The sequence below is a fragment of the Homarus americanus genome, unplaced genomic scaffold (genome assembly GCF_018991925.1).
Source record: "Homarus americanus isolate GMGI-L3 unplaced genomic scaffold, GMGI_Hamer_2.0 scaffold19518, whole genome shotgun sequence".
Classification (NCBI taxonomy): Eukaryota; Metazoa; Arthropoda; class Malacostraca; order Decapoda; family Nephropidae; genus Homarus; species Homarus americanus.
Window position 1 is genome coordinate 139,183 of NW_024723340.1, and position 72,089 is coordinate 211,271.

Genomic DNA, 72,089 nt, shown 5'->3' on the forward strand with positions numbered 1-72,089 from the left:
AGGAAAAGGGAAACAATGCGAGCACCTTAGCTTGCGTCTTTATTCAAGGCATCTTCAGAGGCAACTGAATTTACAGTGTTTGAGTCTTATTAAATACAAAGGGTTACCTTACATAACATCAGGTCAGGTCAATTACATGGGATCCACTAATCCACTCACCACCTTCACCGCACACGAAAGAGCTTATTAAAAAAAATGGGCGACGTAACAAGTCGGACCAAAAACATGACACCCACTAATCATCTACCCTACATCCACCTCAAATGCTTTTAAATAAGTTTTAAGATTAGACTGGGTGATCGATCATCATGGCTTTGGGATAATCTTATTTCTCTGTGACCTCAATAGATATTTTCTGACTGTTGACAAGGTGCCCCTTGCCTCAGTCTCTTTTCGTAGTTAGTTAACACAGCTAATCAGTTTTCCGTAGATTTTATTTTCTATGCAAGTGCAATTTCTCAGTATTCCCTATATATGAATAACCAAACCATAAATTTCCACAAGGAAATATCGTAAATCATTACTAATATCTCGAGTTCTTCATCTCCTTTCCAGTATTTTTAATTTTAAGGAACTGCAATGTGTTAACGCTCCAACTGGTTTAAAGTGTGATCACCTCCCAGGATATTAATGGCAGCCACTGTAAGAGGCACAACAGTGGTGTGTTAATGGGCGATGAGGCAGTGTAAGAATTCAAGGAATAGCGAGCAGCAGCAGCAAGGCAACAGTGGCAATTGTGTAGTACGAGCAGCTCTTAATGCACCAGCAAAACTACTCGTACAAGAGACAATCGTTGTTGCTACAGTCGTCGTGATCACAATGCGAAAATAAATCCGTACACAAGGATGTTTGTTTTTAGAGTAAATAATCTAAAACAATTTAAAGATTAAAATGAAAGGAACAAGACAAATTCATACCACAAATAGGAATGATTAATGTTCCTAATATAGTGTTGGACTCCCCGGGACTGCTGGCACATCGCCAACGTCCGTCACCTCCACCTCCACCCGCTCCAGAGTAAACGCGAGTAAGGTATCTTACAGTCGACATTAACAATATGTAGTGATCCTACACATTGTCTTCTCCCGCAGCTTATGATGAAAGCCAAACTTCGAAAACATTATGTAGTACAAACGGGAGAATAAATATTTCGGCATAGTATGAGGATTTTTCATTCGACTACAACAATTTTAATATTTTAATTGATTTCTCCAAGTTTTATTTATAAGGGTGTTCCTGACGCAATATATATATATATATATATATATATATATATATATATATATATATATATATATATATATATATATATATATATATATATATATATATATATATATATATATATATATATATATATATAAATATAATATATATAATATATATATATATATATATATATAAATATATATATATATATATATAAATATATATATATATATAAATATATATATATATATATATATATATATATATATATATATATATATATATATATATATATATATATTTATATATATATATATATATATATATATATATAAGGCCGATTCTCAAATGCGTGCAGTAAATTACTGAGGTGTATTCCTGGGACAATTCTAAAGCAAAACAAAATGTCAGGATCCCCAGTTTTCTAGCTACAGTACAGTACTGTATTGTACCTGTACTCTAAAGAGCTTGAGGTACTGTAATGATATTGGGGTTGGTGTGAAGCAGACGAAAAATTTTCTGTAATTTCATGGACATAACTACACAATATGACAATTGTTTTTTTTTATAGCAAATTATCAAAATTCCCTCCCTCTGTCTCTGTATCACATTGTGTAGTTATGTGAATAACTTATATAAAAAAAGCTGCTTGTGTTCAGCTAGTAGGTGCATAAATAGTTACAATAAAAATGATTGATATAACTATAAAACACTCGGTCATAAATGCAAATTGGAAGATCAGATTAACAGAACCATTTTCCACAAGTTAAATAGTCGTAATAAGCTTACTATGATGTATAGTATTTAACAAGTTTTATCTTATTGCCTAATGGCCACCCAAACTAAAGGAGGCCAGTGGCCTATGTAGGATCCCTCCTCTGTTCTTGATAAGCTTATCTAGGGCTATTTTGAAGCCCAGTCCAATACATAGCTTGGGCTGGCAGACTGTTCTATTAGTCTACCACCTTCTGTGTGAAGAAGTATTTCCTATGCTTGTCCATCATGCATTATGAAAGCTTGGTGAACTTCAAGTTATATACGGTACCCTCGTGTTGGTAGCTCGTGGCATCATGAAGAAATGGCCAGGGTTCACACTTTACAGTACTGTACAACACTACCTGCAATTTGCAAGTTGCTGCTGGGTTGTGGTGGTTACAAGTGTTCCCCGAGGTATGCAGTGATGGGTAGGGAAACACTGGGTAACACTGAAGTCCGTTTATTATGGATGAGAAATACAAGTGGTGACTCGCGTGTGCCATGCACGGCTCACACAGTCAGACTGAGGCTGCCTTGCCATATGGCAGCCTCGGGGCAATGTTGCCACATAACGTGCAGTGTTGCCACGTGATGATATATATAAATGCTACTCGGCACAGTAGCTTATATACAGGGTTGCTACTCGGCACAGTAGCTTATATACAAGGTTGCTACTCGGCACAGTAGCTTATATACATAACCTACATCTCCCTCCCCCCTCACGCTCATAGTCTTTGTCTTGAGCGGACTTCTTAGTCCCAAGTCACTCTGAGCGTCGAGGTTCACTGTGGGGCGGATCCTCGTGAGATGTAGGGGACTCGTCCTCGGTCAGGGGGCCAGCAGCAGGGGGTGGGACTGGCCGGAGGAAGCGGCGGTTCCTCCACCAGACACGGCCGCTCGGCATCCTGACCTTGTAGTCCCGCGACTGGCCGACGCCCATCACTATGCCCACCTTGTCCCAACGTGTCGTCGTTGGGTCCTGGACGCAGACAAGGGCACCAATCTCCAGTGGCTGAAGAGGGCGGGCACGGTCGTCATACCGAGCCTTGGCGTCCTGGGCACGTGAAGCAGCGCGGCGGTCGCAGCTCTCGGCTCTGGTCTGCCAGTCCTTCGCAAAGGCCTTGGCATGTGCAGGAACGCAAGAGCGGAGAGGGTGACCATACAGGATCTGAGCAGGGGAGCGTCCTGTGTGGGTGGGAGTGGACGCGGGTTCTGGGCAGCTCTGTGTGGCAGCACCAGGCGCGTCGCTCGTTGATTCACGCACTCTGCTGGCGGTGTACCGAGCAGCTGGGATCTGCTCGGGAAAGTCTCTGGGCACCACGCCTAACTCCTTGCAGTGCTCCCACGACAACAAGGGTGTAGCGAGAGTAGGCTGCACGTCGATCCATCCGTGACACGACCTGTCACCGTAGGTGATCTCTGCTTGAAAGGAGCCCACAGCGTCCGGCATCTGGGAACCGTCCGCATTGTAGTACTGCAGCTGCGGCGGTGGTCCCAGGCCGCGTTTGGTGAGGCCCAGTTTCTGGAGGTGCTTCAACCCAATCACCGTAGTATCAGCGCCAGTGTCTGGTATCACCTCGATGTGACCCGACACATCACCGTGTGTGACGGCGACGTGGATGGTGGGGGAAGGGGTAGCCCTGGGGCGTGTGGTCGATTCCACCCTCCTGATGTGACTCCGCTGCTGCTTGGGGCTGCGTGGGCCATCTGGAAGGGGCTGCGTGCGAACCTCCCCGAGGGAAGTGCGCTGCTTTCCTCCTCGTCTCGGGCTTTTGGGCTTCGGTTGGCGGTAGCACTTGTCGAAGTGTCCATAGCGACCACAGGCCTGACACTTGCGGCCTCGTGCAGGGCACCTGTCTGTGTTAGACCAGTGGCCCCTACGGTCACATCCACGACACAGTGCGTCGGCGGCCGGGCATGTCTTGGGGCTGTGCTGCTTTCCACAGCTGCCGCAGGAAGCACTAGGCGGAGGCGTGGAAGAACGTGTGGCAGCCTTCGCGTTGTTGGCCGCCTTCTTACCCTTCTTGTACTGAGAGATTGCTCTCACAGCAGGAGGGGCCCGTAAGGCAGAGGTGGCGGACTTGGTGGCCACGTACGACCGACATTCAGTCACTACCACCTGGAGCGTGGAGGAAGCGTCCAGGGGGATGAGTCGGTGCACCAACTCTTCCTGCCTGACACCTGTCAAGATCCCGTGCTTGATCCAGGCTTCCTCACATTCCCGGCTGTGCGCCTTGCAGACGTCGATCTCCTCTGACAAACTCTTCAAGCGTACAAAAAAGTCGTCAAAGGATTCGTTCTCCGCCTGCTTGCAGCTGGTGAAGGCGCGGCGACGCAAAGCCTCGTTATTCCGACCCTTAACGTGCTCCTGTAAAAGGTCGAGCACATCCGTCACTGAAGAGGTAGAATCGGGAGGCACTTGCAACGTGTGCTCCAAAACTCTCTGGGTCTCCAGCGACAAACACATCCGCAGTTGGATGAGCTGTTTGTTTGGAGGCATGCTGTCAAGGTCCACCATCGTGGAGTAATCTGTCCAACGCCGCCTCCACTCACGAAAAAGCTGAAACGTGACGTCTGGTGAGAGGGCGGGTGGGGGTTGAACAGATGCCTTGGGAGCTGTTTGTTTGGAGGCAAGAGTACCTGGAGGACGCTGGTGTGGTGGAGGAGGGAGGTATTGGCGCCTTGAAGCGCGCTACCTGCGAGTGAGGGAGGGTGGGTTAGCGCCAGGGTCGCCAATAGTGCCTCAAAACGCAACTTTTCCTCCTCTCTTCGTGTCTCCTCCCTCTGAAGTTCCATCTCTCTGCGTCTCTCGTCCCGGTCGTCCATCCACTTCAGAATTGTGGCGATGTCCGTCACTGGAGGTGGAGGATGAGAGTCTGCGCCCGGTGGAGGAGAAGGTGGTGGGGAGTCGTGTCTCCCATCTTGACGTTGTCCCTTCTTACCTCCCATCTTTGTGTGTGCGTGGACTGCACTGTTTAGTATATAAAGTGGCGCCTCAACAGCTCGAACCACATATATATGACATAAACAGCGCAGAAATAACGCATATAGTCCACTGTTCTGTCCGTGAGTGAGTGAGTGCGTGCGTGTGTGTGTGTCTGAGAGAGCACTTCGTGGTGGCCTTAATGCCGGTGGCTGGGGACGCGGCGGGAGTGAGACGTCAGTGTCTCCCGGGATGTCACACGAGAAGGGTGTACGCCTGCGTGCTCCGTGGGTACCACAAAAAAAAAGGCCAATGCTCAACTCTCAGCTCTAGACACACACTAATACACTGACACTAACACTGCCACCATCACTAAAACGCACTGTGACGGCCCAACACTGCACATCGCGGCGAAACACAGCGCAACACAACACAACACACTATGAGTCGGCGCGCATCACCGGCAGACGCAACTGTCTCGGCACCGTTTACACACTTGTAAGTCCACAGATCCCAATCACTGCGCCATGGTGGTTACAAGTGTTCCCTGAGGAATGCAGTGATGGGTAGGGAAACACTGGGTAACACTGAAGTCCGTTTATTATGGATGAGAGAAATACAAGTGGTGACTCGCGTGTGCCATGCACGGCTTACACAGTCAGACTGAGGCTGCCTTGCCATATGGCAGCCTCGGGGCAATGTTGCCACATAACGTGCAGTGTTGCCACGTGATGATATATATAAATGCTACTCGGCACAGTTGCTTATATACAGGGTTGCTACTCGGCACAGTAGCTTATATACAGGGTTGCTACTCGGCACAGTAGCTTATATACAGGGTTGCTACTCGGCACAGTAGCTTATATACAGGGTTGCTACTCGGCACAGTAGCTTATATACATAACCTACAGGTTGTTGCTTTGTTTAGTATACTGTACATTTTACAGACCCAAAAGTTGTTTGAATTTAACTACAGTACAGTCTGGATTACTGAGAAACAAATAATAATAACAGGAAGGAATTATCAAAAAGTATTTTTTGAGATATGCTAGAGACTGTCAATTGATTGAAAATGTCCAAAGGAGGGCCAACAGACTGGTGCCTCTTTACGGAACCTCAGCTACCCAGATTGATTAGAACGCCTGCAACTGCTTATCTTATACTACAGACGGGCAGGGGGTGACCTAATCAAAGTGTATAAACATATCAAGAAGGCACTACTCATTTGAATGTACAGTAGCTAAAACAACTATCTGTGCATACTTTGTGGGAGACCATGGACAATAAATTTTGGTATATGAGTGTAGTCACTAGCCACATGTAAAATTTCGGAGCATATCGACCCCCACCTGCACAGATAGTTGTTTTAGCTACTGTACATACCTGGAGCTGGTGGATGCCCACCCCACAAGGGGTAACAGCTTAAGGTTGAAGAAGCCACAAGTCCAGAAAACAATGAGGGCAAACTTTTTTGGAGTGAGAATTGTGAACTCTTGGAACAATCTGCCAGTGTGTGTTGTGATGACACTGTGAGCTCATTCAAGACCAGACTTGACCAACACTGGAGCAGGTTCTGATATATTCAGGAGCCAGTTCATGCCCAGTACAGTACTTGCCAACAGTGCATAACAGACTTGACCGACTGCCCAAGTGGCTAACGAGCCAATCAGTGGCAAAGAGGATTAAATAAAAAGTAGAGTAAAAGTTGATAATTCTTGGAGTGAGTGTACCCATAATTTCTGGATCAATTGCTCAAGAATTCCATTGGATACAGTAATCCAAACCGTTCTAAATAGTTCCTTTCAGAGAGACCACCATCAAATATTATTACTAGTACTACAGTATTAATATACAGTATACATACTGTAAACTTCATGAAGCTAAAAAATAGTCAGAACAATTGAGAGGTATAATTTTCTCCTTTGTTGTACTGTACTGTACTGTGATGCTGAAGACAAGACTTACAGAGGAAATTATTGTACACCGTAATACCCTGTAAAAATCCTGGGCATATAGCACTGGAGAAAGTCTAGAACTCCAGAACTTTTGGGGTAAATGTTATTACAAGGGTTATTGTGCTCAAGTTGCTCTGCTCACATGTTAACAAGTCTAAAAAATATGCAATAAAATAAGGGTTCAAAATTTTTGCTTGGCCAAGAAAATTCTTAATGAACCCAAAAGGGAGTTAGTATCTAACTTAAACATACGGTATTCTGATTCAATTATATCAAGCAGAGGGGATAAAGTAACCAATAATAAATTGTGACTACAGTAGTTATAGTCCATCGACTACTACAAAAATTGTGGCGAACTCTTTTGGGTAGTTCCTTTTTTTGTTAGCTTGTGCATTAATCGGGACCTGTGTAATAATGTATATGCCATAAAAGGACTGTACTAAAACTGCAGGTTTGAATGTGTAGAGTAGGTGAGGCTAGATTCAGGATTAGTGTTTGGACCCAGGGATTACCAGTATCCAATTAATCAACAGAAAATACAAGTGCACCTTTCTCCTGAAATTTCATGCAAGGTATGAAACTCTCATTATCTTCACTTTTTCTGCTGGAAACCCGAATGTGTGTGTTATAAGCACTGTACCTGCTAAATAGTTTGGAAAGTTGGGAAGCTGGACAAAAGCAATCACATTTATCTATCCACAAGGAATTTCTTGTTATTTTTTTTTTATTATATAAAATATGACTGTGTAAGAGGAAATAGGTATAATTTGTCATTTGGTAGATAAATATATACTGTACTTGTATAATAAATGGTGATGAAAGGGAGTAAGATATCAAAAGAGGATATTTCCTGTATAAAGTAGGCTATTTATGCTGCTCATATGCAGCTATAGACTGGAGAACACCTGTCAAAAAAAAAGTACACAAGTCTAAAACACATGAAAGTGGGTTAGTTTGTAACCTGAAGTACTATTTCTCATCATAGGTGTGAAATTACTTCAATAAAGAAAATAATAAATGCTACTACCTAAAATCTGAAACTGCCAATTTTGGAGAAAATCAATGAAGGATTTGTTAAGCCACCATTTTAATGATGAACAATTAATGCTTTTGGCTACTGTATTGGAACTAATGAATCCAAAGTAAAAGTAGACAGAGGCAGTCATCAGATTGTTGAGAGTTTGAGCTACTCTTTATGTGCTCATCAATTGTAGCAGTTTCTTTAAGATAAATGTGATGTTAAAAAATTAAAAATAACTGTCCTCTTTCACTGAAACACCAAGACAAATGATACTCTCAGACATGGAAACTTTACTTCCAGAAAGATTCAACATTTCGAGAAAAGGTGTAACAGAGCAACTAAGATGTTTCCTGAACTACAGTACAGTAAATATATCATTTCGGCTATCCAAGTAGACTGACGGCCTTACAACTAGCTCCTCTTCAGACAAGAGTATACGGCAGATCTCACAGAGATTCAAACTATTGAAGGAGATGGAAATCATAAGCCCAGACCATTTTTTCTGTTGTCATGTGCCACCAACACAAGGGGATACAACTTCAAGCTCGCACAACTATTAGGAAATACTTCACACAAAGGATGGTAGACTTATGGAACAGTCTACCAGCTCAAGCTGTGTAATCAAGATTCAAGAACAGAGCTGGTTTTAAAAATTGTCCTTGACAAGATTATAAAGGTCAATGGAGGGACTCTAAACAGGCCACTAGCCTTCTTCCCTTAACAATGTCCACTTTTAGTTTGGGTGACCATTAGGTAAATAGACAGGTAACTCCTTTAATAATGGTACATACAAAATGCATCTTAACTGCCCAGTCAGTGTATTCATTCCAGTCCTGTAATAGGTCTTAACTGGCCACAAATTGAGTCATGGTATCCATTATATTTAGGCTTAGGGACCACAGACAGGGTTCATTGTACAGTAATTTCAATAGTGAGCCACATTGAAAAGTCGCTTCTGGCTCACAAGCCAGGATTAGAATAATCCTGCTCTAGTGTCTATACCAAGCTTAAGTTTGAAAATTGAATATGTATGTTTACATCTCATATGAGAAATGTAAATTATAGGTACAGTTGTGGAAACGTGTTCCTACACCACGTAGAAACCACAGGGGCAAATCCAGGGGGGTGGTGGTGGTCCTGGAGGACCAGACCCCTTCCTTTTCATCAGAAAATTCCAATACTTTTCATTAATGCAGTACAGTATTGTACTAAGGCATTTTTGTAAAGTAAAAAGTAATTACTATTGACCTCAGAATATCTAATATCAAGTGCATATGACCTCAAAATGCCCATGATATAGGTCATATAAAAGAAAAAAGAAAATAAAATCAGGTGGGAGGTGGGGCTTACAGCACCCTCACCCCCCAAAAAATCATCAGTTGGGTGGGCTTGCTGTGCTCGTGATGTTCCCTCGCCCATAATTTCTTGGACCCCCCTTGATATTCCAGGATCCACCCCTGAATCTGTCTCCAAACAACCAACCTATATGACCTATAGCAAACTAATCCATCTATCACCTCCCTCATTACAGTACTGTAGTTATATCACTACTGAGATGTTGCCATTTGGAGACAGGTTACCACAGGGGGTGTAGGAACACATTTCTGCAGCTATACAATACAGTACATCTTTGTGCATAATCTTGAGTTAAGTCAACCTATCTAAAATTTATGATCAGTACTAACTTTGCCGAGATACAGAATAACAGTAACACTGGGTAAAGCACTGAATCTCCCCGAACAACCTTCAGTAGGGTGTTCTATGAAATGCTACATTCAAAATATATATTAACTTTTAGTGTTACCATTATGAGGGGACAAACTGAGAAATTGACTTCTCCCTTTTGAGTCCCCCAAAAATTATATACAGTACAAATTTGTTTTAAATATTTTATGAGTGAATTTAAGAGTAAGGTGTTCATGAATAAAACGAGGTACAGTATTACATGCTTCTTCATTTTACATTACTTATCACAGGTTAAGGAAATAACGTTATTTTAATACAATAATCAAAATAACCAGTTTGTCGTTCAGCTCAAAAATATAAAATCTATAAAAAGTACAGCACCAACATGGGCTACTTTATCTAAATTTAATTTCTACCTGAGCCAATGTTTATTCACTCATTTTGGTTCTATGCCTAAGATAATTGGATTTCAAGGTTTATTTAAGAGCTAACAGAGAAATACGTAACACACATTCTACCTACAACAGGACATAGGTAATCATCAAGGGTCGATTATCACGAATAAACTTTTGATTACTCCAGACATACAGCTCAATATCAAAACAAGTATGATGAATAGGAATGGTCCATGGGATACTGTATTTCACAAGCAAACTGGTAGACTTCTTTATGGGAAATAAAGAAGACATTATAAAGTTAATACTTATGTACAATCAGTGACAAAATTATCTTCCCAAATTTGGATGAATGAATCATGGAATACACGAGCCTTCTGACACACACTTGGAAACTTTTGAACAGTTGGCAGGCCTGAAGAGGACTGATCCTAAGTTTCTAGGGTACCCCTGTTGTCCATTTATCATGACTATAAAAAATAGAATTTTCACATTAATCACTTTGGGATCCTTTGAACCATCATAAGCTTCATGTTACGCATAGAAAGAACTTCTGTCTCAGATGAATCATGCTACCCAGTCAGGCATACCAACCGTTCATAATTATGGAGTCTAAGTAAATCTTTCATCATGTTTTACCAGCTTAAAAAACTTATTGGACAAAACTGGGTAGATAATTTTGTCGCTCACTGTACATTCAGGGTCAAAATTTTGCTCCCGCCAAAAATGAAACAGCATCGACCCCAGATGAGATGAAACAGTCAGGGTAAGTCAGTTCAGAGACTCATTCCCGTGACTCAGTTTCACCACGAGGGGCGAACTTTTGTCCCCGACTGTACATCCTGCAGCAATATCATTAAATAAAACTCATGGACTAATAAGTGAACAATGGTTGAGCCATTGTTAAGTGAATCAATCACAGCACAAAATAACGATGGAACTCAATAATTTTTTATTATTATCACTGCCAGCAAGAACATTATGTTTACCCTAAGGAGACATCTGGAAGGCCAAGGGTTACAATGTCATAAATTTTCTGAATTAAAAAATAAAATTCTTTAATATCCAAATGGCCAAGACAACACAATAATAAGTTCATGACTCTAGTTTTGTCTCAGTAATCAACATGACTATAAATTAAAATTTTCACTAAATTTGTGCAAAAAAAAAATTGACCAAAAGAAAAATGCAATGGATGTGACTTGCACAATTAATCACAGCAGAAATGGTCAAATTGAAGCAGGCTTCAAATCTTGTGCTGTATCAGGACTGAAGAAATAAAATAACCAAGTACTGTACAGTAGTCACAGGTCCCCCATACTGTAAGCACTTTAGAACAAAAGGGTTTCTTTCTACATTCAACTGTTCAGTTCTTTATCATTCAAACTATTGTGCCACATGGTTGTTTAGAACCCTATTTTGCAAGTCCACATTCTCCCATCCAAGAATTTTCTTTCATTAACCTTTCTCCCTTCATGTAATTTTTTTGTTTTTGTTTAGCCTAAAATTGCCCCTGGGGAGCATGTTGAGATAAACTTCATATAACCATTTCTGAACTTTCTTACTCTCTAGTTGAAAATCCAACAAGTTAAATATTATACGTATATGCTTCACAACCCTTAAATGTCACCCAACATTAACAGATGTAAGCTGCAAGGATGGTGGCCAACAACAATAGATGTTTCATGTTCCTTGTATTCTAGTTTTTTCACATATGGAAGTACCATTTAAGGGTTAATCCTTAAACACTGGAATGGGTATATGACAATTATTATCCAACTTTTTTCGGAGGACACCTTTGACACCCGGGTCTCAAGTGTGGTAAAAGCATATATGATTTTGATGTTTTGTGCCATTAAAGCAAGATGTTTAATGTCTTACAATCCTTTTTTCCACTCTACCACAACATGGTTTACAATAAGGAGCAACATAATCTTCTATTACCTGTATTTGTTATTATTCATTCTCTAACTGATGTAACAGGTGCTCATCTCTAATGTGCCCTTCCAGAAGAAGGTCTAAACATAACCATTTGGAATGAGCCCCAACAAATGCTTACATTAAATAGGTTAAGGCCTAAAAGCACAATATTGCATTTTTCTCAGCTGAGAAAAGATGCCCCGCCCCTTCTCAAGAATTACAGCTGATTGGCGGTTTCAAACCTGTCCGATTTCGTCCTGAAGTAATGATGTATTTTTCTAAATGAGTTTATTTATAATCGTTGGGATGACCGTTTCTGACGAGAAAGATATTTAGCTAAATTATATAAAGATACATACATTCATTATTTCAAACATAAGTATGTAGGAAGTTTATCAGAAGTATTATACATGAATTAACTGTTAAACTCTGGTAGCAAATTCACATTTTCGGAGGATGCATTTAACATATACAATATATACTGTATACTGCACTTATTTTTACCAACAATAAGGCATACTAAGACAAATTATGTATCAGTAATATTACATTATACAAAAACTAACATTTTAAAAGATTAGAATCACATTGAAATATTTAGACAGCTGTCAGCAAAAGCTGGAAATATGAAGTTGTTTGCAGTCGCATTTCCCGCCTTTGCTGACGGCCGTGTAAATATTTCAATGTGATTCTAATCTTTTAAAATGTTAGTTTTTGTATAATGTAGTATTACTGATACGTAATTTGTCTTAGTAGGCCTTATTGTTGGTAGAAATAAGTATACAGTCTCTCCTCGACTTACAACGGGGTTCCGTCCCGACGACCAGATCGTAAGTTGAAAAGGCGAAAATAATACGTAGAAATTCTAAAATGAAATACCGTACAGTAAAAGTAATCAATAATGAAAAATTAATAAAGTGTTACTGTGCACTTACCTTTAATGTAGTCAGCTGAATGCACACAGGGCCTCAATAATTTTTTAATTAAGCATGTAGACTACATTAATTGGATGAAGCAGAGGAGGAGACAGGACCGTCGTATGTCTGGGTTGTCGTAAGTCGAGGAGAGACTGTATGTTAAATGCATCCTCCGAAAGCGTGAATTTGCTACAAGAGTTTAACAGTTAATTCATGTATAATACTTCTGATAAACTTCCTACGTACTTATGTTTGAAATAATAAATGTATGTATCTTTATATAATTTAGCTAAATATCTTTCTCGTCAGAAACGGTCATCCCAACGATTATAAATAAACTAATTTAGAAAAATACATCATTACTTCTGGACGAAATCGGACAGGTTTGAAACTGCCAATCAGCTGTAATTCTTGAGAAGGGGCAGGGCATCTTTTCTCAGCTGAGAAAAAATGCACTATAGTCACTGTCTTTTTAATTAAAAATGAAAAATTTTTGTACCACGGAAAATAATTATGAAATTATCCTTGTAGTAATGGAATGAAGAAGATATTCTCAATAACCAGTAGAAATACACATGCACATCTTTATCAAGAGAAGTGTATTACACCAGCAGTAAACCACGTGGCTAGCACAGTGGGTAGGTGTTCATAAGAGGCCCATACACATACAACTCATCACATAGATGATAATATCAGCATGATATTTACCACAAGTAGGCTTGTGTCTGACTAGAACCAGTCCTAAAATTTTAACTAATTTTGCACAACCAAAGATGTTATGCTGGCCATTACTGTACAACTTTTTTGAAATTAAATTATCTATACAGTACAACCTCAAGAATATAAGTCATTTGTACCATTCACATATACAAAGTATACTTTTATTATCATCATTCAACATCACTGTTGATGAATGAACATATGTCAACCTGTACATAAAAATAAAAGTGTAAGTAACTATACTGTACATTAACCACATATTAAAGTTATCACAGCTATATTCTGTTATGAATCAACAACACCCTTTTTTCTTCTTGTTGTTATGTAGAGTGATGGTTGAGTTTTCCAGTGTGGCCATGACATCTGCATTTGTAACTGCAAAATCTTCAACAACACAATTGAACAACTTCTCAACATTGTTCCCAGTTTTGCTTGATGTTTCTATTACCTTTGCACCAACCTATTAAGCAAAAGCAAGGAAGTCACATACAAAACTTAAAAATAAGTAACCAGTAATCCAACATCTGAATTAAAATTCTCCACCAATGACTACAGGTATACAATAACTTTTGTCAAAACTCAGGATTTATAGTTTGCAATTTACCAATCTGCTGCCTAGTGAATGGTACTGTTGTATGAAAAGTACTTTCTCTATGTATAACCTACATCTTCCATATTATGAAACCATAAAAAAATGGGCAAATATCCTTAATACCCTTGAAAAATACCGGGCATTCCATATGGGTATAGATAAATGAAAAATGCTGTGAAATGGAAACAGTTATACTGTAGAGTTCAATGTTTGGCACATATTGCCTACAAAGATGGGAGATTGTGACTAATGTTATTAGGATTCAATGTGACCCATGTTCCAGACATGACTGTTCATAAAGACAGGCCACTTCTTCCCACATGTTGTTCCACATCTCCAGCATGGTTTGTGTGAAAGCTGAGGCAAATTTAACGGATTTAACGCTGCTTGATTTCTTTGTGTGGGGCTTTGTAAAGAATATTGTGGAAGCTCAACAGCCCATGGACACTGTTGATCAGAAGAACAAAATTGCTGTAGCGACTTACTAACACCCGCCGATATGAAAGGGGCTAAACTTGAAAATTACTGCACAGTATTCCCTTTAAGATCGTGGTTTTAAAGCTTGCATCCCTCGGAAACTCACAGATTTCCATGAAAAATAAATCAAATAAATCGGAGGCTGTGTGCCAGGGATCAAGAGGAGTCAACACTGCAGGACAGTACAGAGCACCATATTTCCCAGGTCATAAGATGCACACTATAATTAGCAAGGTATATTTAAGAAAAATAATATTTGCAGATTTAATAGCCTACTGTAATGGCAAAGCCAAATCACTGGCTATATGCTGTAGTGATGGGTTGTCAGACCACAGCTTACATCTCAGAAACAGTCCAGACTTGACCCGACATTAGGGGGGTCAAGTGTAGGGTAACTCTTGCGGCTGACCAAGGGTTATAAATCAGCCAGGCTCCCCTCTCATGTCACACGGCCCCATCTGAAGATTTCTCCAGAATATACAACTTATAGTCTCTGAAAAAGTCCAGACCTGACCCTACATTAGCGAGGGCAAATGTAAGGAGACCCTTCGCCGCCCCCCCCCGATCAGCTCAACCTGACGGCTCGCCTCCCAATATATAGGACGTCCTAGTCCTCCCTCTGCCCAGAGAGAGACAGAGAGAGAGTGTGTCTTGTAACCAAAAAGGGCCAGCTACCACGTCCCCAGTCCTGCTCGAGAGAAGTCTTGGGCCGGAGGCAAGCCGCCTCCGGTCGCCTCCGGTTAGGAGCGAGTTGCCCTCGACACACCTGTGCCCAGCTAAGCAGTCTCCCATAGAGACAGAGAGAGAGAGAGAGTGTGTCTTGTAACAAGGAAGGGCCAGCTACGACGTCCCCAGTCCTGCTCCAGAGAAGTCAGGGGCCGGAGGCAAGCCGCCTCCTGTCGCCTCCGGTCAGGACCGAGACTTCCCTCCGGCGCCCAGCTAAGCAGTCTCCCATAGAGACAACCCAGGACCACCTGCTAGGCCTCCCCTAGGTCACGTGAGTTTTTGTCAGAGCTTTCCATGGGATGAGTTACTTACGTGGGAAGTGTATTAATTTCATGTTCGTGTCCGAGAATCAGTGTCTAGTAACGTAATATGATGTCCAAGTAACGTAAACATAATGTCCTAGTAACTTCAATAGAAGGTGTTATTAATGTGTCCATGTCATGTTCGTAATTAATAAAGAGTTGTAACGAAGCGGTGTTTGAGAAGTCGCCCTTAAGACGTAATAGATGTGTATTGACGTATAAGATAAGATAAGTGTAAATAACTATCACGGCCACGCTACCAAAATCTTCCTCTCTTTTTTACTCTCTTACTACAAAATTTTATCTCTATATCTTCTACTCTTAAATCTGGCCTCATTACAATGGTGGCAGCGCACTTAACGTAAAACTCACGCCTCTTCCCTTTAGTGTTCAATACAGTGATAGTTAGAATCTTTTGAAGTAATCTCGTAACTATCTTGACGAAGCAGGCAGTACAAGGGTGGTTGCATTCGTAACATTATATTGGACATTCTCAGTAGCCCAAGTGCAGTTTGATTGTTAGTCAGTGTTGAACGTAGAAATTGTTTCAGTTATGAAAGCGGTGTCTGTACTAACTGTTATAACTTAACATGTCTTTTAACCTACATCCTCCTCCCTGTCCTAATCCTCACCTCACCCTCCTTACCCTTCCTCCCATCCCTGCCCCGCCCTGCCGTTCCGTGCCCCGCCCCGCCCCGCAAAGCCCCGGCCTGGTCCGATCAACCACGCCTCGGCTCCTCCCCACCTCACCCGCCACGCCTCGCCCCACCCCGCGCCGGCCTGGCCAGCCGCGTCCCGCCTTGCCTCCGTCCTTACCTTACCCGATTAAAGGGACTTTGTTCATTCAAATGCTAAATATTTTATTTAACAAATAACAATATCAGGAAGCTTACCTCTTCAGCATAATCAGAAAGATCATGAAAGTCAACCTGTCGTTCCTGAGGTTTATCCATTGCCAAATCAAGTTTTGTGCCGCAAAGATAAATCTTACAATCTTCCTCATGCTTCTGCACTTCTGACACCCAGAATTTTGCACGATCAGCACTGGTGGAGAAAATAGACCATTACTATATATGCATAATACTGGTACAGGTTGACAACCCTTTATCCGAAATTCCGAAAACTGAAAAGCTCTGAAAACCGATTTTTTTTTTTAACAGGGATTAGCCCACCCAGGCATAGATCACTGACCCACATCGGGGCCTGGGGGGCAAAAATGTAATACAGGTACAGGTTGTACCTCTCTAGTCTGGCATTCTGTGGTCCGGAAACTCCCGTGGTTCGGCACGATTTTAGTTTGTCCAATAGGTAGATAAGCAGCGTTTTTTTTTTTTTTTTTTTTTTACTTATCTGCATTATTATTATTATTACAGGCGTATTAAATTTTTGCCCCTCAGGCCCCAATGTGGGTCAGTGACCTATGCCCGGGTGGGCTAATCCCCCAAAATAAAAAAAATAAAAAAGCCGCGGGAAATTAAGGTTGTTTACATCCGGCAGTTTGGCTCTCTTTCTCTGCTTGTTTATACAGAGTACAACATTTAACCCTTCAATATATATGAGCAGTAAATAAGTGTTGCTTTCATATTTTTATGTAGAGTAATGACGATATGTTTTCACATGTGCACACTTACATACACGCAGTCTCACTTATTTTCTTTACCGTTAATGGTTAGCTACTTATATTGTTCAAATTATTACATTAAATAACATTACTTCAAACAAGCATATTAATTTTTTTACATTAATTTTACTACAGCTACAATCAGGGTCTTATTTTCTTCAGTTTTATATGTAGAACCAATCAGTCACTGGTTTTGTAAGCATTAACGAAAACAATGCTGGCAGCCGTCTCATCTCCTCATGTTAATATTCCACGTATTATTAATAAATTGTATTGTTCATTTTGCACACAAACATTAATTCAATAAAAAAAATTCAGAAACATTAATTAAAATATATATGAACGGTAAATTAGTGTTGCTTTCATATTCTTATATAGAGTAATGACGATATGTTTTCATATGTGCGCACTTACATACGCGATCTCTCTTTTTTCTTTACCATTATCGTTAGCTACTTCTACTGTTCCATTTATTAACATTAAATAACTTTACTTAAAATAACCATATTAATTTTACTACAGCTACAACCAGGGTCTTATTTTCTTCAGTTTTATATGTAGAACCAGTGAGTCACTGGTTTTGTAATCAATGAAAACAATGCTGTCTCATTTCCTTGTGTGTTTTAATATTCTACGTATTATTAATGAATTGTATTGCCCATTTTGCACACATAAACATTAATTAAATCAAAAAGACATTCAGTAATAAACAATAATGAATCTTTTGTACATAAGAGAAATGACGCTGTTTACATGATTGTGCACGTCGTCTGAACGTAGGTGGGCCGTTCAAACACGTTGAAATTCGAGTCTCCGCCGTCAAAATTTTAAATTGTTTTGTTTTTTGGTGTGTTCAAATAAAAAACGTCAAATTAAAAACTCGCGAAATTTGAGAAGCTACTGTACGACATTTAACCCTTCAATATGTCTTCAAAGAGACCATGAAGCAGAGAAAGTGGTGCTAGTGCTTCCAAGCGTAAGCACAAGTCACTATCTATCGAGGAAAAGGGTGAAATTCCATGGTCCGGCATCGGCCAGGTCCCGAGGTTGCCGGACTAGAGAGGTACAACCTGTAGTAATAATAATAATAATAATAATTATTCATTGTAAATACAATTTTTAATAAAAATACACCAAAATAAAATAATAATGATAACAATAATAACAATAATAATAATAATAATAATAATAATAATAATAATAAAATATAATAATAAAATTAATAATAATAATAATAACAATAATAATGAAGTAATAAAATAATAATAATAATAATAATAATAATAATAACAATAATAATAAAGAAATACAATGAAAAAAAAATCAAAAGTGAGAAACACGACCTAGACCTATGAATTATTATTACAGTGACCCCTCGGTTAACGAACTCAATCCGTTCCAGAAGGTCGTTCGTTAACCGAAAAGTTCGTTAACCGAAACCATTGTTTCAATGGGTTTTTGGGTAATTGGTTCCAGCTCACCGAAAATTTCCTAAATTCAACAAAAATGGTAGAAAAGTTCACTTACTTTGAGGTGTGTATGTAGAAGGCTCCTGGATGATGATGATGATGATGGGATTTAGAATGGGGGTGGAGGAGAAGGAAGAAGGCATTGGGGTGGAAGAGAAGTCACCCCATGGCGCCATTTCACTCATAAAATTTTAGCTCTCTTGGTGTAATTCAAGATTATTTTCTTTAAATCAACACTGCACTGCATTATATATTGTCAATATGTAAAATATATTTCAAAATGACCAATAATTTGCTTGGAAACACAGAAAAAAAGCGTTTAGTTGAAGAGAGTCTCAAGCAAGATGTTACCTCCAGTGAAAACAGAGAGAGACTAACGCCTGTTTTCTGTGTTAAGAGGCTGGATGCATAAACTAGTAACTTTACCTTCAATTATGTTCAATAATTGTTAAAATGACTAAAAAATTGAATATTAAACTTTTAAAAATTATTGAATAGTATAAACTTCTTTGATATTTACTAAAATAGTAAGGAATTTAAGCCCTAGAACCGATTAATGTATTGGCGGACTGATACTAAAGCTGGTTGCCCGGTCAGTGCAAGCGAAAACATGTTGAGGTCGGTTCGTAAGAAATTCGTTAACCGAATTTTTGTTCGTTAACCGAATTGAAGATCCTTATGGAAGGCAGTTCGTTAACCGAAATTTCGTTAACCGAGGCGTTCGTTAAACGAGGGGTCACTGTACTATTGTTATTACTATTGTTATTATTATTATTATTATTACAGTATTATTATTATAGATTTTATTATATTTTGGCACCACCCCCACCCCCCCAGGCCCCAATGTGGATCAGTGATCTATACCCGGGTGGGCTAATGCACATTAAAAAAAAAAAAAAAAAACCTAACCATTCTGAAAACCGAAAAATTCCGAAATCCGAAATGCCTCTGGCCCCAAGGATTTTGGATAAGGGATTGTCAACCTGTACAAGAGAATCTCTTACTTTGTATACATTTGTGTCTGACTATTTGGTGAACGTGTGAATTCTGGAAACTAAAGAGCAAGTTATAATACTGGTGCGATGAACCTTGGGACCATGAAGAGTCAGTGGCGAGTGAAATTCTGAAAAAAAGTCGAATAAAAATATTGTTACTCTGAGAAAAACCTATTCAAGAAGAAGTACAATAATCTTTCTTCATATTAATTCAAGTAAAAGTAAAAAGTTTATAAGTACAGTATTTAAGAAATTGGGAGTACAAATACCATTGCAATGAAAATTAGTTGCTAGGTTTGGTTTAAAATAATCATAGTTATTATATACTTTCAGGAAATTCTGTTGTTTTTTGTTTAAAATGCTAATAAATGTCGTTAAGGTTCTAGATTCTAGAATGTACAGTATGTGTATATAGCAAAGATGGCCTTGTGCAGTGTGAGATAAAGTGAATGATGTACATTAGATGTATACGGTATACCATAATTATATACAGTACTTGAGTACAGCTTATGTTTTTGTGGATGTATACAGTCTACCATATATACTTGAGTACACTAAGTTTTTAAGCAAAAATAAATAAAAAGTTGAATTATATATGCACAATATTTTTTAAGGATTAAAATTTATTCATTTCTGTGGGTCATTTACGGTGAACGTTAGTTGTACACACACAAAAAAAGGTATCTCGCAGGGGGATGGGGGGGGTCTGCTGACTTCCGTAATGATCCATACATCACATGATGTGTTCACATTCAGTTATACCATCAACTATATATACAGCAGGATATGTCGTTAGCAACAGATATGTGAGGACACCTTCAGGTAAGACAAGCAGAGCTGCCACCACAATACAGGACCAACACACATATTCCACTATCCCTCGTCTGTGGTGTCATATTGTTTTGCACATAATCCGTGCGGTACTTTTTTCTGTGTGTACATGCTCGCGGCAAGCTCCTTCATCCTGGGCTTGCCTACTGTACCATACCCCTAGATTCTTTCTTTAAGTTCCTGCATGAAGAGCGGAACCTCATCACTATATATACCACCTTAAATCTCTAAATACCTTAAACAAACGAAGATTTACAGATAATATTCTTTTCATTTGCAGCGTTGTTTATTTGTTGCCGACCTGTCCTGTAGCCACATCTCCCTACCATGCGGAGCTATGTGGTGTTATGGTTATTTAAAAAAATTAATTTCGAGTAGATATACGTGTTTCTTTTCTATTTGTACTTGGTTATATGCACACACAATCCTACATGCATTTTGTACAAAGCAAGTAAAAGAAATAATTATCACAAAGTCAAACAAAGGGAATAAACATTTCTTTGTGCACGTGAGCAGTGGAGGGGGAGGTGGGAAAGGAGTATGGCGGGCGGAGGGAGGCTTCGTCAGGGCTGGATTTACCTACTTGTGGGCCCCAGGCCAAACTCATCAGTGGGCCCCCAAATTTATAGAAATGTTTACATGTTTCAATAATCAATATGTATCACTTGATACACACATCAACACTGACACCTTTTTCCACAGAATGTTTCTTCTAAGTCAACTGAGATGAATCGGATGAAGCTTCAGTCACAGGTGGTACAGTACTTCCATTGCTGTAGGTGCTGATTTACTTAATCTCTGTGACTGTGACTCAGCCGACCTCGCTTCGTCATCTGAATCATGAAAGTGAACATCTACTGTGTCATCCCCTGGGAGTTTACTGTCACTGGTACTTGGCTCTGAATCTCCTTTTGGTTTAAAAAAAGTTGTCAGCTTTGGAACTGATTGCAGTTGTGCAGCTTTGGCTGCTTTTAACTTTCTCTTTTGTAAGCCACTCAGATATTTTTTTCAGGGACAACATATTTACCTCATGAGAATCCTCAAGAATAATCTGTAAGCAAAAAAATAGTGTAAGTCTAAAAGAGATATCAATATCACAAAGAATAGACACAAAAACACACGTAATATAACACTGAAGTCCATTTAATGCAACACGTAAAATATCATTAGTAAATAATGAGTGCCGCATACACAATATAAAATATCACTGAGCTGAGGCTGAGAAGATATTGACTGGCTGAGCGAGCTGTCAGCAAACCAACGGTAACCCTGACACGTACTGAACGTGAAACGATCCTGTCCTTCACACGTCAAGGCGCTGAAGGTTTCTTGAACTTTATTCTCTCTCTCTCCAGTATATATGTATGTATAGATAGAGATAAATAGATAGATAGATCGATGGTGGGACACGGACATTTAAAAATGTATATACAGTTGTACCCCACTTAACGCGGTCAATTGAACCCAGAGGGTCCCGCGTTAAGTGAAATCCGCGTTAAGTGAACAACAGAACATATGGGATTAATTCCAATAGAAACCGGCCCGACCCCCAAACTCCACTTTTTGAAGGCACATACCTATGTTGTAGTAAAAATAACATCTTAATTTTATGATGGTACATGCACACAATTAATACTTAACAGAAATAGAGAAATACAGTCGCCAAGTTAATGTCCATTCAAATAATGGACTCAACTCCCTCCCACTCTCACACTACATTGCCGGCTCTTCCCTCTCAGAGAAATTTTTGGGGGAAAACCACTAAATTTTAATAAATAATACCTCAAACTAAAGTTAGGATAATACAATTGACATTGCTGGATTCCTTGTAAGACCAGGAATATTTTGAATATAAATGTCATATATTTTGCACAAAAGATAACATAGTTACCTAGAGAAAAATTTTTATCTAAAAATTGTATGTTTAATGCAAAATATATGATGTTTATATTCAAAATGATCACCAAATTATAAGAATTCCAGCAATGTAAATTATATTCTGACCGGGTAATTTGTATGAATTTTATGAGCTAAAACAAATATCTTCAGTTAATAAAAAAAAAAATAATTCTTCACAGGGTAACAGATGGTCGGTCGGTCCCTCCCTCCCCCCCACCCCCCACCAACCATCCCAAGGAGATGTGTGGGATAACCACTAAATTTTAATAAATAATACCTCAAACTAAAGTTAGGATAATATAATTGACATTGCTGGATTCCTTGTAAGACCAGGAATATTTTGAATATAAATGTCATATATTTTGCACAAAAGATAACATAGTTACCTAGAGAAAAATTTTTATCTAAAAATTGTATGTTTAATGCAAAATATATGATGTTTATATTCAAAATGATCACCAAATTATAAGAATTCCAGCAATGTAAATTATATTCTGGCCGGGTAATTTGTATGAATTTTATGAGCTAAAACAGGCAGTCAGGCAGGGTGGCGGGTGGGGCAAATCTAAAAATAGCGTCTCGAGCTGGACACTCACCGCGTATATGTGGAAAAAATCCGTGTTAAGTGAAAGTTCAGCTCTGGCGAGGCACCGCGTATATGATAAAACGCGTTAAGTGAAACCGCGTTAGGCGGGGTAATACTGTATATTTTTTTATTATCTTATTTAATCTTATTCAATTCAATTTCAATTGTTTATTCCTTGATCGAGGAAGTGGGATCCTAGTGCTGTCACTAGGTACCCCTGCACAATGACACCAGATTTTATCTTATTTTCTTCATTTTACTATAGGGCCTAGTCCGTGGCCCACCTGAGAACCACCCCATGGCCCACCAGTTGAAGACCACTGAGGGCCTATACTTATTGTACAGGGGCCCTTATGGTTGTGAATATATTATATAATGAAATATTCGGTGTACACTTGAAACAAGGTTAAACGCTGGCACGCTGCGCGACAAATTAGTTTCAGTGGGCCCCCAGATACCGGTGGGCCCTATGCCAATGGCCTACTTGGCCTATTGGTAAATCCGGCCCGGGGCTTCGTTGTCAAGGGGTAGACAGTGGCAGCATCTATGCAAATGGCAGTTGTGTTAAACTTTCATTTAGTTTTTCCTTGATTTTTTAGCTGTATTTTTTCCATCTAGATTGTATATAGATTTTGTTTGAAGAAGTACAATTGTTAATAATATAAGAAGGGTAGGTGGTATGGTTTATGGATGATGGAAAAGAAGGTACAGGGAGTTAGGAGTTTGCTTCAGCCTTTATTTGACTTAAGAGTGTAAGCTGTTACTTTATATTTATGATAATATTCTTTGCTTTTTAAATAGTTTTTCTTGTTTTCAGTATCTTATATTAGTTCTGTATTTATATAGCAATAGTTACACCAGACTCGTCACTAGGGCCACATCCCCTTAGACCCCTTTCTACCACTCCAGGCCAATCTGTCAGATATGTTATGGTTATTTTTAAACTCATAATTTTGGGTACTGTATATACATAATTTTCATTCTTTTTATCTAACATGTACACACAATATGACTTACAGAATATGCAAAAAAATAAATTAAAAAATAATCATCAAAAGATTTAAAACAAAGAAAGGAATAAACTTTCTTCCTGGCTTAACCCTTAAGCCCTGGGTTAGGGTGCTGCTGGCAGTAACCCCCCCTCCCCCCCCACCGTGGGGTTAAATCGTGAAAAAATATCTATTAAAAAAAAAAAAAAAAATGAAGGAAAATAGGTGGACGTTCTGGAACGTCACCCTGAGCCTATGGGCTAAATGTTCACACTGAGTGGGGGAAGAGGGAGTGGTGAATCTCAGCTGTTCTGAGCTGTTTTCATGTGTAGTGAAGTGAATGATAAATTTCGTTGTCCAGGAATCAAATGGTAATACAGGTACCGTATTTTTTTTAATTATTGACATTATTTTTATTTGTTCCTCACATTTATTGGTACAGTATATATTATATCTTATTTCTCATAGGAGTTGGTAACTGCAGTGAATTCAGTTTCAGAGATGGTAACATTGTTCATAGCACCAGCTATTGTGGTGGTGGTCACAGCCAAGAAATAGTTGGTGTTGTCTTGCTACAAATTATATCTAAGATTATACCAAGTATTTTTCAAATTATAGGCTGATTTAATAATGAATAAAAGGGATTAAGTTCCAATCCTTCATTCTTATGTATTGTTGTGATGCAGGCTGGGCTGGCACAACCATGTAGACCAAGCCGTATCGCACCACAACAATAACAATGACCCACAATATGCCAAAATATTTTTTTCAAAATTTTAAATAATTTTTTCCAAGATTCATGTTGATTTTCTGATGTGTTATTACTCAGGTGTCCGGTACTCGGGGAGTTTACTGCATATGCCTACAAAACATCGAGGATATGTCTCCACGAAATATTGCAAATATTACGTGTTAGTGATTGGGAAATGTGATAAATTATAATAACATTCAATCATTTCTCACGAACCAAACTATCCTTTAATCCTGGAGAAATAAACTTACCCCAGGGTAGGGTATGGTAAAAGGACTAAATGCGAGATTACTACAATAACTAAACCCAATCACCAAAGTTCAGATTCTTAGTACAGTGGTTCCAGCTCACAGAAAAGTACATACAAAGTAAAGCCAAAACTGCATAAAGTCAGAAACACTCCTACAATTCTCCTTTATATATATATACAGTATTACCTCGCTTTACACGGTTTCACTTTCCGCGATTTCTCATTTACGCGGTACCTTGCCAGAACCGGACTTTCACTTTCCGCGGTGCATCTACTCATATACAGTCAACCCTCGCTTTACGCGGTCCCACATTACGCTTTTCCACGTTTACGCGGTACCCTGCCAAAACCGGAATGCTCACATTCCGCGGTGCGTGTACCCCTTTACGCGGAGAGCAGCTGGCGAGCCGCGCCATTTTTGGATCCAAACCTCCCGCCATGTTGTGTAAGCGGCGCGAGTAGGTTGCGCAGTGTGTGTCTTTGTTGCGTTATCAGTGAAGTCATATGACGTATCGGACTGTAATTGGGCCATACATCCTTACCTCCCTCCGCTGCTAGCTGTGATTGGTTTAAAGTAATATGATGTGTCCACCCGCGGGAGGGAGGGAGGGAGGAAAGACGACGCTTGACCTAGCCGCGGCAGTTTCATCCCTCCAGGCCACACCGTGTAAACGTGCATCCATTGTTCTGTAAAATGACTTCCGCCGGACCAACGCCCCCAGAGAGAAACCTTTCCTTACCTGGACCCAGCCGCCCTAAGCAAAAGAAGACACGACGTTCCTTAAGCTACGAGGTGAAGTACAAGATCATCCAAGAATTGGAGAAAGGAACAAGACAGGTTGATTTGGAGCGCCAGCATGGTGTGAACGAATCTATGATACAGACGATAAAGAAGGATGCAGCCAAGATAAAGGAGCACATGAACATCACAAAGTCTACAGGTGCTTCTATGATCAAGTATTTCCACAACCAGGTGCTTCTCAAGACGGAAAAATTACTTGTGAGCTACTTGGTGCATCAGGCGCGACGGAACAAGGCGGTGGACACGCGCTCAGTTAAGGAGTACACACGTGAACTGTATGCTGCAGTGTCACGAAAGATGGGAATTACAGAGCCCAAACCCTTTAATGCTTCCTCTGGGTGGTTACAGAGGTTTAAGAAGAGAAACAAGATCACCAATATCAACATTGGTGGTGAAGAAGCTAGTGCTGACTGTGTTGCGGCAAGGGAATTTCCTCCATTTTTACGTGAGATTATGGAGGAAAGACAGTACACCGACGACCAGGTGTTTAACATGGACGAATCTGGTTTTTTTGGAAAAAAACTACCTTCCAAGACCTTCGCTGTGAAGAATGCCAGCAAGTGTCGGGGCCGGAAGTTGCAGAAGGAACGCATCACTGTCCTGTTTACCACTAATGCCTCCGGTACCTGTAAGCTCAAGTTATCGGTGATCCACACAGCATGCAAGCCGCACGCCTACAAGAGCATGGACATGACCAAGCTAAATGTCCACTGGCTGACCGCACGTAAGGCATGGATGTTCTCTACACTGTCCCTCTCCTGGTTTGATGACTGTTTCGTTCCCGATGTGAAGAAATTCTGTGAGCAACAGAATGTGCCATTCAAGATTTTGTTGCTGCTGGACAACGCACCAGGACACTCGCCCCTACTGTTAGATCGTCACCCCAACGTAAAAGTGGTCTTCCTTCCTCCCAACACTATGTCTATATTACAGCCCATGGACCAAGAGTTAATCTGTAATGTAAAAGCTGCATTCTCTACTAAAAAATTCTAGCTCCTGAACGACTACACCAACACCAGGGAAGAGTTGAGTAACCTGAGTGACACCAACACCGATAGCAAGAGCGAAGACGACGAGGATCAACAGTTGGCAGAGCAAGAAGTACTTTTAAAACAATTCTGGAGAATATTCAACGTCAAGAAAGCTGTGGACTTCTTGGTGGAGGCATGGGATCAGCTGTCTGTAGCAACTGTTCGTAACGCATGGAGACATGTGTTGCAAGGCATTCCGGGAGTTAGGCAGAGTCAATCTGTGACTGGTGAGGTTCAGACTGTTGCAGTAGCAGTGGACCTTGCCAGAGAAGCTGCGCAGTGTTACAGCTGCAGGCTTCTCCGAGACCACCAACGACGACATCCTGGAGGTGATAAGGGATCCTGATGTGACTACCGACGACATGGTAGATGATGATGACGTCAGTGAAGAGGCAGGTGGTGCGTCATCCCAAGAAGAACGCCTCTTATCCCATAGTAATGTTATGGGTGACATCGAGTGTATCGAGATAGCCAAGCTCCTCCTTTCCGACGACCCTGACGCAAACAGGTATGAAATCTTCACTACCCAGCTGTTGCAGACTATGGAGCCCTACATCAAGGTTTATCACGACAACATAAACACCAGCCGTCAGCAATGCATAACAGAGTTCTTCGCCCGCAACCCACCACAGCCAGCCCAAGCCAGTGATAGTGACAGAGGCAGAGACAGTGATGATGACTTTGAGGGATTTGTCAGGGAGGCACTGGTAAGTGTGGATGACACCGATGAAGACTCACCTGAGGGCCAGTAGCCTGCCCTTTTTTCTCGGAACCAGCCTCTATTCCAGTACGCCGACCCATCTCTTCTACTAACGTAAGTGTTAACCCCAACCTTGTTTTTTTCTAACCTAACCTTCAGTTTATTGACTGTTCCCTTCTATATTATGTGTGGGTGAATACCAGCATAAAGTTAACATGTTATTTTTATTAAAACGTACGTATTGTGTCGGGAAAAAGTGGAGTTTGGGGGTCGGCCCGGTCTCTATTTCAATTAATCCCATATGTTATGTTGTTCACTTTACGCGTTTCTCACTTTACGCGGGCCGCCGTGGGTTGAATTAACCGCGTAAAGTGAGGGTTCACTGTACGCGGTGAAGTATAATTGTTTTTTTTTTTTATTTAGCTCATAAAATTCATGCAAATTACCCGGCCAGAATATAATTTACATTGCTGGAATTCTTACAATATGATGATCATTTTGAATATAAACATCACGGATTTTGCATTAGACATACAAATTTTAGATCTAATGTAATAATTTGGTTTACACAAAGCAAATATTTTATCTTTTGTGCAAAATATATGAAGTTTACATTCAAAATATTCCCTGACCTGCAAGGAATCCAGAAATGTCAATTATATTATCCTAACTTTAGTCTGAGGTATTATTTATTCCTAAAAGTTAAAATCTAGTTTTTTCACCCAACATTTCTCTGGTACGGAGTGAAGGTGGGGGCTGGGGGGGGAGGGTTGGGACCGACCGACCCAGCTGGCGTGAGTGTGAGGAGGGGGGGAGGCAAGTTGGGGTACTTTGATTGACAGATGGTGTCGTGAAGAACATTTTTTTTTTATTAACTGAAGATATTTGTTTTAGCTCATAAAATTCATACAAATTAATCGACCAGAATATAATTTACATTGCTGGAATTCTTACAATATGATGATCATTTTGAATATGAACATCATGGATTTTGCATTAGACATACAAATTTTAGATCTAATGTAATAATTTGGTTTACACAAAGCAAGTATTTTATCTTTTGTGCAAAATATATGAAGTTTACATTCAAAATATTCCCTGACCTGCAGGGAATCCAGAAATGTCAATTATATTATCCTAACTTTAGTCTGAGGTATTATTTATTACTAAACGTTAAAATCTAGTGTTTCACCCAATCATTTCTCAGAGAGGTAGGGGCCAGTGAGCTGGAAAGAGGAGGGGGGATGGGATTTGAGTCCATTATTTGAATGGACATTAACCTGGCGACTGTATTTCTCTTAAATATTAATTGTGTGAGCATACCATCATAAAATTTAGATGTTATTTTTACTACAACATAGGTATTGTGTCGGAAAAAGTGGAGTTTGGGGTCGGGCCAGTCTCTATTGGAATTAATCCCATTGTTCTGTTGTTCACTTTACGCGGTTTTCACTTTCCGCGGTACCCTGTGGGTTCAATTGACCGCGTAAATCGGGGTACTACTGTATATATATAATAAAATTTCATTTGTTTTTCATTTAGTGTTTAATTTTCTTTGTTTAAAGGACTGTACAGGTAGTCATTTTCTGTTAAACTTATACAGCAAATATAACCATCAGTGTTCCGGCATTTTCGAAAATCCGGCACTCCTCAGGTCCCGAGGTTGCCGGATTTTTGATAGTCAACCCGGTATATATATATATATATATATATATATATATATATATATATATATATATATATATATATATATATATATATATATATATATATATATATATATATATATATATATATATATATTTATTTTAATAAAAAATCCACAATGAAATACAGTACAGTAAAAGTGATGAATAATGATGAATGGATACAGTACAGTGAAAGTAATAAATAATAAGGAATGGATACAGTGTGACTGAGCACTTAACCTTTAATGTAGTCAGCTGAATGCACATGGGGCCCCCATAATTTTCTAATTATACATGGAGACTACATTAACTGGAAACGTTTCGGTATAGAAAATGCGTGTCATTTAAAAAAAAAAATTTATTTTTTATTTTATTTATTTATTTTTTATCTATATCTGAGGCGGTCGTAAGTCCCGACGGTCGTAAGTCCACGTAGTCGTAAGTCGGGGTGTAGGTATATATATATATATATATATATATATATATATATATATATATATATATATATATATATATATATATATATATATATATATATATATATATATATATATATATATATATATATACACAGTCATGCGTCGGTTAACGTCCTGGGTACGTCCTTGGAAACATGACGTTAACCGAAATGGACGTTGTCTGATCATCACAGAAACTTTGTATTTATACTTACGTGTATGTGGAATACTATATACGTACATATACACTTTTACTCTTAAATCACTACTGTAATGTGATACAGGTGATTAATTTTTATCTCTTGTGCAAAATACATGACGTTTATATTAAAATTATTCACTGTTTTACAAGGATTCCAGCAACGCCGAGCAGATGGGGGAGAGAGAGGGTGGGAGCGAGCGAGGGGGCGTGGGGGGAGGGGAGGTAGTATGTTTGACAGTTGGCACAGGCCCAGGTCTAACGCGTGTATATTTATCAGTTCTTAGGTGACTAAGCTTCTCTCTTATAAAAAGCCAGTGAAATGACCTGGGTGAATATAATTAACATAGCTGGGATTCTTGTAACATACTGATTAATTTGAATATAAACATGCTATAATTTGCACTAGACAAAACAATTTTAGTACCGTAATCAAATTAGTACATGTGCACTCCAGCTTTGCACTAAGGTCATTTATTTCTATTACGTTTCTTTTAGTATGGTGTGTGCATGTAAATGGATGAAAATAAATGAAGAAATCTATGTAAATCTACCCAAAAATACAGTTGAAAAACTTTTTTATAAAATGTACTACAGTACTGTACACTAATGTACAACAATTTTTATCTCTTGAGCAAAATATATGACGTTTATATTCAAATTATTGGCTGTCTTGCAAGGATTCCAGCAATGCAAATTATAATCTCCTAACTTTAGTCTGAGATATTATATAAGATAAAAACTGTAAGCCTAAAAGCCTGGCTGGGGGGTGGGGGGGACTGACGGCTCCGCCACCCAGCGAGGGGTTGGGGGGGGGTTGAGGTGATAAGTTTGAGGCGAAGGTCTCTGTGTGTTTAATTAACAGTCCTACTAAGCTTCTCTCATTTTAAAATGCCAGTGATATGACTTAGGAGAATATAATTAACATAGCTGGAATTCTTGTAAGATACTGATTTATTTGAATATAAACATGTTGTAATTCGCACTAGACATAACAATTTTAGTACCGTAATCAAATTAGTACATGTGAACTCCAGCTTTGCACTAAAGTCATTTACAGTATTCCTTTTACGTTTCTTTTAGTATGGTGTGTGCATGTAAATGGATGAAAATAAATGAAGAAATTTATGTAAATCTACCCAAAAATACAGTTGAAAAACTTTATATTATAAAATGTACTACAGTATTGTAAACTAATGTGCTACAATTTTTATCTCGAGCAAAATATATGACGTTTATATTCGAATTAATCTCTGTCTTGCAAGGATTTCAGCAATGCAAATTATATTATCCTAACTTTAGTCTGAGATATTATATAAAATAAACACCTTAAGGCATAAAGTTATCACCAATCTTTTGTCTAGGAACACAAGGAGGGAGGTAGCCAGCGAGCGTGGGAAGAGGGGGGGAGCAGGGGGCAAGTGGGAGGTGAGATGACAGAGTGTCTGGTGTTTGTTTATTTATTTGAGATATGATTTGACAGTTGCCGCTGAAGGCCTGCGTGTTTATTTATCATTCCTTAAGAGTGACTAAGCTCTTCTCATAATTTGCCACCCAAACGACCTGGGTGAATATAACTTACATTGCAGGGATTCTTGTAAGATAGTGATTTATTTGAATACCTGTATAAACAATCTGTATTTGGAATAGACATAACAATTTTAGTACATGTACAGTACAGGTTTGCACTTAGGTCCATTGTTAACCAAGGGACCACTGTATTGCAGTGTACTTGTACTTGTACAATATTGACTAAATTCACTAGATAACGTACACAACTAATGGTTAGTAAAACTTGTCAAGTAAGTGAGTGTCAAGTCTGTCAGTACGAGTGGCACGTGTGAGTGCTTGTGTCCCCCATCATAGAAGTCCGTTTCCTCTCGCTCAGGATGCCTGAGTCCTCCGTTTTCTCTCTTAATCTTAGAGTGCACCAGAGACTTCGTTATTTCTTAGTAATGACACAGAATTTGAAACTGTAACCCCAATTGCAACTGGGGTTGCAATTGTTGGGGCAACTAGATATGTCTGATTACAGAAAATGTGTTATTGTCAATTTGTAGGTGAAAGATTTTATCCTCAATAGATGTAGGTTAACATTACACCTGGAGGCAAATGCTTCTTAAAAAAAGCCTAAGGAAGGAAGCACATATTCCTTTAACACATAATATCTGGCCAGTATGGGGAGGATCATCGTGTCTCCATGAGGGGGTCGTGAAGTGGTGGTCCAGCACAGAATTTTTTTGGGTGGGGGAGGGGCATGGACGTATATGCGATCGGACGTTGTTCAGGTGGACGTTAACCGGCGCATATAAATACAGTATATATATATATATATATATATATATATATATATATATATATATATATATATATATATATATATATATATATATATATATATATATATATATACATACAGTCGACCCTCGTTAATTCGGACCCCTTTAATCCGGATTTCGGATATATCGGACGAAATCTGAACTGTCCATATCAAATTTCTGGTTCTGGGATTGTCCCAGTTGCAATTGGGGTTGCAATTTCAAATTCTGTGTCACTACTAAGAAATAACAAAGTCCCTGGTGCACTCCAAGATTAAGAGAAAACGGATTACTCAGGCGTCCTGAAGTGAGAGAAAATGGACTCCTATGACGGGGCACTCAAATAAAGAGACATGGCTACATGTTTTGTGGACTACCCACTTTACAGTATCCTTTTCATCACTTTGTAATAAACCTCGTTATGCCTATGTGTTTCTGAGAATTATCATAACATTATATATTTATATATTTAGCGGTTGTACAAACACAAGGCCTCACACATGCCATTCAGACTGACAGACTTGACAAGTTTTACCAACCATAAAGACAGTTGAAGCTTTAAACACCACTCACAATGGATCTTGAATATTCCAACTGTAATCAGACATACCTAAGTTGCCTCAACAATTGCAACCCCAGTTGCAATATCAAATTCTGTGTCACTACTAAGGCATAACAGTCTCTGGTGCACTCTAAGATTAAGAGAAAACGGACGACTCAGGAGTGCTGAAGTGAGAGAAAACGGACTCCTATGACGGGGCACTCAAATAAACATACACATAGCTGTATAATGCAATATTAACCCCTAAATTGGTTAATTCGGACAATCGGCTAAAACGGACACCCTTCCCCCCCCCTATTAGTCCGTTTTAACGAGGGTCGACTGTATGTATGTATATGTATGTATGTATGTATGTATGTATGTATGTATGTATGTATATATATATATATATATATATATATATATATATATATATATATATATATATATATATATATATATATATATATATATATATATATATATATATATATATATATATATATATATAAGAGAGAAAGTGATTATAATGTAAAATGTATCCAATATGCCATAACTTACCTTTCTGCATTTGTTATATCATAACAAATGACAGCAGCCTTTGCATCCCTGTAATATATACGACTCATTGCTTCATATCGCTCACTGCCAGCTGTGTCCCATAAGCCAACACAGATCTGCTTTCCTTGCACAGCCATGTTGCGGGCTCCAAATGCTGCTCCTGCGAAATGAAGACAAATGCTGTTATATTATGTCAAAGAAATTGTAGTAAAAAGACATTAACTCCTTCACTACTGGGTGCCACTTTTAATATTTTAATTAGCTAACACCAGATAATTTTATTCAGGAACTAATAATGAATTACTACTTACAGGAATACTTCGATATTTGCAACCTCATACACAAGGGGTAAACAGTTTGGGTACAGGGGTTCTCCTGTGCCGAGTAAAATTTGAGCCATACCAGCAATGTGCAAATAGAAGCCAATCATGAATTAATAAGTACAGGAATGCCTCGCTATTTGCAATTGAGATTTTAACCTCCATATTCGATGTTCGCAAAGCATTGCCCGCTTATTCGCAAAGCAAATTAGAAAAATAATGTCCGTGGAAATGGCATGTTGCTATAAAATAAGAAAAATGAAGAGCAAGGGTGTGTACAAGTGTTAAGTGAACATATATGTGGACTTGGCATATCGTCAAGTTACCTGCAGACCGTCCTTGTAGTTATATAAACCTACCAAGTCAAGTTGTGTTCATGTTATTTTTCAACTCATAATTGTGGATAGATATATGTTTAAAAAAAAAAAAAAAATTCCATTTGTACACAATCGTTCACATCTTCAGGGGTGAGTACAGACTGTACTCACCCCTGATGATGTGAATTACACGAAAGTGCTTGGGAACTTTGTGTTTTGTTATGGTTATCAGCACGCATGCACGCACACACCTCCTCCCCGACTTACGGCTGGATAAGGGAGCCAAATCCAGGTCGTAAGTCGAAAATAATACTTAGAAAATCTAAAATGGGTGTCTCTTTTTCTTCTCAGACAACAAAACTCTTACTTTTAAGCTTGCCAGCCTTTTAAAGAGAATTACAAACGAAAATTGTCAGTACACAGTGCAATCACTAACGTTGGGACTCGAAAATACATAATTTGACACAATTTTGGTACAACTGAGGCGATCATGTGTCCGAGTGGTTGTAAGTCGAGTAGGTCGTAAGTCAGGGAGGAGCTGTATATACAGTCTCTCCTCTGCTTCATCCAATTAATGTAGTCTCCATGCTTAATTAAAAAATTATTGAGGCCCTGTGTGCATTCAGCTGACTACATTAAAGGTAAGTGCACAGTAACAATTTATTCATTTTTCATTACAGTTGTACCCCACTTAACGCGGTCAATTGAACCCAGAGGGTCCCGCGTTAAGTGAAATCCGCGTTAAGTGAACAACAGAACATATGGGATTAATTCCAATAGAAACCGGCCTGACCCCCAAACTCCACTTTTTGAAGGCACATACCTATGTTGTAGTAAAAATAACATCTTAATTTTATGATGGTACATGCACACAATTAATACTTAAGAGAAATACAGTCGCCAAGTTAATGTCCATTCAAATAATGGACTCAACTCCCTCCCCCTCTCACACTACACTCCCTGGCTCTTCCCTCTCAGAGAAATTTTTGGGGGAAAACCACTAAATTTTAATAAATAATACCTCAAACTAAAGTTAGGATAATACAATTGATATTGCTGGATTCCTTGTAAGACCAGGAATATTTTGAATATAAATGTCATATATTTTGCACAAAAGATAACATAGTTAATTTGAGAAAAAATTTTATCTAAAATTTGTATGTCTAATGCAAAAATATGATGTTTATATTCAAAATGATCATCAGATTATAAGAATTCCAGCAATGTAAATTATATTCAGACCGGATAATTTGTATGAATTTTATGAGCTAAAACAAATATCTTCAGTTAATAAAAAAAAAAATAATTCTTCACAGGGTAACAGATGGTCGGTCAGTCCCTCCCTCCCCCCCACCCCCCACCAACCGGCCCAAGGAGATGTGTGGGATAACCACTAAATTTTAATAAATAATACCTCAAACTAAAGTTAGGATAATATAATTGACATTGCTGGATTCCTTGTAAGACCAGGAATATTTTGAAGATAAATGTCATATATTTTGCACAAAAGATAACATAGTTAATTTGAGAAAAATTTTTATCTAAAATTTGTATGTCTAATGCAAAAATATGATGTTTATATTCAAAATGATCACCAAATTATAAGAATTCCAGCAATGTAAATTATATTCTGGCCGGGTAATTTGTATGAATTTTATGAGCTAAAACAGGCAGTCAGGCAGGGTGGGGCAAATCTAAAAATAGCGTCTCGAGCCGGACACTCACCTCGTATATGTGGAAAAAATCCGTGTTAAGTGAAAGTTCAGCTCTGGCGAGGCACCGCGTATATGATAAAACGCGTTAAGTGAAACCGCGTTAGGCGGGGTAATACTGTATTGATTAGTTTTACTGTACTGTATTTCATTTTAGAATTTCTATGTATTATTTTCGCCTTTTCGACTTACGACCTGGTCGTCGGGACGGAACCCCGTCATAAGTTGAGGAGAGACTGTATATACAGGGGGTGTGTATATACAGTCGACCCTCGTTAATTCGGACCCCTTTAATCCGGATTTCGGATAATTCGGACAAAATCTGAACTTTTTTTTTATTTATTTTTTTTTTTATTTATTTTTTTATTTTTTAGATTTGTCGGAATATTACCTATGCGGACCTTAAGCTAAAATGCTGGTCCACCCACTGCTGGGATAAAACACCAGCGTCTTTTTGGTTAAATATAACATCTCCACCACTAGTGTGGGGGGGGATGCAACTTTTAGCTTCAGACATGAAAAATATTTGCCATTTACTGCCAGTAAACAATGGAAACGTAAAATATGTACCAATTAGTAATGAAAAGTTGTGCAGTTCCTTCAGCAAATGAAGCTCACCAACTTACAATAGGCTAAATTACCTTAAAACGCATTTTCAGTAGTCTATGTTGAAGTTCTTAGCACAGGCTAACTTTTCATATCATATACGGTATCACAGTTCTCATTGATCTACAAAAAATACCGGTAATAAAAACCTTTTCGATATTTCACACTTAATATAATACCCGGTAATCTAATTCAATCTCCTATTGTTTACAACGACGCATGACGCACCACCAGCTGTTGAGTATCAGCTAGATGGTACACGTGTTTTTCGAATCGTTTTCAGTTAAAAAACTGTTACATCACACGAATATTTTACCTAAACTGCGCCTGAATGAATATATTCTCGGAAATAAATAGTAGTTTTGCTGAAACGTGATGTATTTCAATGTAAAATAGGATAAAATACATGACGAAAACAAAAGACTTTACCTAACCTTCCGATGTTCTTGAGATGTTACTCGTTTTTTTAATAGTTTTCGGTTAAAATACAAGTACTGTTATTACAATGACATTCTATTCATATTGTGCTTGATATAATACATTCACAGAAATGTAATATTTTTGCTGAAATGACGTACGTATTACAGTGGAAAGTGGGATAAAATCGTGACGAAAACAATGAATTTGAAATATAATGCAATATTAACCCCTAAATCGGTTAATTCGGACAATCAGCTAAAACGGACACCCTTCCCCTCCTATTAGTCCGAATTAACGAGGGTCGACTGTATATATATATATATATATATATATATACAGTGGCCCCTCGGTTAACGAACTCAATCCGTTCCAGAAGGTCGTTCGTTAACTGAAACCATTGTTTCAATGGGTTTTTGGGTAATTGGTTCCAGCTCACCGAAAATTTCCTAAATTCAACAACAATGGTAGAAAAGTTCACTTACTTTGAGGTGTGTATGTAGAAGGCTCCTGGATGATGATGATGATGATGGGATTTAGAATGGGGGTGGAGGAGAAGGAAGAAGAGAAGGCATTGGGGTGGAAGAGAAGTCACCCCATGGTGCCATTTCACCCATAAAATTTTAGCTCTCTGGTTTAATTCAAGATTATTTTCTTTAAATCAATGCTGCACTGCATTATATATTGTCAATATATAAAATATATTTCAAAATGACCAATAATTTGCTTGGAAACAGAAAAAAAGCATTTAGTTGAAGAGAGTCTCAAGCAAGATGTTACCTCCAGTGAAAACAGAGAGAGACTGACGCCTGTTTGCTGTGTTAAGAGGCTGGATGCCGCGCATTAAACTAGTCACTTTACCTTCAATTTCGTTCAATACTTGTTAAAATGACTAAAAAATTGAATATTAAACTTTTAAAATTATTGAATAGTATAAACTTCTTGATATTTACAAAAATAGTAAGGAATTTAAGCCCTAGAACCGATTAATGTACTGGCGGACTGATACTAAAGCTGGTTGCCCGGTCAGTGCAAGCGAAAACATGTTGAGGTAAATTAGGGTACTGGTCACTTCAGACACAAAGACGGGCTATAAATAGCCCATCTCCCCCTCTTCTTACAGCTGCCAATAGGAAGCGTCTTGGTAATTAAATTTGATGTTTATTTTCATTGTCTAATTTATCATGTATCAAAGTAATATTACTAAAAATTGTGTAGGTAGTAGGCAGCTACCAAACAGGTAGATACTACCGCCTGGTAAGATATTGGAAGCATAATGTGTTGTCTAATGGTAGACCCTGCTGCCATATGGCATCACGAAAATTGTGACCAAGTCCCAGGTTCAGCGCTGACCTGACTTTCTGCCTCATTTACACACAATTGCAGTTTGAATTGTTCCTCTAACTTTGACAACACAACATACATACAGTATATTATTTCTCACTTTTGATCTTTTTTTTACTTTTTGTATTTATTTATGGTTAGTTACTTAAAATAAGGCCAATTCACTTCAAGTAATGGCATCAAATGTTACCAGCTGGTGTAGTGTAAACACTAGTGACGTCACTTAAGCGTCTGTATTTAACTGTCAGTAGTTTCAAGAATTAATGCAGTCATTTACTGAATATTCCTTGTAAAAAAATAAATTTTAAATTAATTATTTATAGGAGATACCGTAAGTATTATTATCAGTAAATATACCGATATGCATTACTGACCACCTCAACGGCTAAAAATAGCCCAATCTCGCGGTCACTTTCCCTTTCTTTTCTCCTCACTGGCAAATAGGGGGGGGGGCATGGGGAGGGGTGTGTGATGATAGCTGTGTTTATTACAGGGGTATAATTCTCTTTTACTGTATGTTAGACAGGTTTATAATACATTTTTATTATTTTAATATACCGGTAATCTTAATTTGAATCCAGCTTGCCAAACGTAAGTTTCAGTATAAAATAATTAGTGGTAAGACCTTGTGAGTGGCTTACTATGTTTCCATCACCACTCTTGACACACTAAACCACAATATTTAAGAGGTAAGAATTTTATACTTGGTGGTTTAGACGACCCCCTAACTTTGGGCGTTATTGGTGTGTTGCTGGAGAAATAAACCCTCTACGTTGACTCATACCATATAATTCGGTCAAAACCTGTCAAAGAACAATCCACTTACAACAAATGCTGTTATCTCAGGACACATAGTATGAATAATACAATCAATATACAGTACATAGCCTGTTAACATCTTAAATATAACTCACATATTACAACTGTTGATACATCAGGAGACAATTTGTATAATATGATCAAATTACAGTACATAAATATACTTATTAAAGTTATTTGGAGTTTCTTAGAAGATTCTAATACTTCACGATCACTAGAGGTCTGAACCAACGTGTTGTCTGTCCTATAGAAATCGGTATAACACCATCGAGGGCCATCTGTTTCGTATTAAAACACCTTAGCAAATTCGTCAGCAAATTCGTCGTCAACACTATATCTCTTCTCTCACCCTCTCTCTCTCTCTCTCGCCTAGTTTATCATATTGTGGTTATCCCTCTCTTTCTCTATCTCTTCTAGTTTATCTTACTGTGGCGGTAACACTTATATTTGGTGTAAAATATTGTGAATTTCGCGAGATCCAGCCAGCTGAATGACATCACAGCCCTCAGACCAGTTAGTCATTTCTGCTACAACGCGGGTTTTGTCAACGTGAATTGGTTGCAACGCGATTGATGAATAGGGGAACGCTGTTTGTAAAACGCGAACTTTTGCATACGAATGTTGGCTATAGTGCAATTCCATCCTCAACGTTTTAAGCGTGGCGCGGGGTTATGCAATGTTTACAGTTCACGTTCGACATCACAAGTTCAATTGATGTGTGCCTTTTGTTTGTGAAGTGTTTTTGAGTTACTCTGAAAAAAATTTTATTTTTATTTTTTGCAAATTTAGCTGCTATTAGTGAGGATTAATAACGGTTTACACCAGCGCTCTCTGTTTACATCACGTGATCAGTTGAATCGCGTGGTTTCTGTCGATTACTCCTTGATTTTCGCTATTTTCTCCAATTATGTTGAGTTAGCGATAAATACGGAAAAACAAGGTAAGAAGAATGTTTCCAAGAAGTGTTCTGGTGATCGAATTGCCGGTGGTGAACTTAAGAGATTTTCAAGAACGCAACTATCGTGTTATGGCCCGCACCATCCTAGCGACCGCCCGGGCTGTTATTGTGTGCTTTTTTGGGTGGTGCACCACCTGTCGAGTCAAGATAATGGCCTCTACCTCTACGGGGGTCCTACTGGTGCTGTTGGGGGGAGGGACAGACCCACCTAAGGGGCCAAATAAGGAAAAGGAGAAGCGGGACTATCATAAGGGCGTTAAGTTTGCCAAGTACTTGATGCAGGATAAGCAGAGTGTGATTAAGTTACTCGAGGAAGACCTAAAAACTAGTTTCCGGAAAGCACAATCAGGTCAATAAAGGCAGAATTTGTATCATTTGGAGGTTATAAATGGGAAAATCAGAAGCTGATGTAGAGTGGCCAGTCTATAGTGTTATTTTTTCCTCATTAGTTTATATACCTGTATTTGCATTTGGCGAATTTGAATTTGGTGCAATTTTTCCAGTCTATATTACTCGTGAAATACAAGATATTACTGTATATCATAAGGTCAAAAACACAAAGGGAATAAACATTTACGTGCACAGGACTTAACGTGCAGATCATGAGAGGAGGAAGCAGCGTGGGGATCTTAGCTGCTTCAGTTCCCTATGTACAATACTGTGTGCAGTGAAACTATTGCCAACAGGCAATGCAGTATTTTTATATTTCGTATTTACAGGTATTAATATAATTCTTATTCATTCCTCACATTTACTGGTACTGTACTACAATATATATACGATCCTGGTCCCTAATAGCCTCAGATAATGAGGAGCATAAATATGTGGCGAAAGTTGCCGGCTGGGAATGCACACCCCCCTAATTTTATCGATTCTTTGAGGAAAACTGCCCCAATATTTGCAAGTTCGTTACTCACAATGAGTTTTAGGAAAGCATCCTTTGTGGTAACTGGGGTGTTCCTGTAATGACCTGTTGGCTTTGATATGGTTATGTTGTTAGTGCTGTATCAAAAAATCATAGTAAATTCCTTTACAAACTCACACACATATATTGCACAGCCACAATTGAGTAACTGCAACAGAATACTCAAATACTTGAACTGTACAACAATAAAAGAGGCACACCATAGTGAAGGGGTCAAGGAAATTCCCCAAAGTGGTATAAAATCTTATAACTGTACAGTAAACCCCCACTTTACGCAGTTTCACTTTACGCGTTTCCACGTTTACGCGATACCCTGCCAAAACCGGAATGCTCACTTTCCGCAGTGTGTGTGTACCCTTTTACGCGGAGAGCGGCGCGAGCAGGGTGCGCACAAGGTCGCCCAGTCATCAAAACATTACCGAGTTCTTCACCTGCCACCCACCACAGTCGGCCCAAGTCAGTGATAGTGAGGATGGACTTATATGGACTTTGAGGGGTTTGACAAAGAGGCCCTGCAAGCCTCTGTGGTGGATAGTGATACAATTGATACAAGTGATACAGGTGAGGGCCAATAATCTGCCCTCTGCCTCAGAACCAACCCCCCATCCCCGTGTGCCCAGCCATCTTTTCTACTAATGTAAGTGTTAAAAAAACCTAATATTATTGATATTTCTCTTTAATTGTGTGTGCATACCATCATAAAATTAAGAAGTTATTTTACTACAACGTAGGTATTGTGTCTGAAAAAGTGGAGTTTGGGGGTCGGCTCGGTCTCTATTTCAATTAATCCCATATGTTATGTTGTTCACTTTACGCGGGCCGCCGTGGGTTCAATTGACCGCGTAAAGTGAGGGTTCACTGTATTGTATTACAATAAGCACATCTAATACCCCTACAGAAGTAAAAACTGATATTTTCAAATTCACTCAAGGAAAACTGTATGAGTTGATTGTTGGTTGGCATAGAGAGATAGTGGGCAGAACAAACTGTTGCTCACAGCCTATTTTACTTATGGCTGAGGCATAAATCAATCTACAACATATATACAACTTATGTGGTACTTAAATATCACACCAATTTTTGCCCCATGAAATCAGTTTGATATGCAAGGTTTATGAAAAATGTACACCCCGACTAGGTTCCAATGTTGGAAAAACAGCCAACAGTAAAATAAGCAAATCTATTATCCCTGTATGATATAATATTTGTCAAGTTTCCAAGTATTTCATGGAAACCTGAGTTGGTTTCACAAAGTGACCATCCCAGTGTTGAAGAATGAATTAACATCACAACCCCAGCCTGTGGAGTGGGAAAATGGTTTATTGTAAGAAATCTAATTTTATGCCCAAGAAGAGATGAGTAAAAGTGAGATAAGTTTCCAGAACAACCCTCACTTACATTCTTGGGGCAAGAACACTGTCTTATCAGATCAGTTCAAATGCTGAAGAAATAGAAAGGCACCCAGTTTGATCAGGATTATAAAGCAAACTATGAACTTGATCTAGTGCTTGTTTTGAAAGTCTTTGAGTCAACAGGTACAATATGATAATCCATGAGCTAGTCTGCTGAACTCTAGTCTTTGGTTCAGCACCAGTGGTATAAACAAATCATTTTCTGTTGAAGAAAACCCACATCACTATACCGTACACGTTTGTGTAACACACAAAATGCAGAAAATATAATCATGTCAAGAATGTAACACAAAATTGTTAAGAAATGTAACAAGTTAACCAGCCACTTTTGCTTGGAAGCATCAAGGACCATGAGAAAACATGCATAGATAAACCTGACCTACTTCAATGCTTTATACCAGTACACTGAATCTATAAAGCTACAGTACATGAAAACATCCTTGAGCTGTAGGAAATGAAATCTAACATTACTAAATGGTACTACAAGAGGTCCACAATTAGTAGAGCTTATCCAGTGAGTTGAATGTATGCAAAGAGGCACAAGAGTGAATGGGGGTAGGCTGGTGCATGTTCCTTCCTGGACATTACATTCATTTGTGAATGTTTAGATGTTTTGCTCATCCTACTGAACCTATGCACTTTCCTATAATCTCCATTCGTAGGGTTGCTGGTGTGTTATCCACGTTGGATGTGAGTACGGCGCATGGAACAGACGGAATACACCCTCGTGTTCTGAGGGAGTGTGCTGAAATTCTAGCCCCTGTGCTTGCTCGCCTCTTTCACCTTTGCCTCAAAACCCAAACTTTTCCTTCTTCTTGGAAGCATGCCTCCGTTCAGCCCATCCCGAAGAAGGGTGATCATTCCAATCCCTTTAACTATTGCCCCATTGCCCTAACTTCATCCCTCTCTAAGATTTTTTAAACCATCTTGAACTCTCATTTTCTCCGTCACCTTGAACGCTTTTCTCTTTTGTCGGATCACCAGTATGGCTTTCGCCAGGCAAGGTCTACTGGTGATCTGCTCTCTTACTGCACCCATCTTTGGTCATCCTCTCTTAGAGATTATGGGGAAACTTTCGTCGTGGCCCTTGACATGTCCAAAGCATTTGACAGGATATGGCACGTCTTTGCTTTTTAAACTTCCTTCTTATGGTTTCTCTCCCCCACTTTGTTCTCTAATTTCTAGCTTCCTTGAGAACCGATCCATGGCAGTTGCTGTTGAGGGATCGATCTCTCGCTCTTTCTCTTCCAACAGAGGTGTCCCACAGGGTTCTATTCTTTCACATACTCTCTTCCTTCTTTTTATCCACGATTTACTTCACACTACAACTAATTCTATCCGTTCTTACGCTGATGATTCTACGCTTCACACTTCTTCACATTTTCCCCTTCCCCCTAATTCTCGAACTAGATCTGTTTTTAGAGATAATATCATTTCATATATCAATGCAGATCTGTGCAGCATCTCCGAATGGGGAGGTAGAAATTTGGTTAAATTCAATACTGTAGTAATATAACACAGTACAGTACAGTATTTACTAATTACACTTTCCAAATTAGACTATCTCCCACCAATCACTTTTCAGGACGCAATCATTCTGCCAAGTTCTAAAATAGATATGATAGGCCTACGCATTTCCACTAATATGCCATGGGAGCCACACATCCACAACATTGCTAAAGCTGCCTCCCAAAAACTGGGAATGCTGTACAGATGTTATAGCTACTTCACTCCTGAGCAGTTGCTTCAAGTTTACAAGGGTTTCATTCATCCTAACTTGGAGTACTGCTCTCATATCTGGGGTGGCTCTTCTTCTGTCCAACTGTTAGATAGGGTGGAATCAAAGGCATTTTGTCTTATTTAACTCTCCTCCTTTAGTTGATAACCTTTCTTCCCTTTCTATTTGCTGCAGATGTTGCTTCACTCTCTCTCTCTTTTACAGGTACTGTACTTTAACGGGCAATATTCGGAGGATTTGGCATCCTGTGTACTGCCGGCAAGGCCATGGGCTCGTAACACTCGTCTTGCCCGCAGTGCCCACCGTTCCTCTGAGGGTGTAGGTCACAATAGAATAACCCATTATCGTACATCCTTCTTTCCTCACACAGCCAAACTGTGGAATGCTCTGCCATCTTCTGTGTTTTCACACTCATACAATTTGTCTCACTTTAAAAAGCTTGTTTTCAGGCATCTTCTTGTCCATTTTTTTTATTTCTTTTTACTCTTATTTTTTCGCCCCCCTAGGCCCCGTTGTGGGTCGATGACCTGTGCCCGGGTGGGATATTCCCATAAAATAAAAAAAATTTCCCTCTGCATTGGCATGGTCCATGCACATCTTACAACACTTGCATCCTAATCATGGAGCATAATTGGGGCAAATTTTGCTGAAGCATATAAAAAAATGGAAAATCCTGAAAAGGAGGGGACAATGTGGGAAATAGGTAATTGTACAATGTCTCCCCTCTCAATTAACCCATACAGCTCCTCCCCGACTTACGACCTACTCGACTTACAACCACCCGGACATACGACCGTCTCCGTCTTACCAAAATTTTTCAAATTACGTATTTTTGAGTCCCAACGTCAGTGATTGCGCTGTGTACTGACAAAATTTTCGTTTGTAATTCACTTTAAAATGGCTGGCAAGCTTAAAAGTGAGTTTTGTGGTGCTGAGAAGAAAAAGAAACACCCATTTTAGATTTTTTATGTATTATTTAAGCATTTTCGACTTACGACCTGCATTTGGGTCCTTAACCCTGTCGTAAGTCGGGGAGGAGCTGTATATGGTCAATGATTTAACCCAAGGTGTACCCAGATGATAAAAGATTTTCCATATTCTTTTTGTTGGCTAAAACCCCAAGGGACCCCCCAAAGGCTCACAGTAAAAGTATAAAGCACACCTATTAGCTCCTTGCCTGATTTAAAGGTTCCAAGCAGTCGGGCGCTGCCATGCACGCAGTGTCATTCGTAGGTACTAGCATGTCTGCTACCACTTCTAATTCCTTATGATACTTACTTATCAGTATAACTATAAAATTAGTTCTATTTTTACACTATGTACACTGGAGGCACAATGTTACGTGTCAGCTAGTATCCTGAAAGTTTTCACTGGGAGATGTGGCAACACCGCAATGTGGAAGGTTGGAACACAATACTCCGCCCTTCACACACACACTATCTTGTCTCTGTTTTTTATGGCCTCCACACACTCATCTATTTATGGCCACGAGCTGCCAAGTATAGAAAATTAGTTATTCTAAAAATCTGCACCCATAGGAGCCCTTAGCAAAGTCCACAGAACCCTAGCTCAACACTGACAAACTATGTCAGTGACCAATTAGCGTATGGCAAAGGATAACGAAATTTACGTCAGTGACCATTAAGAGGCGAAGGGACCTCCCTTTCAAGCAAATAATTCTGCCAAACTACAATGTTCAAGTAAATTGCTACAAGCTTTTTAGTTTGGTTTATTCTTCCTCCATAAAGCAAGTTATTTTGCAAGCTTAATAATTATATTGTACCTTAAGGTAAATTTTGCACAATTCCATAATCAACCATCAGGAAACTTATTGGTCATCCAGGAGCAACTGTTTCACATTTGAATTCCTTCTCTCATACTTTGAGTCAGGTACTGCCATCCTATGAAGATAACTATTCTACTTTGTCATATAACTTTTTCTTATAAGAGAATAAGCATATACTGTACAAGTTCCTAATACTTTTACATGCTCAAGTAGACCGTGCTTTAACCATTCACATTCCCCTTGCAGTAAGAAATCCTGTGTATGCCAATGATCAATATGCCTCAGTTTAAATAGTCAATGAAATTTTAGCATAATTATTAGTGCTTGATAATTAAACAATTACCTATAGTAGTCTGGTAGTTAGTGTTGAAACGATTATAGATGAAGCGTTCAACAAGGCTGGTCTTGCCACATGCAGCTTGCCCAAGCATAACCACCTTCATGTCAACTTTTCCAGACATGTTTCACTGGAAAAAAAAATTTATTCACTTATTATTTGTTATTTTCAGGGGAAAAGTAATAGGAATGCTAAAACAAGAAAAGATCAATGACAGTTACTCATGATGCACATCATGTAATACAGTAAAGACGCCAACTACTGAACCACCCGTGTAATGACATCCAAATTATGACAAGAATTTGGGAAAATATTTAAAATTTTGAAAAAATAGACCGCGCGTCATTGTTATTGATGTGGAGAGACGCGGCATGGACCACATGGTCCTGCCAGCACAGTAGGCATCACAACAATACAGCCACACTCCACTCTGTCCACGTTTGACTATTACAGCCCAGTCATGCCTGTTCTCTTGAGACATAAATAACAAACATTGTGAGAAGAATGCCCAGGCAAGTACGATTGGGTAAGGCCCCAAAGAGCAAAAAGCACCTTACCATGAAGGATAAACTTGAAGTGCAAGCCATGGTCGACAATAAATGTTCAGTTCCCATTCCCAAAATAATGTTGAAATTTGGAACTCTGAATTAACTGAAAGCATATCATAACTGCTTCACTTCATCTCCAATGAAAGTGAAAATGGGTCTCATACATACTCGCATAACCTTCACTACAAAACACACTTTGTCAGGCAGTTGTGGCCTTGAGCTAGCTATACATGTTGCCAATGATTCATGTATGTATTGAAACTGTAAAAATTTTGGGAAAATCATCTCAGTACTTAGAAATAAAGGTAATATAATATAAAACTATACAAAAGAAAAATGAACAGCATGAGTGTGAACAGAATTCTTGTGGGTGAGTGAATGTAACTATGGATGCATCATGCTCTTCCCAATGTGACGTCACGGCATACACTCAAAAGCAATTCTTAACCTTTTCACAAGTTAGGAAAGGTTAGATAAAGTTTTCAAAGGCTTGTTTGGTGTTTTTTTTAGTATTTTGTCCCACATTTTCCCTCCACTTCAAAGCCGTGCCCACTCTGAACAATCGTGTTGGTAATTGAGGTGGTAAATTTGCAACAAAAATGTAATAGAATAAAGTGTTCTTCTATTACACTTTTTCCCCATATATAAAAATACAGGGGCCTCCCAAATTCGTGGGGGTTATGTTCTTAAAATGGCCGTGAATCGCCAAAACAACAAATAACATTTGCGGATCATGGGGAGGGGGGGCGGGGGGTTACATTTTTACTTGTGTACAAAGAAATGTATATTCCCTTTGTGTTTGCCCTTATGACAATTATTTCTTTTACCTGTAGTATTGTATATGTGCGTGTGTGTGTGTGTGTAGACACACACACACAACACATACAAATAAATAATAATTGGAAAATACTCTCACAAATAATCAGAAACAAATTTATTAAAAATATGACTGTCTACCCTCAAGCCCATGCTTTAATAAATAAAGCACGAACTTGAGGGTAGACTGTCACATTTTTAATAAATTTGTTTCTGATTATTGGTGAGAGTATTTTCCAATTATTATTTATTTGTATGTGTTTACACATATTTACAATACAAGTACAGGTAAAGGAAATTACTGTCTCTAGAACAGAATGGCTCCCTGTCCCAGCCTCAAAAATGCCGGCAACTTGAAAACTACCCACAGACATTCTTGGGTACATCCAGGGTGTCATCTGCGAATAACTGAGAACTGTGTAGTAAAAATCTGCTAACTTGGGGGAGGGGGGTGGGGTATACTGCATGGGTATTTGGACCTTGACTGTTGCTTGTTTGGCAGACAATATTGTTCTAATTTTGTTCAATACTTTGGAAGTGCTTAAAAATCTGTTTTTTCAACTCTTGAGCTGAGAATTGCAAAGTAAAAAAAAAAAAAATATTATTACGACCATTTTCCATTGAAAGGAACAAATATTAAGGAAACTGAAAACGAAATTGCCACCAATTCTTACCTGGAAGCGTAACTGGGGGCTCTGCCCCCCAATTTGTAAATTAACCAATCGTAACCTAACCTTGGCTAATCCAACCTTACCATTCAGAGGGGCTGGGATGATACCATATTCAGTTGATAGCTTTCCCCACTAACAAAAACTAATTGGTAAAATTATCATTTCGGTTATCCAACGAGTTTTAGGATTTTAAGTTTTGGAATCAGTAGTTTAAACAACTCTAAGACACTTCTTCTGTAGCATTTCTTCCACTCATGATTACTTCCAGAGAAAATAGCATTTTTTTTATCGTCGTATTTTTTAACAAGCTGTTGGAAGTTGAAATTATGTTTTTCCGCTGGTTTTTTATGTGTTTTGTGCAAATCTGACCTTCATTTTTTTAGATAACCCCCCTTATTCAACAATAATAGGGGAGCCCCAGTGGGAACCAGGGGTTTTGGGTTAGGGAAAATCACAAAAAAGTATGTAGCAATTTGCAATAGAAATGAGGGTCAGAATAATCCCTAACCTTATCAAACCCAAACCTAACCTATCCACCTGTGTGCTTACCTTACCTAGACTCAGTGTTGGGGTCATCGGGGTCCTCGCCATCCACAGGTCGCAGCAATTCTCCTTCTACAGTACCAAAGGTGTTTGTCAGCTTTATTACTACAGGGCTGGTTAAAGTTTGTGTAGGGACGTAACCTCAGTTGGCAAAACGCCGTGTTTGTGGGGAAATTTGAGTGGCCCACCGTCCTTACCGTAATATTATACAGGTATGTCTTTTCAGTGGAGGTAACATCTTGCTTCAGACTCTTCAACATAAACGCTTTTTTTCTGTGTTTCCAATCAAATTATTGGTCATTTTGAAATTTATTTTACATATTGACAAAATATAATGCAGTGCAGTGTTGACTTAAAGAAAATAATCTTGAATTACACCAAGTTAACTAAAATTTTATTGGTGAAATGGCACTATGGGTGACTTCTCTTCCACCCCAGAGCCTTCTCTTCTCCCTTCTCCTCCACCCCCATTCTATTTCCCATCATCATCATCCAGGACCCTTCTACATACACACCTCAAAGTAAGTGTACTTTAATACCTTTTTTGTTGACTTTAGGCAATTTTCAGTGAGCTGGAATCAATTACCCAAAACCCATTGAAACAATGGTTTCAGTAAACAAATTTTTCGGTTAACGAGCAACCTTCTAGAACGAATTGTGCTCGTTGACAGAGAGACCACTGCCTGTACTGTATGTTGTGTTGACAAAATAAGAGAAACAATTGAAACCCTGCAATTGCATATAAATGAGGCAGAAAGTCAGATCAGCAACCTGGGGCTTGGTCACAATTTTTGTGATGCCATATGGCAGCAGGGTCTACCATTAGACAATACATTATGCTTCCAATATCTTCCCAGGTGGTAGTATGTCCCTGTTTGATAGCTGCCTACTACCTCTAAACTACCGACTCCAAAACTTAAAATCCTAAATATTGCTGGATGACTGAAACGATAATGCAGTAATACCAACCAATTTCCATAATGAAAAGAACTTTCTAGGTATATTTGCATTTTCAACCAATATGGCTCTCAAGTTGAGCAATGTGTGTTTTTTTTGTGTGTGTGTGTGATTTTATCGATTCAGATACAGGGTACTGATTTTTGTTGGAAATTGCTTGTTTTTGAGATAGCCACCCCACCACTACCAAAAAAGTGATTTCAAACAAAAGTCAATATAAATCAAACAAAACACATAAAAAATCATCAGAAAAAAACATTGCTGAACTCCAAAACCAACCTAACCTAGAATGAATACCTTGGTTTTGTTGCCTTTTCAAACAATTGAATAATATGCGACACATTGCTCAACTCAAGAGCCATATTTATTGAAACTGCAATAATACCCATTCCCACAATTTCAGATTCATTTTCCTCAATATTTGTTGCTTTTCAATGGAAAACGGTCTGTTTCTTTAAGCATCAAATGTTGAGCAATATGAGAACAAAATTGTCAGCCAAACTGAGTTTATTAGAGGATACTGTATCATGTTAAAAAATATATAAAAATGGCTGAAATCATGTGCTATCTAGAAAACGGGTAATATTCGTCCACTGGTTGTCCACAGGTTCCCGCTATGTTTACCCGAGGCTATACTCCTCACTTGCAGTCACTTGTCTCGTTCTTTCCTCCTGCTTCTTGTAGATTAGGTAAGGTAAGTTGGTTCCTTTGTTATGAGTATAGGATTTTTGGTGTTTTACTCAAATCTGGCCTCCATTTTTGTGCAAATTAGCATTTTCTGTTAAATGAATATGTAATTTTTTTGCAAAAAAATGCTAATTTGCACAAGAATTGAAGGTCAGATTTGAGTAAAACACCAAAAAATACACAAAAAAACCTATTCTTATACCAAAACCTGAGGACAGCCAATGGACGAATACTTACCGAGAAAACTAAGCATTTACACATTAAAATTGAATAGAACTGAAAGTAATCAGTATACAAAACCGCGTCTAAAAATATCCTCATAATTACAGAACCGCTGATGGTCACGTCTCATATATTAGCCTTCATGGTATATTGTTTACATGTTACATCACAGCTGATGATGCGACTGTAAGAATGCTCTCGTACATGGCCTATATAAAAAAATTAAGCATTTGCTCAAGAAAATGAACAGAAGTGAAAGTAAACAGCGTACAAAGATTTTCTATGTATTATTTAAGAGTTTTCGACTTACAACCTGGATTTGGGTCCCTAACCCCGTCGTAAGTCGGAGAGGAGCTGTATTTAGTAGTTGCCAACACCTAACTGAATATTGTATTGAGTCATATATAGGGAAGAGAATAAATTAATTTATTCTATAGTGTTTCCATCGGATATATATAGATTTGGAGTTATTTTAATTTATTTTGTAATATTCGGCCAATCAGAGTGAGAGTTGATGTGATGTCATAGTCTTGTGTGCCAATCAGTGCAAGTGCTGATGTGACACGATACGCGTGCAGGTCTCGATTTGTGTACAGTTGGAAAATGGTGTCTGTGTACGAAGGTCGTAGATTGGCTGACTGGCGCATTATTCAGCACGTTTTGGACAATAAAGCAACAGCCGTTGATATTTTTTGGGGCTCACAGTGTTCCTGTTTTATCTGTAAAATGTCCGAGAAGTACTTCAGAGTCAGTACCATGTAGATCGCAATGCATGGTATAATTGCTCCAAGCACATCAGAGACAAGATACCACACTACATCACTTCCTTATTCAAGTCATATCACTGTATCATCCCGTATCTCTTACTTAAGGTAAGTTTCTTACACACTAAGGGTTAGGTTAGGTTTTCAGGTGTTTGCATTTTTTCTCAATATCTCAACAACTCATTTCCAACAGCAAAGAATGTCATTTTTCATTAAACACGATGATTTACACTATAAAAACCAGTTTTCAAAAGTCAATTAGGAGTTGGCAACTACATCATATTAACCCTAACCTAAACTCAAAATCCCAAATTTTGCTGCATGACCGAAATGATAATACTGTACCTGTAACACCGAAAATACAAATATAAACTAACAGTTCACACTTACAGGGAATTTTTCAATTCTCACGGCCGTTAATATATAGGACTAACCCGCGAGCAAGTTATTTTTATTACTGTTTATTTTCTTACAATATTTTCATCAGTGAGTTCTGATATGATAATCATTTATTGTGGAACCCACCAACACAGTAAATCACTCTGCCACCTGGGGTGCCTAGCGCTGATGCGGCCATATCATCTGATGTCCAGAAAATGCCACAAATTTCACCATATCATAGTAAGTTCTTTCTGTTTAATATACCGAGGGGTTCAGGGGGCTGAGGCCCCCCCCCCCTTCCACACGGAAGTAAGGTAATTTTAGGTAGGTTTGTTTGGATAGGTCTGTTTTTCATACCCACAAATGTTATGTAACGTTTAGTTTTAAAATATACATTTTTTAACATATTTCCACAAACTACAAGTGTCCACTATGAGTGTGAAAATCTGGCATTTTTATAATTGTTTTCAGTCAATTTCACTCGCGGGTTAGTCCTATATAATTACCCTCTTAGCTTCGAGGCTAATCCTCCAAAACGTCCCAGTTATGATAGTTGTTCATGGTTACATTATGACTAACACAGTAGTTTCCTGTCCCTATACCATGGAGCCTACGATTTAATCCTATTTCACAAACTCTTCTTACAATACATACCAAGTAAGCCTGCTTTGTTTTCAATGATTTCACATAAATACAAATCAGTGACATCAACCCTTCGTGTGAGAAAAATATGTTACAGTATGCACAGCTCTATCTCACTACGTTGTGTTCACTGATCACTCAACACTCAACAGTCGGATCCGAATTCCTGCAGTTACATGGAAACGTATCCAATGTTTTTTTTTCTATGTTATATATAAAATAAACTAGGGATAAAATTATTCTTAAAACTATAAAATATATAAAACAAAATAATTTGAATTATTTCCGTTTAGGTATTTCAAAGTTTAAATTAACAACGTAAACAAAAGCCATGTATTACGGAACGTATTCAAACACAGACAAGGCCATGCCCTTCTCGGGAGTAACAGACCAACTGGTTCGTTACTTTTACTTTTACTTTTATCCTCTTCGCCACTGATCGGCTTGTTAGCCGCCCGGGCGATCGGTCACGTCTCTTTTCATTTATCTTCTTCACCAAAAGATCGGCTCGCTAGCCGCCCGGGCGATCGGCCACGTCTCTGTCACGCACTGTTGGCAAATACTGGGCATGCACCGGCTCCTGAATGTACCTGAACCCGCTCCAGTGTTGGTCAAGTCTTGTCTTGAAAGAGCTCACACTCGGTGCCGTCACAACACTCTCTGGTAGCTTGGTCCAAGAGTTAAACACTCCGAAAAAGTTTGCCCTCACGGTTTTCTGGACTTGCGGCTTCTTCAATCTTGAGCTGTGACCCCTTGTGGGGCGAGCGTCCGCCAGCTCCAAGTAAGGACACTCAACTGAGTAGTGCCCCCTGAGATGCTTATACACCTCAACTAGGTCCCCCTTGCCCGTCTGTAGTATAAGCAAGGCAAGTTCAGGCGCTCCAATCTCTCAGGGTAGCTGAGGTGCCGAAGTGCAGGCACCAGTCTGGTGGCCCTCCTTTGAACATTTTCAACCAACTGACAGTCCCTAGCATATCTCAGGGACCAGATGGGGTGACAGTACTCCAGATGGGGAAGCACTTCACTCCTGAAGATCGTCACGAGGGACGGACCGTCTAGATATCTGAACTTGCTCTTGTGTCGATAACAACTACTGTATAGCTGTTGTCACCAGTCTGTATTTAATCCCTTAAATTTAAAGGTTATCAAACTCTTCGATTTATGCGAACTTACAGATAACCCTTAAATATTTCCTTAAGATTTTAGCAGATTCGAAAAATAAACACGATTTACGTACAGTAATATAAAAAAGTGGGCAATGGCTCTTCCTGATGCTGCGTCATTAACATTCCTCATCAACTACAGTACAACTATAAGGTTTTAACTCTTATTAGTTAATTCTCATCACAACTGATAGGGCTCGTTAGCCGCTGAGTAAACGGAAAACCCACCGTAGGTCCTAAAAAAGACCTGTAGTGGATTTCTCCCCTACAAACGCTGTTTGTCGCTGAGTAGCCGACCCCACCAATTCCCCAGTGTATGCCTCGTAGTCGAGGTCAACCAGCGCCGCCATACATCACGGAGCGGGGGTCAACTACTAAGCCACGCCTACCCCCGCTATTTAAGACCTGACCTCGTGGTGACCTGTCCTCTTTCTACCTACAGCCGCAGCCAGCAACACCTCCTCCTCCGCCGCTGCCTGGCGGCCCTCGCTCCTCCTCCGCCTGCCTGGCGGCCCTCGCTCCCGCCGGCGAGCATGGCGACCCACAAGCTGTCCTTCTCTGAGCATCCTCATCTACCAGCTCTCTCTACATCACGCTTGTAACCATGCTGCCTTCCCAGCACCAAGCTGCATTGTACATCCAATACAACATGTATATAGAGAGCACATTGTGAGTTTCCTTTCTCCATCCCATCCTGAGTGTGAACCAAACAACCTGAACCCCACAGACCCCTCAAATAAGATGTGTTGATTATTAATATTACGAAGGAAATATATATTTCATACATATAATCATTCAGAAAGTGAATGAAAACGTAACCTTTATTATTTTTATCATGGTGATGAAAAACGTTAAATTTGCATTAACATTCTGCACTCTGGTATGAAGTCTGCAATCTGCATCACTATGCTTTCTGGCACACGTTCGGTACGGGTACTCTCGGTCGAATTCCCATGCTTGGTGCTGGGCCGGGGCCGCAGGCAGCACAGCTCGACAGCACCCACCCTGCATTTGGCCTCAAATTGCTCAGATTTAACAACAACAAAAAATCTCACAAGAGGGCTCACAGCACCCAGCTGTAAAGGCTCGCTACGCTGCCTACTCCCCTCTCTCCGGGTGGAGGGCCGCCACTGTCGATGTTGATAACCCTCCCAAATACACTGCCCTATTTCGAACACTGATACTGTGTACTACTGTACACTACTACCATGTAATATATAGTAGGCAGCTATCAAAGATGGAGGTACTACTGCCTAGGAAGATATTGGAAGCATAATGTTGTAGTGGACGTCTCCCCTACAACTGCCTACAACTGCGTAGCCACAGCCACCACCTGCTACCGCCTTCCCTAGCAACCAACCAGATATTACCGTATCTTAGCAACGGAACCAGGAACCGGCGACTTTCTGGGTTTTCCCAACATGACTCATAGCGGCTGCTGGGTATATAAGCTCTGTCTCTCCATTGAGATTCATTCTGACCATTCTTCTTGAACAAGCAACACCTCCTCCTCCGCCGCTGCCTGGCTGCCTTCGCTTCTCCTCGCCTGCCTGGCGGCCCTCGCTCCCGCCAGCGAGCATGGCGACCCACCAGCTGTCCTTCTCTGAGCTTCCTCACCAACCAACTCTCATTCTGCCCATCTTCCTGAACAAGCAACACCTCCTCCAGCAAGCTCCACGCTGTCAGCATTCATTCAACCAGGAGGCCAGCAACAGGCAACATCTTCTCTAACGAAGCTCCTGCACATCTACCTCCTTCAACACGCTACTCACCGAACGTCTCTACTGAGCAGCTCCTCACCACACGGCATCTCCAGCACCAGACTGTCTATCATATAACTTATATTATACAAGAAAACCACATTAGAGTTTCCTTCCATCCTGAGTGCTAGACAACATTAATATCTCGATACCCCTACAATGTATTGACTAATGGTAGACTGTAGTGGACGTCTCCCCTACAACTGCATATAGACAGTATCCTAGCAACCACACGAGCGGCCCAGGGGGGGGCGTCACCAGCTGCTACCGTATCCTACAACACCGGGGGGTCGAGAAACCGGCGAGTTTCCACGGGTTTACTTCCGGCTGCTGTGTATATAAGCTCTGTCTCTCCATTAAGATTCATTCTACTCTACGTTCCTGAATACGCAACACCTCCTCCAAGCAAGCTTCTCGCTGTCCAGCTTTCATTCAACCTGGAGGCCAGCAACAGGCAACATCTCTAACGAAGCTCCTGTACATCTACCTCCTTCAGCACGCTACTCACCGAACGTGTCTACTGAGCAGCTCCTCACCACACGGCATCTCCAGCACCAGACTGTCTTTCATATAACTTATATTATATAAGAAAACCACCACCTAGAGTTTCCATCCATCCCATCCTGAGTGCTAGACACATAATATCACGTAACCCTACAAGACCCTGCTGCTATATGGCATCACAAAATTGTGACAAAGTCCCAGGTTGCTAATCTGACTTTCCTCCTTATTTACACACAATTGCAGGGTTTCAATTGTTTCTTAATTTGGCAACACAACATACAGTACATATATCGTTTCTCACTATTGATCTTTTTTTAATTTTTGTATTAATTGAAATGCCGAGGTATAATTTGGTTTTACTGCATAGTATTTGTAAACTAGGTGTTCTGATTATTTTGTCCCAAGCAACATTTAATTTGGTAAGTTTAGGAAGATTTTCTTGTATATATTGATGTATTTTTTTTTCTTTTACCCTCTTCACCACTAGGCACTGATTGGCTCGTTAGCCGCTTGGGCGATCGGTCACGTCTCTGTTACACACTGTTGGCAAGTACTGGTCATGCACCGGCTCCTCAATGTACCTGAACTCGCTCCAGTGTTGGTCAAGTCTGGTCTTGAAAGAGCTCACACTTGGTGCAGTCACACCACTTTCTGGCAGATTGTTCCAAGAGTTCACAACTCTCACTCCGAAAAAGTTTGCCCTCACAGTTTTCGGGACTTGCGGCTTCTTCAATCTTGAGCTGTGACCCCTTGTGGGGCGAGCGTCTGCCAGCTCCAAGTAAGGACACTCAACTGAGTAGTGCCCCTTGAGATGCTTATACACCTCAATTAGGTCTCCCCTTGCCCGTCTGTAGTATAAGCTAGGCAAGTTCAGGCGCTCCAATCTCTCAGGGTAGCTGAGGTGCCGAAGTGCAGGCACCATTCTGTTGGCCCTCCTTTGAACATTTTCAACCAACTGACAGTCCCTAGCATATCTCAGGGACCAGACGGGGTGACAGTACTCCAGATGGGGAAACGCTTCACTCTTGAAGAGGGTGATAGTACTCCAGATGGGGAAGCACATCACTCTTGAAGATCGTTACGAGGGACGGACCATCTAGATATCTGAACGACCTTCTTATAAGACCTAATAATTTATTTGCCCCATTTACCTTCTTCTCGCAATGGCCCGAAAACTTCAGCTCATTGTCAACATACACACCTAGGTCCTACTTTCAGTCTCAAATAGTGCAGTTTCTTCATCCCATTGGGACATATGATAAGCCCCAAGCGCATTCTCTTACATTTCGTGACATTGAAACTCGCAGCCGTTTCTTCGACCATTCTTGTAACTCACAGAGATCCTTCTGCAGCTCTTCACAGTCCGCTTGGTTCTTGATTCCCGAAATAACTTGGCGTCATCGGCAAACATTTGTATGGAGGACTGTACAACATCAGGCATGTCATTTATTCAACAAACAAACAATAGTGGGCCGCATACACTGTGGTACCCCGCTTGTGACAGGTACAGATGATGATTTCGTGCCATTAACCACCACACACTGCTTGCGGTCATGTAGAAAGTCTTCTATCCACGCTAGGAAGAATCCCCAAATTCTGTACCCTTCCAGTTTGATTTTCAGCCTTTCGTGGGGTAGTGTTGAAAGCCTTGGCAAAATCAAGGTATATATTGTCAATATTACCACCCCGGTTCCAGAATATGGGTCCAAACATCCAATACCTTGAGCAATTGTGATAAGCAGGAGCGCCCTGGCATAAAACCGTGTTGGCAATCTTTTACAAGGTTGTTTCGTAGTAGATGTTCCATCCCGGCATCTCTGATAATACTCTCAAGTACTTTACATATTATGCTGGTCAGGCTCACCGGTCTATAGTTGTTCGTGAAATGATGATCGCCCTTCATTAAGATAGGACTCACATAAGCCATTTTCCAATCACTGGGGACCTTTTGTTCATCCAGGCATTTACAGAACAGGATCTTCAGGGGCTCGGCAAACTCGTTACACAACTCTCTTAGCACTCTGGGATGCACCATGTCAGGGCCGGGACTCTTATGGACCTTTAGCTTTGACAGTTTATTTCTTATACCCTCTTCTGTGAACACAATGTGGTCAGTGCTGTGTCGAACCATCTGTCCTCAAACGCAGGAAGGTTAATTGCATCCTCTCTTGTGGACATTGAGGAAAAGAAGCTGTTCAATGCCTCAGCTTTATCCTGGTCAAAGTCTGCATAACTACCATCTTCAAGCCTCGGGTCTGATATTCCTATTCGCGTTTTTAATTTTGCCTTTGCATAGCGGTAAAACGCCTTTGGGTTTGACTTGACCTCGCTTGCAAATACCCTCTGTAACTCCTTTTCAACCCTTCTACACTCTTCCTTTGCAAAGCAGGCAAAACAAACCACATAACACAAAGCAAAACACTTGCCCAATCACAACTCACAAATCTACGAAGATTTAGCAAAATGGACACCAAAATTTAACTACACCTATTCAGAGCACTTGTCCACCCCCACCTGGAGTACCCACCAATACCATTCAGCACAATCAGCAAAACCAGCCAACTTAGACTTCAATCAGTACAAAACAAAGCTATCCGTAGAGCATCAAAGCAACTCCCCCATACACCAGCAAAATTCAAGAACCTCACGAATTATACAATATCGAACCAATGAGCACAAGTACACACAGCCAAGCTCTGAGAATCTGCATGGAGCAAACTTGAAGAGTTGGAGGACCCAATATTCTCCCAGTTAAAAGAAGTAACTACTACAACACACAGCTGGTGGCCCAAGAGCCTCCATGCTAACATAGAAGAACAAGACCCACTTTACACATATATGTGAACAAATAACACCACCATTTAACAAACATAAATTAACACCCATTACACTAATGAATGTCTAGCTAGCTTAGCTCCCCTCACTCCCCCTGCCTCCCTTGAGCAGGCAGGCATTTGCTGTGTGTGGCCACCACACCAACCAATCACCTCGTCTCAGCTAGGTGGACAGCCCACCTGCTATCACCCCCTACAACTTTACTTGCTGTTTCTATGCTTTCCTTCTTTCTCTCTCTCTCTCTCTCCTCTCCTCTCCCAGGGCAAAGTCATTTGCCACTTTGCTTCATTAACATCATCATCAATGAAGCAGTCAGTCGATCATTTCTGCTCAGAGGGTAAAGAACAAGCCTGGTAAGACAACTGAAGATAATTGTTGTGCACGTATTTTGATCAATATACAGTGATCCCTCGGTTAACGAACGCCTCGGTTAACGAATTACCTTTCATGAGAATCTTCAACTCGATTAACGAAAAAAATTCGGTTAACGAATTCCTTACGAAATCGTGTCAACATGTTTTCGCCTGCTCACCAGCTGGAGTATTAGTCCGCCAATACAGTAATCGGTTTTAGGGCTTAAATTCGTTACCATTTGAGTAAATATCAAGAAGGTTGTACTATTCAATAACTTTCCAAGTCTTATATTAAAGTTTTTAGTCATTTTAACAATTATTTAACATAATTGAAGTACAGAGAACTAGTTTTTAGCACGCCAAACAGCCACTTGACTAACCCAAAATGGCGTCAGTTTGTGTCTCTGCTCAGTGGAGGAAGCATCTTGCTTGAGACTCTCTTGAACATAAAACATTTTTATGTTTTTACAGTACAATTATTGGTCATTCTGAAATTTATTTTACATATTGACAATATATAGTGCAGTGCAGTGTTGATTTAAAGAAAATAATCTTGAATTACACCAAATGAACTTAAAATTTTATGGGTGAAATGGCAGCATGAGGCATGGGGTGACTTCTCTTCCACCCCCACTTCCTTCTCTTCTCCCTTCTCCTCCACTCCCACTTCTAATTCCCATCATTATCATCATCAACCAGTTTCAATTTTTTTTTTAGTAGGGGCCTTCTACATGCACACACCTCAAAGTAAGTGTACTTTACTGCATTTATTTTTAGTTTTGTGTAATTTTCGGTGAGCTGGAACCAATTCCCCAAAATCTCATTGAAACAATGGTTTCGGTTAACGAACGACCTTCTGGAATGAATTGTGTTCGTTAACCGAGGGACCACTGTAAAGTGAAAAGACTAAGGAATTGTACACTGGTGTGTGTGCTGATTATAGTCGAAGTGAGAAGTCAGGCTGTGAAGACATTCTGTGAACAGTGTTCACAGGGGAAATTACCAGAGACTGGTGGGACAGCCAGTGGTAATTCGACGACACTTGAGATATCTACTGCTTCAGTACAAAGACTCTAGCTGCTGGAAACTGGGTACGCGGCAAAAGGAGGGTCATAACATTATATATGGTCTTTTATTATTATATCTATATTTACTATTTTTTATAATTTTTTATTAATTTTATTATTATTATTATATTTTCGCACTCACGCCCTGATGTAGGTCAGTGACCAGGGTGGTGCAATGCATCTAGTGTGGCAGCATTATGTTAGTGTTAAGGTGCAAGCACTGCTTGCTCCCTCTTGCTTTCAGCTACCGCCACTGGTTAGCCCTTGTGGTGAACAGGGAAGTAACTTCCACAATTCTTCCCCTACCAGTACACAGCCTTTTTACCATCAAGACTCCTGCTGTGGCAACCCATGGTAACTGGGTGCCTCGTGGGCCCAGGCTAGACCAGGGATCTCGGAGCAGCAATGGGCCCCAGAAAACAGTTCATTGGCCCACTGGCATGTGGATATGTCCTGGTGCCTACCAACCACTGCCGAGCTGCCTCATGGATTAACCTTGGTAGTTATAAGGCTACAGGAGTTAACCCCAAATGAAAAGTCTGCGGTGGAGCCGCACCAGGCAGACATGTTTACAGAGCTCCAACAAGACCCCAACGGTGGTATAGCGAAGAGGTGACCAACATGGGAACCCAACGACTACACCGGCAGATGAAGGCAATGCATGATGGAGAGGCTACAAAGGCAAGAATCCGGGTTAGAGGCAGTCCATTGCAACGCTCCCTCTCCCCAGTCATTGCAACACTTGCACCACTGGATCAGGAAAGGGGAGAGCCAAGAGGTGTGGTTGCAGCCTGCGCTCCTGCCTCACCACATAAATCAACTCACTCTTGACCATCCTCCAGCTCATCATCATCAAAATCCCTATACAAGATACCACCAAAAGTCCTATGGCAGCGGAAAGTGGTGAAGGGGACAGGCAGAGATGACTAGGGTTTCTAATCACAACTCTGCGCATGGACGGCATGGATAAGATTGTGTCGTTTTTGCAATGCGATCGAGGCAGCAGTGCAGTGCAATCCAATCCTGTCTATGCAACTGAGCAGCCCTTTTGAGGACCCAGTCTGCTCACCCCTCATGGGGAGGGGTTAGAAAAGGTGCCCTAAACATAGCCTGCCTAAAGAACCAACCTGACTGGGCAACTGCACCTGATAAGGTCATCTTTATGCGGTCAAAAATACTATCATAATTAAAGATCAAAACAAAAACAATCTATACAACCTCTTATGGTCGCAGCATGGAGTGTCAAGACCCTTTTGGCTACTGGCACAAATGAGCGTCCTGAAAGAAGAATTGCCCTTGTGGCAAAAGAGCTGGCGAGGTATAACATCTACATAACAGCCACTAGTGAGTCCCAGCTCCCAGACGAGGGTCGACTCAAAGAACGGGGGTCTAGCTATACCTTCTTCTGGAAGGGTAAGCCTGCTGCGGAGATACACCGCATTTATGGAGTTGGCTTTGCCATCCGTCAATGCATCCTACATAGGCTAACTGAAATGCCTGCTGGGATCAACAAGCGACTCAAGACGCTCCGGTCCGTGTCCCACTGAATCACTCACATCATGCCTTCTTCATCAGTTCCCCAACATTGGATGCAGAGGATGACATCAAAGGAGCCCTTTTACACCGACCTTAACCCCTACGCCCCAGTTGACGTTCTGGAATATTCAACTAGGGTGACCCGGTTGATGTTCTGGAACGTTCATCTAGGAGCCCCGATTGACGTTCCGGAACGTCCATCTTTCAACAGTGTTTGAATGCCCAGTGCGGGTTATATGGTTCCAGTATGACTATTTGGTGGTCACGCCACACGCAGGGTAGCGTGGGCTCAGTGCGGTTAGTATGCATTAGCCTGTCGCCATGGAGAGTCGTACCTCAACCTCTCACTCTAAAAGTAATGTACAGCTCCTCCCCGACTTACGACGGGGTTAGGGACCCAAATCCAGGTCGTAAGTCGAAATGGTCATAAGTCGAAAATGCTCTTTTTCTTCTCAGCACCACAAAACTCTCACTTTTAAGCTTGCCAGTCATTTTAAAGTGAATTACAAACGAAAATTTTGTCTGTGTACTGAAGTTGGGACTCGAAAATACGTTTTAACAAATTTTGGTACGACTAAGGCAGGTGTTAATCGAGTGGTAGTAAATTAAGTAGGATAAGTAGAGTCGGGGAGGAGCTGTAGTTGTATTGTAGTGTAGTGTTACTGGAAAATAATGCTGTGATCATGTTATAAATGTATTTATTTGTGGAATTATTATTTTGACAATTATTTATATGCATTACTTGCTCTCCCAAACAAAAATTATTATAAGAAAGTAGTATTATGATCAGTAAATATATGCATTACTGGCCATCCCGGACATAATGGCAAGCAGAAAATGGCCGGTAAGTGCGTAGTGACCGCAAGCGCTGGCCATCAAACAAGCTGTCTCCTTATGTCCCTCGCCACTGTGGCCCCAGGGAAGTTTCTTGAAGGTCAATATATCGTTTTTTCTTACTTAACTTTTCATTGTTTAAAAAAGTTACAAATTATTTTTGGAAAAGTTGATTTTTCTCAATTTACCCCGCGTGGGGAGTACGGCCAGCGGCACTCTAGCCCCCGTAGGGATTGTAGTGCTAACCTCTATCCCCAGAGAAGGTTGTGCTCCTAGGTGACTTTAATGCTAGAGTTGGCAGAGATGCTGACATTTGTCAGGAAATCATAGGGAGAAATGGACTAGGCAAACACTGATCATCGGCTCGTCAGAGTCAAGCTTTCACTTCACATTGCTTCAAAACGGTGAAGGCAACAATCCTCCAGAAGGGGTTTTAACACTAAGCGTCTGGAGGATACAGTGGTGACATGCCATCATAGAGCAGCGCAAACGGGCTGACAAACAACCCGACAGCAAACAACCAAATTCCCATTGCCAAATGGGGTATTCTCGACACAGTCATGACAAAAACCTGCAGAGAGACCCTCGGCCAGATCAAAAGAATACACCAGGAATGGTTTGATGAAACTGATCGAGAAGTCAATGTACTTGTCAATGATAAACGTGCTGCTTTAACTGACAGGTAGAACAACCCTCAGTCTCGAACCAAAGCTGATACCTTCCGCAAGAAAAAAGCGGCGGACCAGCGCGTGCCACAATCTAAAGAACTACTGGTTTTAAAATAAAGCATGTGAAATGCAAAAACTTGCAGATCAACACAAGATGCACAATTTTTCAATTCCACTAAACCATTTTATGGGCCAATCAATCATGCCGCGCCCCTCCGCTCATCTGATGGTAACTCTAATTAAAGGCGAGGCATCCTTCAGCGATGGAAAGAGCAGTACCATTCGCTGCTCAATCAAATCACCAATGTGGATGTCCTGATTACCCAGCAGGTCCCTCAGCATCCAGAGCAGGCCCACATCAGCTATCCCCATCCGTAGATGAGGTAGCTACAGCCATTAAACAGATGAAAAATAACAAAGCCTCAGAGCCTGATGGAATCCCAGCCGAGGTGTATAAAGCAGGAAAACCTCTGCTTATCAACCATCTCCACTCTCTCCTGGAGAATATATGGGAAAAGGAGGAAATCCCCCAGGCTCTTAAAGAAGCCACCATTGTCAATATTTAGAAAAACAAGGGGCCGGTCAGACTGTGGCAACTACCACAGGGTTTCGCTGCTATCTGTAGCTGGCAAGATTATTGCCCAAGTCCTCCTAAACAGACTTCTTCCTGAGGTGAAAAAACTTCCTCCCAGAATCTGAATGTGGCATTAGACCATCACGTGGCACCACTGACACGATATCTGTTGCCCACCAGATACAGGAAAAGTGCAGAGAACAGCGTGCATTGACCTGTACATGGCCTTCATCGACCTAACCAAGGCCTTCGACTCGGTCAACAGGGAAGCCATCTGGTGGACCCTCAGCCGTTTTGACTGCCCACCAAAATTCATTGCCATTGTGAAGCAACTCCACGATGGCATGAACGACAGTGTCCTGCACAATGGCACCCATTCTGAGTTCTTCCCCATCAAAACAGGGGTAAAACAAGGATGTGCACTAGCACCAACTCTCTTTTCCATTTTCTTGGCTGCCTTCCTTTCTTGTGCCAGTGCCAATTTAGCCAGCGGGGTGGACATCCTTTACCGGATGAAAGGTCTTCTCAACATAAGATGACACTAGGCAGGAACAAAGGTGTCGGCAGCTTCCATTACTGAACTTCAGTATGCAGACAACCTCACATTTGCTGCTCAAGCTGAAGGGAACCTGCAGGAGATCCTTAACACCTAAACACCTTTGGCCTTGAGGTGAATGTACGTAAAACTCAGATTATCTTTCAGCCTATCCCTGGTTCAGACACATCGCCACCATCCATCCAGCTTAACAGAACTACCCTCTCTAATGTTACCCACTTTCAGTATCTCGGTCCCACCTGTCCACCACCACAGACATCGATGAAGAGATTCAACATCGGGTCAAATGTGCATCTTGAGTCTTTGGCAGACTCCATACCTATGTCTTCAACTGTAGGGAGCTGAAATTATCTACAAAGTTGCACGTATATCGAGCAATGGTCCTCCCCACCCTGCTATATGGCAGAGAGACATAGGTCATATACAGGAGGCACTTCAAGGCACTTGAAAAGTTTCACCAACATAGTCTACATTCCATCCTCTGAGTTTGCTGGAAGACAAGAGAACAAATGCCAGTATTCTCGCTGACACAAACTGTAGGAGCATCGAGGCTACCATTAACAACTACGTTGGACTGGCCATGTTACCCACATGGACGACAGTCACACAGTCACCTAACGAATAGTAAACGTAACGCTGGTGGGCTACTGAAAAGGTATAAGGATAGTCTTAAGACAAACCAAAAAAAGTGCTAAATCGACCCCCCCACCTGGGAGACGATGACTCCACATCGTAACGCTTGGAGGTGCACCACATGAGGTGTCAATTCTTTCGAGTTAGCCCGATTGCATACCGAGGGAGACGAGCACCAACGCTGGAGAGATGTTGCCGCCGCCACCCTCCCACATTAGAAGTAGCCCTCCACATGTGCAACATCTGTGAACGACTCTAGCTGTCCCGTATCAGCCTCTTTAGTCCCCTCAAAACTCACCAACGAAGGTGACATCCCTAAGAACTCTTATCATTGTATTATAGATGGATTATCGTCATACTCGATTCCGAGTGACAGGGACATAATACAGGTGCTCCCCGACTTACGACCACATGGACTTACTTCCATTGGTAATTACAACTTGCTCTGACCGTATGTCCGTCGGGACATACGACTGCGACCGTCATAACCAAAAATATTTTCAAATGAAGCGCATTTCTATACCGAAACGTTTCCGTCCGGGGCGAGTGGGTGGCGCGTCTCGGGTCGCCTCGTGGGTACACTCACTCAGTGGAGCGCTTAGTTGGTGTTTGGCTGTCAATTTTATACTGATCGCTATGAACTTTCGTTATTATGGTATTTAATTGACTTTATAATGACTAAAGCGTAAAAGTGAGAGTGCTGTTGGTGTTCCAAGGAAAAGTAGACAGGCAATTATTTTTGAGATGAAAATGAAAATAATAACAGCATGAGAATGGAAAAACAGTAGCAACAATCTCACGCGACCTAGGTTTCTCACACTCGACTATATCCACTATTCTGAAGGACAAGGAGCATATTCGTGAAGTAGTGAAAGGAACAACACCAATAAAGGGGACTATAATATCAAAGAGAAGACAACCCATGGATCAAGGTGCTATTGCTGCCTTTAAAGCGCATTATTTACGCACGACCTTCGCTCAGGCTGTTGCTGCCACTGAAGGTGAGAAAACGCTCAGAGAGTTTTGGAAGGAGTACAACATTTTGTCATGTATAAAGAACATTAGTGCAGCATGGGATCAGGTTACAAAACATTGCATGAATGGAATATGGAAGAAAATCCTGAAAAGATATGTGAACAGTTTTAGAGGATTTAATGAAAATGAAGTTATTTTGGATATTATTAACAAGATAGTGGAGTTAGGTTAACAGCTGGAGTTAGAAATTGATAATGAAGATGTTGAACAGTTAGTTGAAAGTGTAACAGAAGAGCTCAGTAACGAGGATCTTATTGAACTACATGCACAGAAAATTGCAGAGAAAGAAGAGAGACAAAATGTAGAAGAAAAACCTGCACCCCCCAAAAAGTTTCCAGTGAAACATATGGCAGAGGCATTTGCTACAATTAATAAAGGAATGCAAATGTATGATGGCATGGATCAAAATTATGAGCGTTTTGCCAAAGTTGACAGAACGATCCAAGATGCATTTGCTTGCTACAGAGAAATTTATAATGAAAAGAAAAAGCAAACTGTGCAGTCTAAATTGGACATCTATTTTAAGAAGTCCCCCAGTGCTGTCTCCTCACGCCCCACCAGTGCTGCCTCTTCACTCCCTCAAGATGATCCAATACCTTCAACAAGCAAGTTTCCACAGTACATAAACCTGTCTGAAGAAAGCAACATTGATGACCCACCCAGCCCTGTCTCCTCCTCTGCTTCATCCAATTGATATAGTCTACAGGTATCCTGTAAATAGAAAATTATGGGGGCCCCGTGTGCATTCAGCTGACTACATTAAAGGTAAGTCCTCAGTCACACTGTATCCATTCCTTATTATTTATATTTACTGTACTGTATTTCATTGTATATTTTTTTTAATTTTTTTTTTAATCTATGTCGGACTTACGACCTGGATTTGGGTCCCTAACCCCGTCGTAAGTCGGGGAGCACCTGTAGTAGTAGGTGGGACTAATCCATACAAAAATATACAATATTAGTAGACTACCACTTTCTCTACTGCCTTCTATTACCACTACTAACACTATCTCCCTCAATTACTACTACCTCTACCTCCCTCCTATTACCACTACCTCCACCTCCCCTCTATTACCACTACCTCCACCTCCCTCTATTACCACTACCTCCACCTCCCTCTTTACCACTACCTCCACCTCCCTCTATTACTACTACCTCTACCTCCCTATTACCTACCTCCACCTCCTCTATTACTACACTACCTCCTCTATTACTACCTCTACCTCCCTCTTTACTACTACCTCTACCTCCCTCTATTACCTCCTCCCCACCTCTCTATTACTACTACCTCCTCCCTCTATTACTACTAACTCTACCTCCCTCTATTACTACTACCTCTACCTCTCTATTACCACTACCTCCACCTCCCTCTATTACTACTACCTCCACCTCCCTCTATTACTACTACCTCCACCTCCCTCTGTACCACTACCTCCTCCCTCTATTACTACTACCTCCACCTCCCTCTGTACCCCTCCCTCTACTACTAACTCTACCTCCCTCTATTACTACCTCCCACCTCCCTCTATTACTACTACCTCCACCTCTCTATTACTACCTCCCTCCCTCTATTACCCTCTACCTCCACCTCCTCTATTACTACTACCTCCACCTCCATCTACTACCTCCCCCTTACTTCTCCACCTCCTCCTATTACTACCTCCACCTCCCTCTATTACTACACACCTCCCTCTATTACTACTACCTCCTCTCCCTCTATTACTACCACCTCCTCTATTACTACTAACTCCACCTCCCTCTATTACTACTACCTCCACCTCCCTCTATTCTACTACCTCCCTCCTATTACTACTACCTCCACCTCCCTCTATTACTACTACCTCCCACCTCCCTCTATTACTACTACCTCCACCTCCCTCTATTACTACTACCTCCCACCTCCCTCTATTACTACTACCTCCACCTCCCTCTATTACTACCTCTACCTCTCCCCCTCCCCTCCCTCTGTACTACTACTCTCCTCTGTACTACTACCTCACCTCCCTCTATTACTACTAACTCCCACCTCCCCCCCATTACTCACTACCTCCACCTCCCCCATTACTACTCACCCCACCTCCCCTTTACTCACTACCTCCACCTCCCCCATTACTACCACCCACCTCCCCACACACTACCTCCACCTCCCTCTATTACTACTACCCCACCTCCCCTATTTTCACACACTCCCACCTCTCTATTACTACTACACCTCCACCTCCCCCATTACTACTAACTCCACCTCCCCTATTACTACTACCTCCACCTCCCCCATTACTACCACCTCCACCTCCCATTACTACTACCTCCACCTCCCTCTATTACTACTAACTCACCTCCCTCTACTACTAACCCACCTCCCAACTACTACCCACCCCCACACACTACTACCTCCACCTCCCCATTACTACTACCTCCACCTCCCCACACTACTCCACCTCCCCCACTTCACTCACCTCCACCTCCCCCATTACCACCACTCCCTCCACCCCCATTACTACTACCCCACCTCTCATTACTACTACCTCCACCTCCCCTATTACTACACCCCACCTCCCCATTACTACTAACCCCATCATCCTCATTACTACTAACTCTACTCCTCCACCACTGCTAATCCCACCTCCCCATTATCACTACTAACTCTCCCCTCTATTACTACTAACTCCCATCATCCTCTATTACCACTACTCCCACCTCCCCTATTACCACTACCTCCACCTCCCCACACTACCTCACCTCCACCTCTCTCATTACCACTACCTCCACCTCCCCTATTACCACTACCCACCTCCCCATTACTACTACCCTCTACCTCCCCTATTACTACTACCTCCACCTCCCTCTATTACCACTAACTCCACCTCCCTATTACTACTCACCTCCACCTCCCCCATTACTACTACCTCCACCTCCCCCTATTACTACTACTCTACCTCCCCTACTCACTCACCTACCTCCCCCATTACTACTAACTCCCCACCTCCCCACATCACTACTAACTCTCACCTCCTCTATTACTACTAACTCCATCACCTCCCCATCACTACTAACTCTACTTCCTCTATTACTACTAACTCTACCTCCCTATTACTACTAACTCCCAATCTCCCTCTTTACTACTAACTCTACCTCTATTATCACTACTAACTCTACCTCCTCTATTACTACTAACTCTATCATCCCCTATTATCACTACTAACTCTACCTCCCTCTATTACTACTAACTCCCACTTCCTCTATTACTACTTAACTCTACTCCCTCTATTACTACTAACTCTACCTCCCTCTATTACTACTAACTCTACCTCCTATTATCACTACTAACTCACCTCCTCTATTACTACTAACTCTACTCTCTATTACTACTAACTCCTACCTCCTCTCATTACTTACTAACCCCACCTCTATTATTACTCCCACCTCTACCCCCTCTATTATCTACTACCCCACCTCCCCTATTACTACTAACTCTACCATCCTATATTACCACTACTAACTCTACCTCCCTCTATTACCACTACTAACTCTACCTCCTCTGTATCTACTAACTCACCTCCCTCATTACTACTAACTCTACCATCCTATATTACCACTCACTAACCTCTACCTCCCTCTATTACTACTAACTCCTACCTCCCCCTATTATTACTCCTACCCCACCTCTATTACTACTAACTCTACCCCCTCTATTATCACTACACTCCCACCTCCCTCGATTACTACTTACTCCTACCTCCCTCTATTATCACTACTAACCCCACCTCCCCCATTACTACTAACTCCCCACCTCTATTATCACTACTAACTCTACCTCCCCCATTATCACTACTACCTCTACCTCCCATTATCACCTACTAACTCTACCTCTATTATCACTACTAACTCTACCTCCCCTATATCACTACTACCTTACCTCCTCTATTATTACTCCTAACTCTACCCCTCATCACTACTAACTCTACCTCCCCTATATCACTACTAACTCTACCTCCCCATATCACCAACAACTCTCACCTCCCCTATTATCACTACCACCTCACCTCTATTATCACTACTAACTCCACCTCCCCATTATTACTACTACCTCTACCTCCCCTATTATCACTCACTAACTCTACCTCCTCTATTATTACTACTACCCCCACCCCCACATTACTCCTAACCACTCCTCCCCACATCTTAACTCCACTCCCCACACACCTCTACCTCCCCTATTATCACTACTAACTCTACCTCCCCTATTATCAATACTAACTCTACCTCCCCTATTATTACTACTAACTCTACCTCCCCTATATCACTACTAACATTATCTCCCTCTTATTACTCCAAACTCTACCTCCCCTATATCACTACTAACATTATCTCCCCATTACTCCTAACTCTACCTCCCATTATCACTACTACCTCTACCTCCTCCATTATCAATACTAACTCTACCTCTATTATTACTAACTCCACTCCCTCTATTATCACTACTAACATTATCTCCCCCATTATCTAAACTCTACCTCCCTCTATTATCACTACTAACATTACCTCCCTCTGTAACTGATGGAAATGATTCAATAGGAACCATGGAAGAATGCTGTTGTCCTGAACAAAAACATCTCTTTCCGTGTGTGTTTAATTGTTCAGGTCTTTTCCCACTAAAGAAAGGTGAACACACACACAATAGGTCCCGAATGAAGCTAAGGAATATGGGAATTATGAAGTCGGAGGCAGAGGGTTGTGCTTGGGGAATGGGGAATATAGGAGAGGTAGCACTATATCAGCTTGGTGAAAATCTTAGTTGGCAACTTTTACTTGGTACTGTCTGGTCCCCGAGATATGCTAGGGACTGTCAATTGATTGAAAATGTCCAAAGGGCTACCAGACTGGTGCTTGCACTTTGACAACTCAGCAATCCAGAGAGATTAGAACACCTGCAACTGCCTAGCTTATACTACAGACAGGCAAGGGAGACCTAATTGAGGTGTATAAACATCTCATAGGGCAGTACTGTACATAGTCGAGTGTCCATACATGGAGCTCGGATGCCCACAGTCACAGCTCAAGGTTGAAGAAGCCGAATCCAGAAAACTGTGAGGGTGAACTCTTGGAAACACAGTGTGTGTTGTGTGCACCAAGTGTAGCTGTTTCAAGACCAAACTTGACCAGCACTGGAGCAGGTTCAGATATATTCAGGAGCCAGTGCATGCCCAGTACTTGGCCAAGAGAAAGAGAAGTGACCGACTGCCAAGTGGCTAATGAGCCGATCAATGGTGAAAAGGATAAAAGTAAATTAAAAGTAATAGCAGTGGCTCCAATCACATAAAAATATATTGTATATATATATATATATATATATATATATATATATATATATATATATATATACACTATCTTTTAGATAAAGCAGCATTTCAGATAACTTCCACAAAATTTCATAATTTTTATTATTAATTCTTTAAAACTTTATGGGAAGGTGCTACCACCACTTCTATGTACCTTGAGAGGGAGGGAACTCAGTCGATCACCCAGATGCCCTGCCTCAGTGGTTCTCACAAACATGTCACTCCCCTTTTAATTTTTCTTATTTTATAGTTTTATATTATAATTTATTTACAGTGGTCCTCGGTTAACGAACACAGTTCATTCCAGGGTCATTAAAACCGAATATTTCAGAACCGAATCCATTGTTTCAATGGGATATTGGTAATTGGTTCCAGCTCACCAAAAGAACATACAAAGTAAAAAACAAAATGCAGTAGAACACTTACTTTGAGGTGTGTATGTAGAAGGCTCCTGGTTGATGATGATGATGGGAATTAGAAGTGGGGTGGAGGAGAAGGAGAAGAGAAGGAAGTGGGGATGAGAAATCACCCCATGCTTGATGCCGTCATTTCACCAACTAAAATTTTAAGTTCACTATAATTCAGGATTATTTTGTTAAATCATCACTGCACTATATATTGTCAATATGTTAAAAAATTTCACAATGACCAATAATTGTACTGTAAAACATAAAAATACTCTGTGTTCAAGAGACACAAGCAAGATGTTTCCCCACTGAAGAGACACAAACTGACGCCTTTGGTGGGTGAGTAAAGTAGCATGGGCGCACCAAAAACTAGTTCCTGTATGGCAATTATGTTAAATAAGTGTTAAAACGACTACAGGTTGTACCTCTCTAGTCCGGCATTCTGTGGTCACGGAAACTCCGTGATCCAGAACAATTTTAGTTTGCCCATGGAAAAATTAATTTGGGTCTGGTACTTTTCGATGTTTGGCCTTATTTACCCTACTTTTGGCGAATTACCTGTAATAAAGCAACATCCTAATACAGGTTGACAATCCTTATCCGAAATCTTGGGAC

General features: G+C 40.4%; 1 protein-coding gene across 2 annotated transcripts; it reads right to left on the reverse strand.

The window, feature by feature from the left end:
* Positions 1 to 13,161: 13,161 nt before the first annotated feature.
* Positions 13,162 to 52,377, reverse strand: LOC121863408 (ras-related protein Rab-24-like). Of its 2 annotated transcripts, XM_042362036.1 has the most exons (6): positions 52,223 to 52,377; positions 48,564 to 48,629; positions 45,986 to 46,109; positions 33,289 to 33,448; positions 16,493 to 16,643; positions 13,162 to 13,962 (listed from the first exon to the last, which is right to left on the reverse strand). In XM_042362036.1, the coding sequence occupies exons 3-6, from the start codon at positions 46,101 to 46,103 to the stop codon at positions 13,795 to 13,797; spliced, it is 597 nt and encodes a 198-aa protein (XP_042217970.1). In that variant the 5' UTR covers positions 46,104 to 46,109; positions 48,564 to 48,629; positions 52,223 to 52,377; the 3' UTR covers positions 13,162 to 13,794. The 2 variants fall into 2 exon arrangements, with proteins under 2 accessions (XP_042217970.1, XP_042217969.1); XM_042362035.1 differs by lacking the exon at positions 48,564 to 48,629 and having other exon boundaries at positions 52,223 to 52,375.
* Between the last annotated feature and the right edge of the window lie 19,712 nt (positions 52,378 to 72,089).

Bases quoted from the DNA above. Each gene is read 5' to 3' on its own strand.
- LOC121863408 (XM_042362036.1), bottom strand. From the start codon at position 46,103: ATGTCTGGAAAAGTTGACATGAAGGTGGTTATGCTTGGGCAAGCTGCA. The intron at 33,449-45,985 runs GTAATTGTTTAA...TTCATTTCGCAG, and splicing joins TAACTACCAGACTACTATAG to GAGCAGCATTTGGAGCCCGC. The intron at 13,963-16,492 runs GTAAGCTTCCTG...TTTGCTTAATAG, and splicing joins TTTCTGATTATGCTGAAGAG to GTTGGTGCAAAGGTAATAGA.